The following is a 61,536-nucleotide window of genomic DNA, read 5'->3' as shown; positions in this document are numbered from 1 at the left end:
GTAGCCTACACACACAATCACAAGGAAAATTACTTTGTTTTGTTTTAAATCTTCATCCTCGGACTGACAAAGCCTCTAATATGGTATTCTTGGTAGTTTTGCATACTTGTGGAAGCTTTTAATGCAAGGCCGGTTACCAGGATTGACAGAGTGAAAATTCCAATAGTTTTTAAAATGTTGTTGCCGAGGATTTATTCCACCCACTAGGTGCCGCTGAATGGAAAACAGTCATGAAATACGTTTAATTATTGTCTTTCTCAAAAAAATAAATAAATAAAAAAAAAAATAAAAATTATTGTCTTTCTCGGAAGTCTTTTCAGAAATCACAGAAAAACTATAATCAGACTATTAAGTGGAGTTTTTAATCAATTGGCAAAAGAAAAATCAATGTGCATTGCATAAGTTTTTTAAATGAATCTTGATTTTATTTCTGTGATTAACGTTTTTGTATTTACTGAAAAAAATAGCGCACATGACCACATGTAAGCTTTAACAACATACCCAACAAAATAACATACATTATTTTTACAATTATAGTATTCAATACAAATTGCTTCACCAAATGTAGCCTACACATGAGAGCACAAGGAAAATGTTGCCTTTCCCAATGCCCTTGGAGAAATAACAGAATAAATTATCCCTATTAATTGAAATTTTAGTTGACACTTTTACAATATAAGAAGGTAAATATATTTCAAACATGAAATTTACCGTTTCATGAGTCAAATTTTGAATTTGTTGAAAGAATAATGAAATTATTATTTTTCATTATTTAGACTACCTTAAACATTTTTTACTTATGTAAATAGATACAGTATATGTATATTATGTAGCCTACATCAACAAGATATTTAACTTCCATAAAGGTTTACTTTCTGTAGCTTGTTGGCCTAAGCCACATAAGCTACAATTCCCAGAAAGAAAATCAGTCGTTTTCCAAATTGACCCAAAGTCTGCAAACATAAAAATGTAAAAACCGACATTTGTTGTCTGGGCTGATGCTATGTGACAGTGATGAAGTGTCTGAAATTACGAACAGCTTTGACTCAACACTGTGATATGGCTTACGCCGATTGTCAAATTAATATTTTGATTTAAATCCTCTGCTATCATTTCATACTAATTGCACTTATGACTGTGGTACATATGTCTTTGACAACAGTACCACACGATGTGGGCTGGCCAGGCCATTAGGTGCTTATTTTCTTTTTAAATTGGCACCTTCGAGGGTAACGTCTCTTATATTTACTTAAAGCTAAGGTGGGGACAACGTATGCTAACCATACAATAGGTTTACACTTCTTCAACAACTAAGCTGAGGTTGACTTCTAAACGTCACTGACTTCTAAACCAATCAGAGCATGGGTGAAGAAAAGTTTCTTTGCACAAACGTGATCACAGTAATGAGGGACTTGAGGACATTCGACGAACGCCAGATTTTAATGAGCACTTAGGCGATTCAGCCCGGCTATCATTACGTTCTGTGACAGTGATTGCCAAGCACCAGTCAAGCACAAACATTTTTTCCTAACAACCCACATTTCAATTAAAATATCCTTGTACCGCGTCGTAGTGATCTTTTGAGAATCACAGCAAATTTCTTCAGTTCTGTGGAGTCATGTTATGGTTTGTTGAAGTAGGCTATGAGCTAGCCTACCCACTTACTTCAATTCTAAACATCATGATAAATACGTTTAACTACAGATTTTATTCTGCAGGTAAAAATATGGTTCCAAAATCGAAGATCAAAATGCAAAAAAATGATAAAGCAAGGCATTCAAGACAAAGACAATCCCTTATTATCGCCAGGAAGTAATGGTAGTACTGCAAACAACAACGTTGAATCGCCGCTGTCAATTACATCTCCAATGATGGCTTCGGTGCCCCAAACATCAATGTCTTCAGAACAAGGCACCCCGGGAAGTGCAAATGGTGAACAAATGATAAATGGAATTAGAGTTACAGGAAAAGGAGTAGGTCCGCAAGCATGGACTCCTTCTTCAGTAAATGATGAACAAACATCTCCTAGTCCTCCATCTGCAATGTCCCCTAATCAAGGTATAACATCACCACATTCGACTTGTGTTGTTAAAACGTCACCAAATGCAATAAGACAATATCATCAAGACATGCCTCATCACCCACCTCTGAAGATGGAAATGTCTTCTCCGGCAAATGGAAGTTCAGGAGTAGCACCATCATATCCCATAAGCAATGGACATTTTCCTCCTATAAGTGTAGGAGGAGAAAATCATCAATTATCAGGGTACCCTGGAGGACTCTCAATGCACCATCAGCCTATCCAACATCCTTCTATGATGTCGACTTCATTTTGGTATTCCGGAACAGAATCAGAGCCAAACATGCATCAAGTTCCACATTTGGATCACAGGGGATTGAGTGAATCTGGATATTTAAAATGAATAATCTGAGTAAAAAACTAAGTTCACATATGATGGCAATATCATAAAACCGATTGGCCGTTCCGTTTGTTCGAAACATTTGCCTTTCTGATGAAGCTTTTTCAAACAAACTGACGAGTGATTTTGTATTTATTTGTTTTTATGTTTTCAATTGTTCAGTCGCCTATTTGTTTGGTGCATATTTTAAAACCGTACGTAGTTATGAAACTAAGGTTGGGTGCATATTTTACAGCCGGGATTCAAGAACTCGGCCTGCTTGCCGTGGCTAATCTAAATTTGGCGTTGTATTTGGCTTTGTAAGAAAATACATACATTCTAAAACATTCTCAATAAAATCTTTGCAGCACAGGCAAAATTTGTGTTAAAGTTTCAAATACAAATCGAGTGACGTTTCAAAGAATTTCCTGAAAAATTTAATTTTAACTTTGGAAACTTTATTTTATGTTACCTACAGTAACCTAGCATGAATTTGATATTTGCTGTAGGCCCATTGTTTTTATCCAGATTATTAAACTGTTCCGATCATCATGGATAAGGTTTTCAACTAATTGCACAAACAAATTTTATTCATCAAAGACGCTGCACAAAAATGGCCTACAGTTCAATAATATAGAAAATTTCTTTGCTATTTTTATGTTGTCTTGTTTACCTCCCTTGAATTACCAGTTATTTATTATTGGAAAACTACGTAACGCTCTGAGAGCGAAGTTTAAATTTATAATGCGTTTCTTAGCAGACAGTCAGGTAGCTGGGCTAATCCTGTTTGTTGTACCGTATTGCTTGTGCCATGAGCATTTGTATTTTATTACTATTGTATTTTTTACCTGTTAGGAAATCGCAAAGCATACGATACAGTGCTATTGAATGAAAGCATAAATGACAGCCATCTTGGTGCTCTAAAAATAAGGCTAAATTTAATTGCGATAGAGTCAAAAGAGTTAATCCAAAATTAAAAAGCTCGACCGCAGCAGGAATTGCTTTCATTCAATAGCACTGAAAATAAAAGCAGACTAGTTTTCAAAATGTATGCTAAGCACGAAGTTAGCATCTAAATTTTGGGATCTTTATTTTTCGGTTAAATGAGTTTAACTAATTTGCAAAACATAGGCTACATTATTTCTATAGGCCTACAATCAAGCTATTACTGCTCATTTTTTTTAAAACAGCCGAAACATGTAGAATTAAAACGTTCTTTCTGGTATTGTTTTAGCATCCAACTGGTTTTACAATAAGCTTTTCAGTCGAAGCCAGGAAGTTGGGCGAGCTGCTGTTTACTAAGTAATGTGGAGCATAGCATCTTTTCACAAATTGGGACTGGGTGGGCAAATTTTCAAAAAAGGGCACTTTTAGCGCGAGAGTTATGTTAAAAAGGGCACTTTTTGCGCGTAAATGATGAAACAAAGGGCATTTTTTTTCCGAGCGTAAAACATGTAAGCTTAAAAATGTAGATTTCTCAGGCAAATTGTGGGTGAAAAAGCATATTATAATTAGAATAAACTTTTGAGACCCATAATTGATTCCTATATTCATCCTCGCCCACAATATTTTGTAAATACTGTAATAATGAAATAAAATTTAATTTAGCAACATTTAGTTGCAGAGGTCTCTTGCACTAAAGTAAAAAGGAACAACTATGGTAATAGCCTATACATATGAAACACAACTGCTAAGATACAATAATGAGTTGAATCTTTGCAGAATTAGATGAATCTAAAGAGCTGGTAGTTTATTTTGATGAAAATCAGGAAACAAACCTCGGTAATTTAGACATATAGAATCTCACACAAAATTTGAGGTACTCACAACACAAATTGATAATTAATCTGCTTGAATGGAACATTAAGGATATTATAGTAGGTTAAAGGTAGGCTCATAGGTTCTAAATGTATGCTAAAGCTTTCCATTTAGCTCAGTGGTTCCAAACCTGAGGGTAAATTACCTCCGGGGGGGTAATTTTCCTATTTTGGGGGGGTAACGAGACCTGATTTGGAAACAATGAAGCAAGTGAAGGTTGCGAACTTTATAAAAGCGAAGGAATTGAACAGCCGTCTTTCCAAGGAACTGTGCAAGAAGATGGGAGAAAGATAAGAAGCATTACTGTACCACACACAAGTACGATGGCTGTCTCGTGGCAAGGTGTTAACCCGCTTGGTCGAACTTCGTGCATCTGTCCATGTTTTTCTGATGGAAAAAAAGTCCGACTCGGCTGAATATTTCCCTAACCAACAGTGGATTTCCCAGCTGTGCTATCTGGCTGAAATCTTTGGTGAATTAAACAAATACAATATTTTAATTCAAGGCAAGAATGTAACTGTGATCGACACCAAATAGCCGTAGCTGCGTTTATCGCAAAGGTTAAATTGTGGAACAACCGAGTTGGAAGAGGCAAAGTAGTGCAGTTTCAGACGCTTGACATGCACTTCGAAGGCAATGGACTTGAGTTGACAGCGGCGTTGAAGGACGACGTAGCTGACCTCCCTGAGCTGACCACTTAAACCAGTAAGCCAAAAAGATGGACATTGGCCAACTACTTTTCGAATTTGGACACGGCTTGGGCACGGCGTCTCCAATGTTGCGCTGAGCCCTTCACATGTGATGACAGCTAGGTAGATGATGACGACTTTCCGGCCAAAAAAGAATTTATCACTCTCCGAATGAACGAAGCGTTGAAACTTGATTTCAAGGGGAAAGGCTTGGATTGGAACTCTTCTGGTTTGGCAGACTCCAGGACGCACCAACATTAGCGACACTGCATTAAATATCCTGACATCTTTTTCAACAACGTATCGCCATGAACAAAGGTTTTCAACTGTCTTGACTCTTGGGAATGAAGACAAAGAAGCCCAATCGCCTGGATGTCAAAAGCGCACAAGAATCGCCCTCGCAGTACCACAAAGTCCAGGATCACAAAGCTGGCGGCTGAAGTCCAGGTCCAACCTTCACATTGAATGTTTACCATGCATTGTCATCTTGTAGGCTACTCAGCATTGTATTGCATTTTCATTGTCATAGTTAGCCCTTTGAAATTCATAGCGATAAACATGTTGTTTTTGAAAATTGATCTTGGGGGTAATTAGCTCACTTCAGGGCGGAGATTAGGGTAACAGCCAAAGAAGGTTGAGAACCACTGAATTTAGCTGTTCATTCTTTAACTTGGATCTAAACAAAAATTAAGTCTTAAAAATTGCCCACCTAGTTTCAAACTAGGTGGGCAAAGAAAGGGCTAGGGGGGCAAGCAAAGGGACTAGGTGGGCAAGTGCCCACCTAGTTTATATGTGAAAAGATGCTATGATGTGGAGTACAAAATTTATGAACGCAAATATTTTAGCTGTCGCTAGGATCGCCTACGTACGTTTTTGGTAGCTATGACTTTATAGGTCTTATTTGTAATAAAATGTTTTCAAGATGAAAACTTCACACATTCAGTTCATCGAATCTTTGCAAGGAAATGATCGAAAACTAAGTTTAGGGTCTGCGGGTCTGCAAGCCAATGACTTTGCCAGGTGAACAAAAAAAGTCTTAGGAGGCAAGTAGCAAAATGGATTGATGGTGAGAAGTTTTATTTTTGAATTAAAGAAACATTATCCCACAGTAGGTTCGCATAGTTGTAGAAGCTTTCAACCACAGACACAAGCCCCGGTCACTGCGACTGACGGAGAAGATTTTTCACTTCTTGAATTGATTTTATCGGTAAATTATTCAAACCACTCGGTGTCGGTAATTGAACAGTTGTTTAGATGTGTGTTGCTCAATCTCAAAGGTTGTTTAAAATAGACTTTCTTTTATCACAACAAAAAGACATTTGGTTCGTTGAAGTACGGTTGAAAATAGCATAAAACAAACTTATTTAAAGGGGAGTCAATACAAACAAAAATAACCCGAAATTGATCGCTTTATTTTGTTGTAGCACGTAACGTAAAGGTAATAGTTATAACAAATAAGTGATAGCTAATCTCAAACTTAGCTAATAACACAAATAACACTTTCTTTCTTCATCCCCTTTTCCGTTCGACAAGCCAAGTCAATTTATTTGTTTCCATGGCCCCATAAAACGAACAAGTAGAGTGAATAAAAAACAATGCGAGATTTTGTTTTTGTAAGATTATTGACCCCGACCCGCGTGATTTCACATCCTCCTTCATTTAGTTCAAGCAATATAGCCAAAAAATTAAGCTTTTATTTTTGGCTATTGATTTTTAAACTTTATCCAAAATTCACCAAACAAATCTGTCCCTGCCAACATAGGTCCTTGCTTCTACTGAGACAAAGAAAATTAAATCAATAATAGGTTAGCCTACATGAAAGTTTAGCATGATGTTTTTAGAATTTCTGTTGCTCAAAACTAAAAGAGGGTGTCTTCAATATTTTCATTCAAATATCAACCGAGTCTCGGGATCGAGCTTCTTTGACAAGTAAAATGTTTGATAAAGCTTTGTTAGAAGAAGTTCGCTTTGTCGTACCATAGGCATACAAAACCAAGTAACTTCAATGGGTTTAAGATGTTATTACTCAAAGAAATAGAACATAGGCTAATTTTGAATAGACTTAATTGTTTGTTTGTTTTTTCATATCTTTATCCTGCATTGCGGAAAGCGGACTTGAGCGCTATGCATCGGTGTACGCCTTCCGACGTACACCTGACCCACGCTGCAGCCGACGGCAATGTCTGTTTCCGGTTGTCTACTCTACTTATGACGTAAATTTGGTACTACCCATTACTCGAAATCGATCACTGGGTAGAGGCAATTATCGTAAAGTTGCGTGCCCAGAGAAGCAACAGCAAGTAGGCCTACGGGTGGCTGGAGTCGAACATGCAGGCTCTCGACTGCGAGCCAAACGCGCTAACCACTCGGCCACTCGGCGTTTTTGACACGTAGCCTACTTTGTGTCCTCATCAGGAAAAATATTATATAGGCCTACATAAAACAATATACATACTACAATATACATTAAGTTACAATACAATATACATACTACAATACAATATACATAGGCTAGTTACTACAATATACATAAAAAAAATTTGGAAGCCATATATTATTAGGTTATAGTGCATAAGTTAATAAAACTACTTTCTCAGCTATTTCATTCACTTCATAATTCAATCGTTTAATATTATCTTTTCTACATTTTTTTCCTGGAAGAGAACAACGAGGGCCTGATGCTTTTATGGCCAGGTACTCGGTGATGCTGAGTTTTCTGGTCGTAATGCCCTCGGTGTTCAGCTGCAGTACGGTGGGGCGTCGGTACTTCTATACAGAGGAGCTGCCTCGCCCTGAGAAGGGCGTCTCCCTATCTACCCTGCGCTGAACCCGGGCCTGGTTTGCTCGGGTGTGACAAGCTTCGCTTTGCATATCTCTTTTGTGTCTTGAAGATATGGTAGGCCTACTCATACGCCGATGATCTTTTCTACATGAATTTTTATTTAGTCAAATAGACTATTTTCTATAAAACTATGATATCGAAAAATAGAAAGCAGCTTCCACTTAGTAGTCTAGAGTTGAGCATGGAATGGAATCGGTGGAGCCAGAGTTGGCTCGATTTTCAGAAAATGAAACAGATTTGAAGTTTTATTTTTTACAAAAGTTCTGAGTGGAGTGTAGGTATTCGTAGTTTGCTGTAGGAAGTTTTCATTATAAGTAGCCTACGGTACGATAAATGAAATAAGTCTAGTACTAGCCTAGGCCTATATATTCCGGTTCTTGTTCTGTTTGCAGAAGAAAAAAAGTGTAAACTGTCCCACGATTCTTGACCAAGCGGATAAATGTGCGCCACTGAAGACATGTAGGCTAAGTGCTACTGAAGTTGACAAAGGATTTTTGCACATCTGAGCTATTTTGTGTTATAGGCTACTCAATAATTTAGCTAGTGTTGTAGCCTATTTTGTTATATGTGTTTGATTTTGGAGTAGCCTATAGTGGATTCGGAGTCTGAAATAATGAAATTTTACAGAATTGGATTGGAGTGGAGTTTGGTTTTATAGAGTAGGAGTCTTAAAAATCACACTCCGCTTAACACTGCTACTCTTAACCGTAGCCTACGAGCCAGTAGGCAAAGGGGACAGCCACCCCCTGCTGTAAAAAAAGCCACTTATTTGGGCAAAAATCTAAAAATATTGGGGCAAATTATATCATGTAAAGCTGTAAACTAGCCTACCTTCTTGATCCTTTTATGAAACTGTCCAAATCAGCATGTTAATCAAGGCATCAACAAAATATGAAGTTGCCTAAATTTGACCAATTCTTCTGTGATAGGCTACTGTCCAAACATGTTAATTTGGGCATTAACAAAAAATGAAATTATCTGAATCTGATTAATTCATTTGATGAAACTATTGAAATCATTAATTTGGACACCAAAGAAATATGAAATTACCTGAATCTGATCAGTCTTTCTACAAAACTGTCCAAATCAATATGCTAATTTGGGCAGCAACAAAATGTGAAATTACCTAAATCTGATTTATCCCAGACAACTATTTTATCCGGTCCAGATCTGGCAAAAATCTGGTCAGATCCATAATCTACTAGATAAAGTGGTTGTCAAGGACCTTTTTATGAAACTGTCCAAATGTTCATTTAGGCCCTCATTTTCTCAGTCTCAATACAAATAGCTTTGCTATTTTGGTATGTAATTGGGAAATTTCAATAAAATTGCACAGATCTGGACAAATTTTGTTCTGCCCCTCCCCTTCTTCCCAAAATATTTTAGTCCCCCACGCCTATGCTTCCCTAGCTTTTGTCTTCTTTCAAGAAGGTGAAGGTTATGACATGATCACTAACTTACCAAAAAAAGAAAAAGAAGATAAACTGTAAAAAAAAGAGTGCGTTTTGCATAAACGAGAAAAAAATGAAAGACTGAAATTTTAAAAAGAGAAGAATAGGCAGCAAGGTAAAACTACACTCTTTTCTCTTCACAGCTTTTGCTTCTTTTTCTTGTTTGTTAAATCTACTGACATGTGCTAACTTATACCTATCAAGAAACTACAAGACGAGGTTGCCAAAAAACAAATTTGTCCCCGATTACGGAAAACTTTAGAAAAACTTTAATCGTTGGGGACCAAAACGTAAAAATGGGAAAAGTTTTGTCATTCTAGAAAATGAAACCTTAGCTGAAATTTTGTTTTCAAAAATTATGCAGACATTAGCGTAACAATAGTTTCAAAATCAAGTAAACAAAATCTGTTAAAGATTATTTTGAGACCACTTGAGCCGAAGTGATGTCAAAATATGCTGGCAAATGACTTTGCAATTTACAGATTTGAGAAGCGACTGTGGGCAATTCATCCGACGTCGTCTGGCAACATTGTTGCGAAAATCGTTAAAGGATAAGTTTGAGGCAAAACCATGTGGTTGAGGTTTTATGAATTCTTTGTGCGAACTAATGGTAACAATTTAGCTTTTTCTATTTAGTGAACTAGCCCAGATAACATCGCTGATGTTGATAAGGTGTTACACTCATGTCAAATCCTGGGCTACTTCGTATATTATTTTGCCTCAGCAATCAGCATCTTCGAGTTTGGTGATTTGTCTTAACATGAATTTTATTGGATACCGTACTGTAGTCTTAATCACACATTTTACTAGCCTAATTATGTTTGAATTATTTCCTAGACTAACTTTATCTTCAATCGTTTTTAATAATAGTGAAGGCCCAAAGCATACAAGCTTATACACACCCTTTTTTGCCTCATGATCCATCTAAGTTGCGTATCCTTTTTCATGATTTAACGTTTGCTAAAGGTTAATCAATATAAAAAGAGATTTGCTGGCCTGGAAACAATTTTTGCCCCTGTGAACGCTTTTTTTTTATGAAAAGTTTGGCGCTTGTATGGTTGGCAATGTCCTGTAGGGTATAATGGGGTAATTCCGGACATGGGGTAATTCCGGACAGCCTGGGGTAATTCCTGTTCTAATCGTATTATCAGTTTATTTTATTTCAAAACAGAAGTATAAAGAATAAATGCACACGTAAATACAAAATAGCAAAGTAAGTAAACAACGCAAACAAAATACGTTAATGCGTTCATAAAGTGACTTCCCCAGTCCAAGGATAAAAAAACATTCAAACACAATCTTTTTCAGAGTGAGCAAAATGTTCCTTTTTTATATAGATATAATTTAGCTTTCGAGCGCCAAATGTGGTGAAATACTGAAAAAATAAAGTTTCTGTGCTGTCCGGAACTACCTGTAACGGTAATGCTACGGAGAAATTCCGTTTTTTGCATTAAAAGTGTGCATGTCCGGAATTACCCCACAGACGGGGTAATTTCGGACAGTTAGGCACTGGAAATGTAGGCCTCATCTTGTGGCCATCTTAAAATAATTTTAGAAAATTGCTGTAGCATACTAGGGTAAACCGGGGTAAAATGGGACAAGGGAAAAATGGGACACGTCTGGGTAAAATGGGACAGTTTACAAAAAGTGCTCAATTGTGGTGTAATTGTTTTCCATGATGTGTACTTTTGCTTTAATGTAGTATTTTATCTGTAACTTTTGGATTTACACTTTTACAGGCGCAATGACCAAGTGCACATTAAAGTCACAAATCAGTGCTCATGCTTTTTTATGAAAAAAATAGCGGTAATAGATCATGCAATATCACAGCGTTTAGTGGCAATGTCTATTCCAGCATTAAATCATTCTGTAGTTTATCTTTTTAAATTTTAAATACAAACCCATTAACTTTACTATGGCATCACCCACCATTTTTGTTCATTATGCTGTTTATTCATTCTACATATCTCGAAATAGTGTTCATTTGTACACGAACATTTCATTTTGTTTGTTGTGTTAAATCAGCAAAATACTTGTTCTTTCAATAAACTGTTGTTGTTAAAAGTTGTTTCACTATACCTAGTGAATAGAAAAACAAGACAAAAAGAATTTCGGAGCTGGTATACAAGTCCTCCCCCCACCCCTTTGGTAACTCATGACAAAGAGGAATTGACCAAAACATGTGGATTGAAGTGTGAACAGTAAAGCAAAGGTAAAGTAGTTTCACCCTATATGTTTGGTCGAGTCCTGTCTTTGTCATGAGTTACCAAGGGGTGGGGGGCTTGTATACCAGCTCCGGAATTCGTTTGTCCCATTTTTCCCACACCCGGGAAAAATGGGACACTTTTTCTTTTTTAAAAAAAGTTGACCTTCCCGAGGTGGTAGCCTTGAAATTTTTATGGGCTTGTGCCACCCTTTGATTGTTTGCAAAATCTGCAAAACAATATTCATGCCAGCTGTAAGGTTATTTAGTCCAGCAACAGAAATAGTCATTTGTGTCCCATTTTACCCCGGTTTACCCTATTAACATATGCGTGAATGTCTTAAATTTGCATTAGGGTCGATTTAAAAGCAACACGTGAGCAATGGTAATCCGAAAACGGAAATTCTGTCCGGAATTACCTCGTTATGCCCTATTTCTTTTTCATAAAATTGCTGTTGGCTTAAAACCTACAAGCCCTGAAAGTTTCTTTGACAGTTTTTGTCAACATGACTTTTTATTTTACTCATTTACTTTGGCCTTTAACTCAACAATTGTTCATATCAAAGCAAATGCTCGTCGTCTGAGCTTCTGGGGCCGAGGGTCTATCCTTTTACCACCCCAGATTCACGATGTTCCCGGACTACACTGGAAGGCTGCTAGAGAGCAGCCAGTCTTTTAGTTTCATCATCCATGACGCACAGACCTTCCACTCCGTTAGGTGGCTTGAAGAAGGTACAGTCATTGATGATGTGGTCTGCGGTCTGTTCCTCGGCACCACATTCACAGGAAGAGGAAGAAGCCATTCCCCATTGGTGCATGGTTGAGCAGAAAAGCCCGACGCCCGTACAGAGATGGTTAAGGCGCACCCATGCCTGTCTCTGTAGTGTCAGGCTGATGGGACGTGTGTCGGCGTCGGGGATGAATGAATGGAGTCTGGTGGTGCTTGACCTCCATTCAGAATTCCATTTATGGTCCGCCCAAGTAGCCGCAGAGATGTCTTGTTCATCAGCTTCGTTGATCAGAAGCCGAGCGGCTGGCACGAATGGGTGTCTTGATTTCAGTCGGCGGGGGTGCTCGTTTGGGAAGGCAGAGATCTTGTGGTGGAGAAGATGGTTAGGCTCCAGTGCCCGTCAACCGAGGGACAGAGTGGCTTCTTCGCGACGAAGCTCAGCAGGTTGGATGCCAGCGAGAATGGGGAGATTGTCCAATGGTGTGGGACGCAGGCATCCGGTCACTGTGCGCAGGGCGCTGTTTATGGCAGTGTCGATGTTGTGGCAGTGAGCACTGCGGCTCCAGACAGGTGCACAGTACTCTGCAGAAGAGTAGACAAGGGCTAAGGCTGCTATTCGCAAAGTGTCAGCCCTCGCCCCCCAGCTAGAGCCTGCCAGGCGCTTCAGTAGTGCAGCACGGGATGTCAGTTTCTTGCGCAGTGACACCAAATGGTGGCGGTATGTGAGCGATCTGTCTAGTGTCACCCCAAGATACCTTGGCTCGTGGCAGAAGGACAGGGGTTTTCCTTTGTTGTGGACATGTAGCTCACGATCAGCTTCCCGATTGTGTAGGGGTCCACGTCTTTTAGGCGCAGACAGTTAGGCGCCGGTCAAATAGGCGCGCACACTGTGGCGTCTAGATATTTAGGTGCGGAGCACTGTGGCGCCCGTTCATTTAGGTGTTATTTCTCGTAAAATCTGCAGATAGTAACAGCTCAGCTTTGGCAAAACCTAGTCTGGGTTTTGACGGAAAACTAAGTTACTCTTCACTCAAGCCTACCACCCGCTTGAATATAAGCTAAAGTATATTTTTTACTGATGTTTAGTGTAGTTATTAGGCTATTTGACTTAGCTAAAAGTGAACTCAGTCATGTTCAGAAACTTGAATAATTTCTTGATAAAGCTGTCGCCAACGCAAACCTAGACAAACAACAAATAAATGCCAAACACACGCATTAAAAAAACAATATGCTATATTTTTCTGTTCTATATTATACAACATTTTGTGTGAAAAGCATTGCCGGATAAAGCAGCTTCACTGACTGAAGCCAACACTAACAACAAATAAATACACGTGTAGTCGCGCATTAACAAAACAACATGTTTTTCTGTTCAATATAACATTTTGTGTGAAAAGCATTGCCCTACCTGCCAAGCTGATACAATCTGCAGACTTTATTAGGAATAGCACCTAAATATCCGGACGCCACAGTGTGTGCGCCTATTTCACCGGCGCCTAACTGTCTGCGCCTAAAAGACTTGCTCCCTTGTGTAGGTGGAAAGCTGCCGCCACAGTTTTAGTTTCGCTGAGTTTCAGTCGCCAGTTCTGGAGATAAGCTGAGATGGTTTGCATGTCCTGGCTCAAGGTGTCTTCTAGATTTTCCCTCGACTTTGTGGAGTGGAGAATTGCCAGATTGTCCGCATAAGCGTATTTTGCGGAGACCGGGGTTGGCAGGTCGTGGGTGTAGTACCGTATTTTACGGACCATAAGGCGCACTGTCAATAAATTGCTTTGATTAGTTTTTTGTTCATACATAAGGCGCACCGGACTATAAGGCGCACCGGACCATAAGGCGCACCGGACTATAAGGCGCACCGGACCATATATAATACTATATCGGTACTGGTTTTGAGTGTAGGCAATAAAGCACTACCGCACTTGATCCATACATAAGGCGCATCGGACCATAAGGCGCACGATCAATTTATGAGAAAAAAAAAAGAATTTAAAGTGCGCCTTATGGTCCATAAAATACGGTAGATGTTGAATAGAAGTGGAGCCAGGACCGATCCCTGTGGGACGCCGTTTTTCAGGCGTCTCAGTCTGCTTCGCCGTGGATTGCCGGTGGTGACTGGTGAGGGTGAAGCTTCGATTCCTGACAAGTAAAGCAAATGCTGTTGGACAGGCACATGCAAAAGTAATAGCCGACTTTACACCAAGTACGGTATATACTGCTGAAAGTCTTTTTGTGAACCCCAGAGGTTTGTGAACCTTTAAAGAATCTTAGCAATGCAGTACGGTACATGACTAGGCTAGCAAATATATTATCAGCTTTGCTTGGTTAATGGTTTAATATGTAGCAGAAGATAGATTTCCCATAACAGTAATTGCTAGATAAGGAATTCTGCCATAATTTGAGAAAAGTTCAAAGCCATTAAAAGACATCCCTTTCAAATTGCAATGCTTTTTGATTGTAGTGATGGCAACCAGTGTGTAAAAATAGCCACTTAGTTAATATTTTTGCTTCTTTGTCTGATTGAAAATTTGAATTTTTTCTTAATATTCTGCATCCTGTGTGGTTGTGTTCAACAAGTTCATACAATGCAGTTATATTCTGTTGTTTTTATAGTATTACTTCCGTGTGGTTTTGGAGTAATTTTTGCAAATACCTGTTAAGCTATGGTTACGATGAACAAACCAAGCCCTATTCAAGTGGGTCGTGAATTTGTGCGGCAGTATTACACTCTTCTCAACAAAGCCCCTGAACTTCTATACAGGTAATATTAGTGTATCAAGCAACTTTTGTGGGTATCATATATATTGGTTTTACATCTAGTTTATTAATGAAAAGAACTGCTGTTTGCAATGAATGCATTACTTCTGAAACTTACAAGATTTCTTGGTCTACATGTCAGATATCCTGTTTAATACTGAAAAAATATTAAAAATTGAATGAGACTGTTCACCAGGCATTTAGTTAAATGATCAAATTGTGACTACCTGTCTAGCATGGGTAGTCACTACCTGATCTTGCACCCAGAAGAAGTCAGTCATGTCTGATTGATAAAACGTTGTATTAAAACCAGATTATCATTTTATACATCTTGTGATAGTTGAGCTGAGTGCACCAAAAGAACGTAGTTATATCATTTCATTTAACTGAGAAAATGTGTTGTTTTATGTGCATATTAAATGAACTCTAGAAAACTTGTTTTTTGCAAAAAATCTGCAATGTGACCTGTGATTGAACTCTACTCATCTATGTGTTTTGGATGCAACCTAGTTCGTACCCTGAAAAGATAGAAAGAAAAAATTAAAAAAAGCCGAAGTCGCTGATCGCTGTTTCCGCAAACAAACAAAAACTCTTAGGATCCTTACCGGAAATTTTAAAATGTTTGCGGAAACTACAGAAAAACGGTTCTATTGTCTTTCTCGATCTTTTCAGTTTGTTTGTTTGTTTGCGGAAACTCCGATCAGCGAGTCCGGCTTTTTTTTAATTTTTTCTCTCAATCGTTTCCTAACCCTAACCCTTTTTGTAAATGTTTGCGGAAACTGCAATCAGCGACTTCGGCAAACTCTTAGGATCATTACCGGAAATTTTAAAATGTTTGCAGAAAAACGGAAACTTCGATCAATGACCCCGGCTTTGTGCTATTTTTTCTCGCGACCTTTTCAGAGGGAAAATTTTAAAATGTTTGCGGAAACTGCAATCAGCGATTTCGGCTTTTTTTAATTTTTTCTCTCGAACTGTTCAGGGTACGAACTAGGTTGCACCCACGTGCTTTTACGTTAAGGTAACAATAAAGCTCTAATATTGCTGCATGAATCTTGTTAGTGCCGCTTTCAACTGTTGCATCAATTTCAGGTTTTATGGAATTGGTTCTTCATATGTTCATGGTGGGACGTACTACAATGGAGAGCCAGAACAACCAATCATTGGACAAAATGTATGTGATCACTTTTAGAAATGTGGTAGATATATATATTAGTAAGCTGTTCACTGTTCAGCACCAATTGCTTAAATACACAACATCAGAACAACATGTATTGACAGAAAATTTTTCCAATTTGGCCCAATTCTGGCCTATAAATAAATTTAGTCACCCTATTTGCATGCTTATCTTTATTTGATTTTTGTGGTGTTACGATTCTTAATCTCAACCTTTTGTCAAGCCACATTTACAATTTTGAAATTTTTAGTTATTTATAACATATAATCAGTAGATAAAACTTTGTTTAATCGTTAAAGCATCTTTCCAGTTTTTATGTGTAATTTTTTTTCATAAACAGATTGATTTTGTCAAATAAGTATATACATACAATATTGCTGAAAACTTACTTTGCTGTAGCTCTGCAGTGCAAAGCGTTAACCTCCCTTTCTCAAAAAAAATTGTAACTTAAGTAGTTAAAGCTCTAGTCTTCGGTCTTTATCCAGGAAAGACTATTTTATAAGGCAGCACCATAAAAACAATAGTAGTTCTATACAGAGATTGTTGACATATGACAGTATGCATGTCAATTCATATGGCATTATTTGAACAACTTTAGCATAATGTAGTTGACCATACCGGTATATGACCAGGCATGGATAGATTTAGGTGCATCTGCTATCACTTGTGTTGCTCGAACTCAGGCATAACTTTTCAGTTGCCAACTTGCAATCTATGACTTTCAGGCTATTCATCAAAAAATTGATTCCCTCAAGTTTCACGATTGTCATACCAAGATTCGTCAGGTCGATGCTCATTCAACCATTGGCAGTGGTGTAGTTGTGCAAGTTACCGGTGAATTGTCAAACTCAGGACAACCGCTGCGTCGCTTCATGCAGACTTTTGTCTTGGCTCCACAGGTTTGTATTTACTTCAAGACATAAGTTAGTCTCTTGACTGTAAAGTTGTTTATAATTTTCTCATTTTCTATTTCAGGGAGACAATCCTTTCAAGTTCTATGTTCACAACGACATCTTCCGCTACCAGGATGAGGTGTTTAATGAAGAAGGACCTACCGAGCAGTCTGAGGATGATGCACGTGGTAAGTGACATGACGTATATATTAGGGTGGAGTGAAAAAAATAAAAATTACTAATTCAAAAAACGTCCCCTCTCAATAGTTGCCTTTGGTCCCAAAACTAAGTTTAAAAGTGGTTTTGGGGAGTTGCCTCGAATACTCAGGTGACAACCTTGACGTAAAGGTCATGCGGGGGTCAAATCCCATAAAAATGCCATAACTCGGTGAGCGGTGATGTTAGAGAGCTAATTTTGATGCCAAAAGAAGCAGAATGTGCACTTTCCTATCTGTCTCAAAAGAAGTTTTTTTCGAAATTTCGCTAGATATATGGTTATTTTCACAAAATGTAATTTTCAGGTCAAATATGAATAACACATAGCATTATGCACAGTTTAACATCACCATAACATAATCACTCCACAAGAAATCAGCATAATGAGTATGATATATCTCTAACCAATGAAACACACATTTGAGTGGTTTTAGAGCAAGCACAAGCACAGGATGGTAACAACAAACAAATATGAAATTGAGTTTCATAATATTACAATAGCCTAGACGACAGACGTTAAATGCCAGTTTTATGCAGGGGGAAATGGTATGGGCAGGAAGACCTAAGATTGAAATTGCTTTTTGGTATTGTATTGCTTCATCAGTTTTCGTGACCGAATCTTTAGCCTGATCAGACCGTCACGTCTGTTGAAGCCAGCTACTGCTGATGAAGCTTCGGTTACAAGTTTTATGTGGCGCTCCACAGCTTAATTGTGACATGGGTGGCGCATAATGAGCTTTTCTTTTCTGATTTTTTCGATGTCGCAGTTACTCTGGTGTGGAATTGCTGGTGATTCGTTGGTTTGGTCAGAATTTAAGTTCACAAGTTTGTAGTAAGATTTGGCATGAACGTTGATTGCTGGAACATTGAATTTTTTCACATGGACAGAAGCTACGGATTCTTCCCCATCGGATGGCTCGTTTTGGACTGGTGCTGCTTCGCTTTCAGGCACTTCATTTTTGATTGAAAATTGTTCAATGACCCCTCTCAAACTAAGGATTTTGTTCACAGCTAAATGACGAACTGTTTCATCTGCCAACATCCCCAAGAGAATGTTTTCTTGGTGCGCAAAGAATGCATTTCGCTTAAGGACATCCAGTGCAATCTTCTTGACTTTATTGTTCGAAAATTTGACGACTCTTTGTAGCATATTGAAGAAGTTTTTCGGTCCATCTGTGATCGTGTGGTAGTGCTTGATTTCAAACTATGCCGGAAAGTAAACCCTAATGCAAAATTATGCGATTGTTGTCAATATTGTGGTTGGTCGTTGTATAGAAACATAGAAACATGTTATGAGACAGGCCAAGGTCAGCCACCTTGCATGGGAAAGTCCTCCAACTTCGAGAAGCTCGAGATCTTCATCAACAGTGCCCAACATTACGGCCATACAGATTTTGTACCCATAATTTTCGTCATTTAGTTGTGAACAAAATCCTTAGTTGAGGGGGGTCATTGAACAATTTTCAATCGAAAATGAAGTGCCTGAAAGCGAAGCTGCACCAGTCCAAAATGAGCCATCCGATGGGGAAGAATCCGTAGCTTTTGTCCATGTGAGAAAATTCAATCATGCTAAATCTTACTACAAACTTGTGAACTTAAATTCTGACCAAACCAACGAACCACCAGCAATTCCACACCTAAGTAACTGCAACATCGAAAAAATCAGAAAAGAAAAGCTCATTATGCGCCACCCATGCCACAATTAAGCTGTGGAGTGCCACACAAAGCTTGTACCCGAAGCTTCATCAGCAGTAGCTGGCTTCAACAGACGTGACGGTCTGATTAGGCTAAAGATTCGGTCACGAAAACTGATGAAGCAATACAATACCAAAAAGCAATTTCAATCTTAGGTCCTCCTGCCGATACCATTCCCCCCTGCATAAAACTGGCATTTAACATCTGTCGTCTAGGCTATTGTAATATTATGAAACCCAATTTTACATTTGTTTGTTGTTACCATCCTGTGCTTGTGCTTGCTCTAAAACCACTCAAATGTGTGTTTCATTGGTTAGAGATATATCATACTTATTATGGTGATGTTAAACTGTGCATAATGCTATATGTTGTTCATATTTGACCTGAAAATTACATTTTGTGAAAATAACCATATTTCTAGCAAAATTTCGAAAAAAACTTCTTTTGAGACAGATAGGAAAGTGGCCATTCTGCTTCTTTTGGCATCAAAATTAGCTCTCTAACATCACCGCTCACCGAGTTATGGCATTTTTATGGGATTTGACCCCCTCATGACCTTTGCGTCAAAGTTGTCACCTGAGTATTCGAGGCAACTTCCCAAAAACACTTTTAAACTTAGTTTTGGGACCAAAGGCAACTATTAAGAGGGGACGTTTTTTGAATTAGTGATTTTTATTTTTTTCACTCCACCCTAGTATATATCGAGTTAATGTGACAACTTGTAGCAGCCATGTGCCAGTCGTTTTTTTTTTTCGGTTGTGACCTTTACAAAAACTGCATTACTTGAAATAACTTGTATCCATTATGTTAGATCATGTCTAAAAAACTTTTGTGGTTTCAAATTTCTATTCCACATTTTTGCAGTTGAATACGAAACATAAGCACTGCCTCTTGTCTTGCAAATTCTTGATTTAATGTTCCCAGAAATGGAAGAGGTTGTTGACATGGCAGAGGAAACTCCAGAAACTGAAACACCAAACTCTCAAGACAATTACTATACCGAGCAACCTGCCCAGCTTGACTTGGACGACCAAGCACCTGTCTTGACGAATGGGATTGAACAAACTCTTGAAGCAGCCGTTTCCAGTCGAGAGGCTACCCCCTCACCACCACCCGCTGAGCCCTTGGTCCCAACGCCTCGTGAATCTCCAGCCCCTGAAATAGTTTCTGAAGTAAAGATGTTGTATCTTGTTTTTGCATGTCTTTGATGTAATACATAGTACTCCAGACCCCAGTACAATACAAAAAAAGTGTCTGCATGTAATGGCATGAACACGTGCATCTTTGGGAAAGCATGTGAGGCGTGAGCCCCCTTTTCGGAAACAATTCATGACTTCTTTTTAAAAGATTATACTTTAGTGAAGTATAAATGCTGAAGTTATGTAACGGGGTAGTACGAATTGGAACAAACATCCATTCTTTGTTCCTTTTGCTTAACTTGTCTCTTTTAATTTTGACAGCCTGTTGAGACGCAATCTACAAAATCAAAACCAACTCCTGAAAAGCGTCCCGAAGTAGAAGACGAAGTCCTGGAAGAACCAGCAGTGGAAGAGGTCAAGAATCCTCGAAAGGTCTTTTCGTGGGCGGATCTTGCCTCAAAAAATACTCCAGCATCGCGCAACAACAACCAACCGCCAGTGACATCAGTCAAAGTCAACAAAGTGCCTCCGAAGCCGGTTTGTCATCTTTCATAAACGTCAGCTTGTGCAGTGCATTTCAACGTCATGCAACCCAGACAGCAAATCCACCATTTTTACATTGATTCAACGTCTGCAGACAATGTAAAAATGACGGATTTTGCTCTCTGGAAGGTGGCCATGATTGGCTGTCTTCCTCATGTGGCCTTGCCCAGCTCGAGAAGATACCGTTTTTCACATCGTTTCAATGTCACCTGACATTAAACACTTTTCAAATGAAAGTGACGATTTTTTTGCTAGCTGTGTAGTTGATGACGTAATAGGATGTTAGATGTTTAAAACTAAAACATAAAACATAGATGATGCATACACGAAAACCGTATTTCTAGCATTTGTCTTTCAAGGCGATAAATTCTTCGGAAACGCATACCAGGAAACCTGTTGCATAAGTTTCAAAAGAAATTGTGCTCTTGGCCTCACTGCTGATATCACTCGGTGTTTGGGAGAAGTGTAAAATGACTGAAAATTTAAAGCGACTTGGTTTTAAACATTTTTTGAATGTGTTGATACAACTTTGGTTATCTGTAGTTTCTTATTCAAATAGAATGCGTTCATGTTTAAATTTGTGTCGTTTTGCAGAAACCGGAACCTGCTGAAACCCCTGCTCAACCCTCCCGCCCCGTGCGTGGGCCCAAAAGCAACCAGCGGCCCCATCCACGCGATGACGACAAAGGGGGTTTCGGGGACAGGTCGGATGGGAATCGTCGAGGTGCCGGCCAGGGGAGAGAATCGGGCGGCGTTAGATACCCAGACAGCCAGCAAGTTTTCATTGGAAATTTGCCCCATGATATTGTGGACAGCGACTTGAAGGAGCACTTTGCTGGTATTGAAACTTTTTGCCCTTTTGTCCCTTAATCTTGTAAGGGATTGCCAATTGCTATCCAGTTGAATATGTTTGGAGTGAATAATACGCTAGAACGCAGACGATATTGTGATTCAAGGTTTTAAAACAGTAAAATTTCTTTTTACTTTGAACTATAATCAGAATGTTTTGTTGAATCTCAAAATTGCACACATTCTCGTTTGGATCTGTTTCGCTTGATCAAACTTACCTTTGCCATTGCAGAATTTGGCGAAGTTTTGGAAATCAAAATAAATCACTCGCAATCCAACAACCCGAGCTTCGGCTTCGTTATTTTCGAAGATCCTAAATCAGTGGAGCGTGTTCTGCATGTTATGGTAAGATACCTGTGCTGTAGTTAGTATAATTTGGTGCTTTTCACCCCTCCCTTAGGATCAGTTTCACTTAATGTTAAACATATTGGCATTTGGTCTCGCTTCTACGTATGCTTAAAAGAATTTTGTTTGAACTTGATTGATAGAGAAAAGCAAATGTAGGAAACTTCTTGTTGGCGTTCTTTGCGACAATCTACATTGCGTGTTTTATCTGCAGCCGACGAATTACAAGAACAACTACCGCATCAATATTGAGGAGAAGAAACAAAGGAACCCTCGCGACGGTAACAGAAGGGCCGGCGATCCGCGGCGCGGTGGTGTTGGGGACTCGAGAGGTGGTCGACGTGGGCCCCCGGTTGTGCGTCGCGACCGTCAGGGGTCCCGCGAAGGCCCGCGCTCCAATTATAATGGCCCACGTCGGTGACGAATTTTGGAACTTGTCTCAACCGCCCACCAGATCGTTTTTGTAACCTAATTTGTTTGGTTAAAATGCCACATTTCCGAACTCTGTATTGTCCCACCTTGGACGTGCAACGCTGCCTCCCAGTTCCATTTTTGCACATCTTTTTCCGGTGTGTTGCTTCACTACTCATCGTGGTCGTTTTACTTGACAAGCGAAACTGCACGGCCGATTCAAAATTCTTGCAAAACTCGAATGTTTTCCTGTATACAATAACCTTAATTATCCAAGCACAGCGTACTTCTTAAGCACTCCCGTCATGTATGGCACCTTAAAAGTGCGATCTAACTTGTCACATTTTGTAGAGTGTCACCTACGGTCTGATTGGAATTTTTTAAAAGGAACGTTTTTTTCATCTGACACTGCTTGGTAATATTTCAATAACTTGGGGTCGTCTGACAGGCAGTGAAGAGTGAGAAAATATGATTTCCACAAGATTTTCTGTTGTTTTGTTAGGAAAGCAGGTAATAATTTGACTGAAATCTAAAAATAAAGATTTTCCTATTTTCACTACGTGGAAAGGTCGTGAAACCTGCTGGTTGTAGGTTGGGAAAGTTCAGATTCTAAGCGATAATCGGCAAAATATGACAACAGGTTGTATCTCCAGTTCCCATGGTGCAGACTGCATATCCGTCACACCATCCTAATGAGTTGGTTTTGTTTGCAAGAAACAACTTTTTGTGACATGCACATTGTGTAGGTTTACTGTACGACAGTCGCTTACAATTACTTGACGATAATTTTGAGATATTTGTTTAGAAGTCGTTGGGGTCTTTCCTTTTCCTCAAAGCAAGTCTCAGTCCTTGAGTAGTGTGACAATTATGCACCATCTTTCATTTTACTACCTGAATTGATATTAGCTTCTTTAACTAAGTGTTTATCTATGGAGAACATATGGTTGTTTTGAAAGCGAGATTGAACTTTCCACCAAAACTTGGCTTTTTCAATTTTACGTCTTGTGTTTGTATATTTTGGCCCCCAAGAGTTTATCAGGAAAATAGACGTAACTGCTCTTTCCGTAAGTACATACAGTGGAACCTCAGTAGGTGACCTCCATAACAAGGCTATCTCTTCATCAGCCACTCCAATTTTGTGGCATTGTAATACTGCATTGCTTTCTGTTTCAATATTGCGGCCACTTTGGTTTCCAGGTCTTAACCACTTCAACTAGTTGGTTCGGAACTGCAAACTTAACTCCACAAAAGCGATCAATTGTCCTTAAGTATTGAAACAATTAGCAATTAAGTATTTTAAAAAAGTAGTAAAAGATTATATGCGCATGTGCACACACGCAAAAGATAATGCAGTTGCATAACGAATGACAAGTGGAAGTGCAGCACTGTGTTGCCAACCTTGCGGTTTTCCTCCAAATTTCTACTTGTTTTTTTAAAACTTTAGCATTTTCAAATTTTAGGGTTTGGTTTTTAGACTGAATGTGAGTTTCTTTTTGTGTGGCTCATTTTTCCGCCTTTTCCTATTTTTTTTTTTTTTAATTTCAAGATAATTGTTGTATGCCAATATGTTACAGCGTTGCCAGATAGAGACTTTTGTCGGTAATTTGAGGTAAAAATCGTCATTGAGATCAGGGTTGTGGAGTCGGGCGAAAAAAATATACAATTCCGACTTCCAAACTCCACAACTCGGATTAGGATACCGCTATGAACATAATGCTAATGTGGTCTCGTGATTGGTCAGATAAGCGCGGTTCCACTGTACTTCCACTACTTTTTCCCCACCACAAAATGCGTGTCTTTGGATATCAAACCAATTTCTTGTCATTCATACCTCCTCAGTGGATCAGTGTTGGTATTGCTGCAGTTACTATTCCGATGTGGTTTGTTTTTATCACAAAAAGTGCAAAATTCCTCGTTATTTATAAAAAGGCGTTTTTTGATTTTAATAAAACAGTGCACGCGACAGTATTTGCTTATGCGACACATTCTAACATATTGTCAGATATCAAAAACTTGACTTCGACATTGCTTCCAATAGATTATGATTTGAAAATAATAAAAAAAGCATCTGTTCAAAAATCAATACAATTTATGATAAATTTTCGTCGTCAAGTTCACCTATCTTGCTAGATCTATTTCCTTTGCCGTGCATTGCAGGCATCGATTAAGTTGCTCTTTCATCAACTGTTGGCATAAGGTAGAGTGGGAAACCAATGCGATATTATGTTGTCAACGAAAATCTCGAGCAGTGATGACGTTTGTCTGTCCCGATAGCTCAGTAGGCTAAGCGCATCACGCGAGATCAAGCAACACTGGTTCAACTTTTGAGTTTGCTTGAGCAAAGCATTTTGGACTTCTCTCCATTCAGAGGTGGGCTACAAAGAGCCAAAAGAGAAGCGCTAACACTACTCGGTACTAGTCGATGAAAAGTAACCCGCTACCGTTATAGTTCAGGCCCTTAGGGGCAAAAATGAGCATCTTTAGGCTAAACGTGTTACACGTTGTTTTTTTGCATTTTTTTGTAGCTGATGAATCTAACTTCAATTTTAGTGGGTGCCGCAACTTTTTGGGTCACGTGATCACCCCCAAATCGGGGATTCCCCCCAAGTCAATTTTGAGCTCTTTTCACGGCATTTTTATGCAATTAGATACGTTATTTTTTTACATTTGGACTGACTGCCACTACAAAATACACGAGATAAAAATCGCACAAAATTATGTTATTAATGACGTCATTGTGACGTCATGTATTAATTTTTTGCTTGTTTTTTTCTTATTGTAGTCGCTTGTTTGTTGTTGGTGTTACTTTTTTGGTTACAATAAGTTACCAATGGTTTTTCAACTGATTTGATTGGTATTGAGTGTCAGTACTAACATATTCAAAATCTTAAGGAATCCAACTTCCGGAAAGTGGTTATTTTCAAGATGGCCGCTAAACCATTGAACAAAACAGTAAATTGACCATAACTCGGCCATCATATGACCAAAACATGTAGTTTTGGTGTCTGTATCTAGGTTTTTATACCCTGTGAAGTCAATGAGACTATTCTCAGAATTGTTGAATTATCTGATAGCCTATAAATTCAATATGGCCATCCAAGATGGCCGCCAAACCATTAAAATAACAGTAAATTGACCATAACTAGGTCATCATATGACCAAAACATGTAGTTTTGGTGTCTATATCTAGGTTTTTATACCCTGTAAAGTCAATGAAACCATTCTCAGAATTGTTAAATCATCTGATGGCCTATAAATTCAACATGGCAATCCAAGATGGCCGCTAAACCATTAAAATAACATAGTAAATTGACCATAACTAGGTCATCGTATCACCAAAACATGTAGTTTTGGTGTCTATATCTAGGTTATTATACCCTGTGAAGTCAATGAGACTATTCTCAGAATTGTTGAATTATCTGATAGCCTATAAATTCAATATGGCCATCCAAGATGGCCGCCAAACCATTAAAATAATAGTAAATTGACCATAACTAGGTCATCATATGACCAAAACATGTAGTTTTGGTGTCTATATCTAGGTTTTTATACCCTGTAAAGTCAATGAAACCATTCTCAGAATTGTTAATTCATCTGATAGCCTATAAATTCAATATGGCAATCCAAGATGGCCGCTAAACCATTAAAATAACATAGTAAATTGAACATAACTAGGTCATCATATGACCAAAACATGTAGTTTTGATGTCTATATCTAGGTTTGTATACCCTGTGAAGTCAATGAGACTATTGTCAGAATTGTTGAATTATCTGATAGCCTATAAATTCAATATGGCAAACCAAGATGGCTGCCAAACCATTAAATTGACCATAACTAGGTTATCATATGACCAAAACGTGTAGTTTTGATGTCTATATCTAGGTTTTTATACCTTGTGAAGTCAATGAGACCATTCTCAGAATTGTTAAATTATCTGATAGCCTATAAATTCAATATGGCAATCCAAGATGGCTGCCAAAACAATTAAAAATGTACAATAACAATGTATTGTTTATTAATAAACCCGGTAAATTTCTATATGTATTTGGGTTAACTGAGCAGGCATAAAGAGCTCATACGATGTGGTCATGTAGACTCTTGACATAATCAGCGTAAAGAAAGCAAATGGATCAAGTATTACTAATGCTCATCGCTGTGACTCTCGATGTCATCGTCTGTAATTATGTGACTGCTGTATGGACACATGAACCAGTTTGGCATGGTCCACATCCAGCATGGTATGGTAGCACATATCTCCGGCAACTACAGTGAGGTGAACACGATTCGCAATTGCAGTGATCACTTTCAGTAGGTTGTCCGGGGCAGCTTTCATGTTCGTCATGATTGGAACCATCTGATTATTGTCTACTTTCCATCCCCAGTCTAGAGCATCCATACCATCGTCAGTAGCCTACCCATCCTGACCATAATCTGGTAGTAAACTCTGAGGCAGTGGAATTTGGTAAAGGATGATGTAGGTGGCAAGCGTTCAGGGTGAACAAAGGATTTGGCTGTTTTAATTTTCTTGACCAATGTATTGTATCGCTGTGTTTCTAGGTTACTACTGCCATCGTTGCCAAACATAACGGTCATAGCTTTGTTTCCAAGATCCTTAATGATGTGGTCTGTCTGATTTGGGAGAATAAAGCAATTTGCACATTCTTTGATTATTGGTTGACTTTTCACTAGTTTCTGGAAAGCGTCTTCTTCCCGATACCAAATATCCTTGACGTTGAATCACAACCGGTGAATGCATGAATGAAGAGGAGCTGTAAGCATAATTATGTCTGGTCCGATGATTGCTTTAAGTTTGTTGATGTCGTGTATTTTGGTTGCGTAAGCCTTTTCGGAGTGGAAGTAGAGGTCTTTAATGTCTGGGTCAGTGTCAGCATAGCGTAGTATCAATATTAAAAGGTCCGTGTCTTCACCAATTAAAGCCGTACTATGTCGATGAGGGCTGTCCATCTGCCGTCTTGACGATGTCAACATCTGCATCACCTGGAGCGTTCATCACATTGCAGCTTCTATTCCTCAGTTGAGCAGAAATTAATCCTTCCTTGTTGGAAGCTCGAGGCAAGAACTGCTCCTTCTTTCCAATGAACTGGGTGTCTACAGTAAAGTGAACAACCGGGTGGACGTTCATGCCGCGTCTTTGATGGGTATTGTCTTTGATAGACGGACCACCATATCCATCAAAGACCACCGTTGCTAAGCGATAATGACGAATGGTAAAATCTGCATACGACTGTGCAATAGACCCATAACTGTCTCCAGTTTCCATGGCACTCGATGCAACAAGAACCCTCCATCAAGGAATGTAGTGATCGGTTTTCGAGGCAGATTCTTTCACTACTTCATAATCGGCTGACATCACACTGCTGGCATGTTCTGTGATGGCAGTAGCTATCTGAGGCTTATCTTCTGCAAGAAACAGGGTCTGGATGTTACGTGGCTGTCACAAGTAATACTCGTCTTCCTCTCAACTGGTCTGAGTTTTTGGGAAATGACAGCAACAAAACTGCGTTATATCAACTGGTTCAACAAGCTGTGATAACTTCAGTCGATCCAAACTTGTTTACGATTGTTGTAACATCATTAGATACAGCTCTTAACAATCAAACATTGGACATGTCTGATGTTTCCCCATGTGATCACGAAGAGGCAGACACCCGTATGTTTCTCCATGTGAAACATGGAAAATCCGATGCCATAGTCAAAACAGTAGATACTGATGTGGTAATTATTGCAATTTCGTGTTTTGACAAGTTAGAAATCTGTAAACTATGGGTTGAATTTGGAGTTGGAGAAAAAACTCGCTTCATTCCAATCCATGATATTGTTTCATCTTCACCTCAATCTCAGATGATTTGCGCTTCTTTACCTTTGTTTTATGCTATCACAATCTGTGATACTGTTTCGTCTTCGGAAAAAAAGGCTTGGGATTGTTGGATGCTTAATCTTACCGCAATGTGTGGCTTATTTAACTCTCTGAATTTCTCAAGCTCACCTAGTTCTATAAATGACATACAAAAGTATGTCATAGCTCTTTATGGCAATAGTCCTACTATCACGGATGTAGACGAATGCCGTTATATGATGTTTACCAATGGTTGCACTATTGAAAAGCTGCCACCAACGTCAGCTGCTTTGATGCAACATACACGCAGAGCGATACATCAAGCTGAAATACGGACATCAAGCTGAAATACGGAAATCAAGCCTCGTAAATGTTCAGCAACTACCTTCTCCTTTAGCTTGGGGTTGGAAACATAATGATGCAAATCAGCTTGTTCCGTTTTGTCAGTCTACTTGTGGCTCTCGATGTCCCTGTAAGAAAAAATCCATAAAATGCACAAGTCTTTGTTCATGCGAGTACGAAACATGCAATTCGACCACAAAATATCCAATCCTCTCTGATGTTTCATCTTCAATCCACATTGACGTTTCATCTCCAATCCACAATCATCATTCAAGAAATGCTTTTGACTTTCTAAACTCTATCTTGTAACTTGAAAAAACTTGTCGTACACGATTTTTTTTAATATCAAATTACGTATGGTAGGAATTTAACATCGAAAACCGCTAGTTTTTTCATCTTGAATTAACAGTGTTAAGACTCTGACATTGCATCATCTGGGGTCGTGTATTAATTGGATTTGTAGATCATAATTAGGGCTACATAATTATTTTAAATTTTAAAGTGGCATGACCAAAAGGGAAATTCACCCCTGGTAGCTGCTCTTCTGGTTATTCCCTTGATGACGTCGTTATTGCGTCATACTGTACTGGAATTATTGTTATTGCTTGCAATTGTAAAATTTTAAGCATTTGCAAAACTAATAATGAGAGTATTTGATCGCTTTTTTCGGAATAAACTTACCTTTGGTTCCTGAATTTGAAGTTGTCTAGTTTTAATAATGTAATGATGACGTCATAAAAGACGCAATCATGACGAAACTACTTTTAGGAATTGTGAAATGGTTTTAGTAACCGGTACTCCAACTAAAACCAACAGCAAACGACCAAAATAGGTTAAAAAAGCAAAAAAAAATATTTGATGACGTCACAATGACGTCATCAATTAAATTATTTTGTGTTTATTTTGTCTCACTTATTATAGTATGTGCTTTTTAAGTTAAAATATACAAAAATCGAATATGTAATTGCACAAAAATGACGTAAAAAGAGCTGAAACGTGATTTCTGGGAAAATCCCCGATTTGGGGGTGATCACGTGACCCAAAAAGTTGCGGCACCCACTAAAATCAAAGTTGGGTTGATCAACTGCAAAAATATGCAAAAAAACAACGTGTAACACGTTTAGCCTAAAGATTCCCCTAAGGACCTGAACTATTACTCAGATCAAAAGTAGCGTAAACTGACAATGGAAAGCACTAAGTAATCAAGTACCTTGTGAAGTCAAAATGACTTTAAAAAGGAATGATTCCCATTCGACCACACTGCCGTTTCAACGTCATGATGGAAAGCAAGTTCAGGTGAAATTTTATTTTCATCCAGTGTAAAAATGATTTATTTTTTCCGAGAAAGTATTAGCCTGCTATAAGCAAAAGGAAGTGCCTCCGTTAAATTGGAAAAAAAAGTAGCGCCAGTACTGCAGGCCTTTGCTCAAAAACCGGGCCTGCATCAGTGGTTAAAAGCCTCCACAAGTAGCCTATGCGAAACTGCCAGGATTGAGCTCAAAGAAGCTTTATCAGTTTAAGGATCAAGATGCTCACAATCAATCCAATAAAGATGCTTGCAAGTTGCAACGCCTATAGGACTTATTGTCTGTCAGGTGATACTATTTCTGGATCAGACTTAGCCTATTTATACGATACGTCAGATCGCGCCTATCAAATGAAATATTAAAAACTGTTGGGTTATTTGTTTAATATTCACAGTTCTTGGCGGCTGTGTGAGGTGACTAGCAATGCCTTGACCAGGATTGTAAATTTGTGGAAGTTGTTGAGAAGCCTCATTTGCAAATCAGTGATTGATTAAATCACTGTCGCTTTAGTGTTTTAAGACAGTTAAGTTTTAGACTGTGACACAGCGAGTTTCCTACTAGTCAGCAGTAGTGAACTGAGCGAGCAACAAATGAGCTACCGGTAACGATATTTCAGCAAGTGGCTGAAGTTGGTAAATGATGAAACTGAGCAAGCCATAACTTGGAATGTCAGCAAAAGCAGTTTGACAAACGACGACCAAGCACGTCTGACGTGACCACATAAATCTCATTTGGTTTGGTTTTTGAGTCTTTATCCTCGGACTGACAAAGCCTTGATAGGTTATTCCTGGTAGTTTCGCTTACTTGCAGAGGCTCTTGACGCAGGGCCGGTTACCGAGATTGGCGGAGTGAAGTTTTTCGATTGTTAAAGTGTTGTTGCCAGCAGTGGCGGATGTGGTGCTTGTGAGCAGTGAGGCTGCAATAAATAGTCCAGGGGGCGAAGCCCGTCGCTGAGCACGCCGAAGGCGAACGATTTAGCTGGGTGTCTCCCCCCAGAAAAATTACATTGAATTTGGTGCGTTCTGAGCATGTTTTTACCCCAAATTTTGAAAAAATGCATTCAAACTTGGTTGAAAAGTTGATGTACCGGTATTCTTAAGCTGTATTTAAAAAAAACTAACGGTATTGCTTTGGAGACAAACTTACTAGTATTGAGCTTAGTCTTGACTAGCCTAGCCGTTGCATACAAGGTTCAAGTGATTTTGAGATGCCCTAGGCTGGACTAGCCAGGGGCGTTGACAGGGGGGTCTAGGTGGTACTTTTGGACCCGGGCCCGGAATATTTAGGGGCCCGGATTTAAACGATTTCCCGCGACTTCAAACATTATCAAGATCTTAATATAATCAGAACCAAAGAAATTGCCATCAAAGGTTAAAACAGCCACTTCAGCCGTCACATGGTAAAGTACCGGGCCCCCTTCCGGGTATAGTGATTTCCCTAACCACGAATTTTTTTTCAAAAACACGAAATATTTATCTTCACCCATTCTTTAATTCTGAATATATATATTTTTGGTGGTAATCACTTCTAGCTACTTGCATCTACATTACTTAGCCGTAGGAGATGGGGGAAGGGGGGGCAGTCGCTCCCCCGCTGAAAAAAAAAATGTCGCAAATTTTGGCACAAAATGTCCAGTTATTTGGTCAAATCAATCTTACCACAATGTTTCGACGCCTCACCAGTTTAGAAACTTTACATAATTGTTGTAATTTATGAGATACATTAATATTTTCCAATGAATGTAAATGTATTATCACCGACTTTGAAAACTGTTGCATGTGGTATTGCAATCTGGGCAGTACGATAAGTTTCGATTCGACAACTGCAAAATAGAACTGTAAAAAAGCACAGTTGGGAAACAGAGGTAAGCTTATTACTGATATTCACTAACATGTAGGCTGCATTTCTTCATGGGTAAGATTTAAAAGCCTACTGGGTACTGGTAACTTTATGAGGTTTTTTGTTTTTTCTCAATATCCTACTAATGTAGTTGATTATAAAAATCATTTGGGCAAAAATGTCTAGTTATTTGGACAAATCAATTCTTACCATAAGTTTTCAACATTCTACCAGTTTAATAACTTTATAGTGTTGTATTTTGTATAAAAAACATTTTGCTTTGAATGTAAAACAGAGTATCGACAATTTTGAAAACTTTTATATTTGGTATTAAAATTTGGGCAGAATGTTAAGTTTCGATTCAGTATTTGCAGAAAATAATGCTTCGACAAGCTGAGATAAGCTTATTACAGATGTTCATTAGAATATCACACTAGCCTACATTCCTTCATTGGTAGAAGTCAATTTTACCATGAGTTATGCTGTGCTCGCAAAACTTGACTTAAATACTACAAAAGTAGCTTATCATTTTTAGATATGGTCAAACAAAATAAGCATTTGTTATAAACTTTAATCAACAGTTGTGAGGCCACATATACACCACTTTGATCCCGGCCACTAACTATAGTTATGCACAAAATGAAAAAGTATATTAAATGAAAACAACTTGTGAATTTTCCTGGATTTAATTTCATGTTTTTGTGAGCTATGGTTTAACTGTTTTCTATATTGAATGTTTAGTATAAACTGCTGTTTGTCTTTGCCAGTCCCAGGGTTGATATGCTCAGCTATTTACTATCTATGACACAGTATTAGAGCAACAACAATAAAATATAAAGACACATGTTATATATGTTGTTTTGTCATCCAATTCATGCAGTTAATATATCAGGCAATGTAAACAGTGCTATTTTTGTGTCTTGTTTTGGTAATGTGGTCTGTATTTTGTGGCAACGATTGAGTTTGAAGTTATTATCCGGGAGACTGGGAGTCATTTTTCTTCAGTGCTTGTGATTTGAGTAGGCCTAGCTGCTTCATTGTAAAGTAAGATTATCTTTGTAATGATCTTCTGAAAAAGCATTGACTATGATTTCATTGTAATATAATATCAATATTTTTGGTATCAAAAGTAGTTTTGTTCAAAGGTGGAAGTATGATGCACATAGCATGGTAAACTGTCAAATTATTTTCAGGCTGTAGGATTTGAAGCAGCATGGATTAAGTATGTAATGTTACTGGTTTGATAAGTAAACGGATTGTCATTTTAGTTTTTTCTCAATGCAAATTTACAAATATTGAGTCTTTGGACTATCTTTGAATTGAAAAGATTGAGCTACTTTTGGTCAGGTCTTTTATTGAAGTTGGGCTGGAGATTTTCATATAATCTGGTGACATGAATATTCAGCAATTATTGTTATCCAGTTATTGGTGAAGTCTCAGTTCAAATTTTTTTGAATACAGTCAGGCTTAATATATCATACTGTATATTTTTTTGTGATACACAAGAATGTTTTAATTTGATGGTTTATTTAATTGGGACACAGACAGGTCTATGAACGTAAATTAAAGTAACTTCAGCCTTGTTTTGCTGTCGTATAGGCTATACGTGTTTTTTTGCTTGTGTTTCGTACATGGCCAAGTTGATGACTCTCAGAGATTGTGAGTAATTTTGTATTTTTGAACATATATACACAAAGACAAAATTTGGGCAAATGATGTTCGCCCCCCCAAAATATTTTACTCTCCTACGGCTACTCTACTTTACATAGAATTAATTTCAGCCGAAAACTCCAACAATTTTAAACATATCGACGAAGATCGTGATTGAGAGCAAGGTTTTTGCAGTTTATTAAAAAATCCCTAATGCGTAATTGCACAGTTGGGAAAATTTGTGGATACGGTACAACAAATCTTTGAGAATATATAAATGATATTCCTCTTAATTTTCTACTTTGAACGGCATGTGTCATCTTCATTTTAACAGCACATCAATAAAAGTTTGTACACAACCTTTATATTCATAACATTGTCGATGAAGGGGGCCCGAAAATAAGTTGGTACCGGGCCCGAGAAATCCTGTCAACGGCCCTGGGACTAGCACTTCCTATAACCTGTTGAATACCCTAACTCTACCGCTAACACTTCTACATTCATGGCTCATCGCTACTCTGCAAAGTAAAAACTAACTTTAAAAAGTCTGTAAAGTTATTCGGGGCTGTTTTTCATGCAGCCCCAACAGATTAAAAAATTACGATAAAATACCAAAAGAGGTGGAGCTTCAAGGATAATTTTTAGCCAATCAGAGCGCTTGAAATCTAGAATCTCCGGCTGCAGAGCTGTTTGCCCAAAATCGGTGTTGCCAAATGAAACTTTTAACTTTTTAATTTTCGATCCGCAATTCTTAAGTGAAAAAAGCAACTGGGTCGGAAAAACACAGAGGAAAACATATTTTCCCTTTTCTCTTTCTTTCAGGTGGGGCTGCAGCCCCATGGCACGAGCCTCCACTGGTTGCCAATGCCAGGAAATTATTCCATTCACTAGGTGCCGTTGAATGGAGAGCAGTCCTGAAATGCGTTGCTCAAGCGCAGGGGCGCCGGAAGTGGGAGGGGGCAGGGGGGCGGATGCCCTCAATTTTTCTGCAGATGGAAGGGCAGGGGGGGCAATGGTGCCCTTTTAAAGTCATGTAAGCTACTGCACATTTTGCAATATAACAATTTCTGCTATTCGCTTTTAGCCTAATTATAATCCTTCATTTTTGCCTCAAAATAATATTTAGGCCTACGGCACAAAATTTTGCAACACAGTACAGGCCTTAAAACTCGTTTTTTTCCGGCAGCCGTCGTGGCCTACCGGGTGCTCCTTCTCAGCGGCCAAATCTGCGTGCTTGGAGACCAAAATACAAAATAAAATGACGATAGCACAAGTAAACAGAATTAAACTTGCAACAATGCTGAAGTGATCACTTAGCGTTGTTGAAGTCTGGGCCTGGGAGTGGGCGACGTCCTACAATAGAATCGTTGCGTCACTCAATAACTGCTTAATCGGGATTGTAATCCAGTACTGCGGGACTATCAAACGACACTCGCACGAGTGTCTCCAATGTGGCTGATTTTAAAGAAGTTCGCCACTCCCCTAGAATTCTTTTTAGCAACGAAAAACAACTTTCGACCTGTGTTGACGATGACGGCAAGGTAATAAAATAAGTATTTCAATGATGTGGAGGACATTACTAAAAGAAGCATAATTTTTGCATAATATGATCCAAAAATGTTTTCCCCTCGGATGTCAACTAACCTAGTTCTCCTTTTTAACAACGATTTAATGTTCGACAACATCGAATCGACATAAAAACGACAATATTGCCAACCGATGTAAATTAGCACTTCGGATTAAGACTTTGTTAGAATAAACGTCGGGAATTACAAACAAGACTTACAGCGCTGGTGATCGCAGATGGATATATTCCATCAATATTCCCGCACAATGCAACAGTGGCGATTATGCCGCGCTGACCTAACTTTGCGCCACTCTTTGATACTACATATTTTCGACAGTTAATCCACGATCATTCTATTGCGAAATTAAATAATTGGCTAGAAGAGACCGGCGGCCAAACTTGGCCGATTGAGGAGGTAGCACCGGCGGTCATTCAAGCACTACTTAGCAGCCATGGCTGCAGGTTGCTTTAAAGCTTGACAGTAGGTTACATCATGATAAAATAGCATGATGCCCTTCTTTGTATACCGGACACAAGTAGGCTATCATTACTCAATACATAGTGAGTTAATAGATTAGCATTATCGCTATGTCTTATCTTAAAACTTGAAAAAAATTGGCCTTTTAGTAAACAAAAGTGCCCTTTTTTCGTAATCTTGCCCCCCCAGTCAAAAATCGTTCGGGCGCCCCTGCTCAAGCGCACACCCCGAGAGTCGAATCAGCACCGCGTGATCTTGAGGCGGGCGCGTAAACACTGAGCTAACGCGACGGATTTTGCTGAGTTAGATGTAGCTTTAGCAGTGATTCTGATTTAGCAGTAGGCTAGCTGAAATTATAATTGCTGAGTTGTTGCATGCAGAGTTGTCAGACTATCGACACAGCATTCATTAACTTTTTTTTTAATTTTATTATTTTCTACTTTTGTTTGGGAGTCGTTTGGCTTTTAAAATAAGCTTTTGGCTTTTAAAATAAGCTTTTGGCTTTTCAAGATGGCGCTTGCTCTACGCAGGGCCGTCATTTTTAAATCTTTTCGGTACTTGTTCTTCAAAATAACGTTTCGGATGGAATCGAGGGCCTTCGAGGGTCCTTCTTCCTCCTTTCGTCATGGTAACACGGTTGTACATCTGCTTTGGTTTGTTTTGACCCTCCTTTTTCTTTGTGACCAAAACAACACCCTTTCCATCAGGCCCGGATTTAGGGGGGGCAGAGGGTGCAGGTGCCCCTGGCCCCCCACTTCTGAAGGGTCCCTAGGTGGAAAAAATGTGATTGTGTGTTAATTTTTTTTTCTTTCAGCCTTTGACGTTTCTGCAAAATGCTGTGTAGTGCTGGATTAATGCTACTGTAGACGTAAGGGTGGTTTTTGCACAAGGGGCCTCCCCGATCTAAAAGTGCCCCGGCCCACCATCAGCTAAATCCGGTCCTGCTTTCCATTGGGTTCGGCTTCGATGCCGATTGTATTTTCATGGATCAGTCCATTAAAATTAAAAGAATTTTTGTTTTTCAGATTATTTGGCTCTTTGCTGAAGCAAGCCTTGTTGCGCTTCAACAAAAAGCAAGAAATATTTTTCAAAACCATGCACTGTACATCTGAAGACATGATGCTACTTGTCCTCAACTTCTGAAAAAGAAGCATTCACTATTGTAATGTAACAGTAACACATTAGCGATGCGATAGGCGCCTCCGAACCAGATGCTAACGTTATTGATTTTAATGTTGACCGCTAAAAGGTGCAGTGAAGTTAGAATCAGGAAATGTTTGTTTTGGCCTTCGCTGGTCGCATCAAGCATTTTCACATTAAACTTTTTTTTTATATTTGCTCCCTACGATCGTTCGATTACGATTGTTTGCTACGTATTGTTTGTTATTGTTACGATTGTTTGTTACGTATGTTTGATTTGTTATAAAATTCTTTTGAGTTCAATACTTTACACACAAAAAAGCTAAGCGCAGCCTATGTTCAAAACAATTGTCTTCAATCAATCAATCAATGTTTTATTTGTCAGTAACAGGAACATAGGTACATGTTTGAAATATGCAATTAATACACACAATGCAAATTTACACAAGTTCCCATACCGACAGGGAGACAACGAGACGACCATACGGTCTACTAGTCAATTGCCACCCTACGGAAATGACGATTTTGCCATTTAAAATAAGCTTACAAGAGAAAAATGAAATAAAACGTTAAAACGTTCCCGCGCTTCAACATACGCACCAAAAAAAAAAACATATTTAAGATAACGTAGGCCTAAACACAAAATTCCAAGAAGCAAGCAGAGATTAATCAAGTTTCCGACTGAACATTGTATTGCATAATTATGAAACTGGCAAGTTGGTTTCCATAACATATCACTTACGATGCACTGTAGCTTTGTAAAATTAACGTTTTGATCTCTTTTTTGAAACAATAAAATGATAAGTTTTTTAGCCTACTTGGAACCTCTGACCAGACCATTGGTCCCAATACCTGCATGGACTTTTTGCCAAATTCTGTGTTTGATCTATTTATAAAATAGTTGTTGCTTGTTTGATATCTTGTGTTATGCTGATGAATGGATGAAGCATTTGTAAATAAATCACAATACGTAGACGGATACTGATTAATATGAACTTTCTACATATGTTTTTTTATTTCAATGTTTTTTTATTTCAATGTTATGTATGTCTTTTAGTTTCAAGATGTTCATTTTGAAAAATAAAGAATTAGTGTGAGCATAGTAATTTTGTTTCGTAATTATTCTTATAACCTTTTTTTGTAATTTTATTAATGGATCCAGTACATTGTCACAGGCCTTTTCCCAACTTGATATACAATATTGCAAATGACAGTAAATCAAAGCGTGATACACATCTTTTAAAGTGTCTGTGTTCACATAATTTCTGAGTTTTAGCAACGCCCATGAACCTTTTTCTACTTTTCCGCAAATTTTGTCTATGTGATATTGTGACGTTTGGCTTCGATCACCGCAAGCCCGCGCGAGAAACTAAATTAGTCTCGCGCTTGCCTTCAGATGATCTCACATTTTTTGTAAGTTACACGTTTCATTTTTTGACTAGGTTGAGAAAAATGCATCAGTTTTTAGTTGGTTGAGTTACAGGACGGTTCTTTATTTTTTTTTTGCTTATCACTAGAGAGAAGAAACTGAATTAATAAAACAAAAGTGCACAATTATTGTTTCTCTTCATTTTGCAAGGCGTTGAAAACTGAGACCGAAGAAAGAAAAGTGAACAAGTAGCCCGTTTCGCGCACAATATTTCCATGTTAATTTGTTATCTATGTAAACGCCAAAGTATTTTATTTAATCTTTTTGTTGAATGCTTGTGTTACCAATGTTAATGTTAAAATTTTTTATTTGTTTTTTATTTGTTATTAGCATGTATTCAGTTTTTGAGTTTTGAGAAATTTAACGATAATCTATTAAGCTTCAACCAGTTGTAAACTTTTTTGCATTTCGACATTCACATTGTTCTGCAAATTTATTTCACATTTGTCGCTCATCGTAAGATTAGTGTCGTCTGCAAATAGTTTAACATTCATGTTTGTTGAATTTGGTAAGTCATTTATATAAAGTAAAAAGAAGGGGTCCCAATGTCGATCCTTGGGGCACACCGCAGGTAACCTGTCTTGAGTTTGAAGAGATCCCATTGACGACCGTGTGCTGTAGACGATTGCTGATATAGCTTTTTAATAATTGTAATGGAAGGCCCCGAAAACCATATGTTTGCTGTTTCTGTATGAGAATAGTGTGATTAACTGTGTCGAAGGCTTTAGCTAAATCAAGAAATACAGAGCAAGTTGTATTTTTATTATCTAGGTTAGTTAAAATGTTATCACAAAGGTTTGACACAGCTAACGAAGTGGAATATTGTGGTCTAAATCCATACTGATGTGGTGTGATCAGGTCTTTTTATGTTAGATAATTGTACATTTGTTCGTACAGGCATTTTTCGAATATTTTGGTAAAAGGGGACAATAGTGATATGGGTCTGTAGTTGGAACAACTTTTCCTGGAGCCACGTTTAAAGATTGGGGTAACTTGAGCGACCTTTAGTACGTCAGGATATACACCTTTATCGATGCAGTCATTGAATAAGTTGGTGAGGAAAGGAGTGATTATTGGTGAGGATAGTTTGACAAATTTTATAGGAATTCCATCATGTCCTGTACATTCCGAGACGGAAAGATTATTAAGATGTTTTAATACTTCTTCTTGATTGACAGGTTTTAGGAAAAAGGAGAATGGGACACTTTGCAATTTCAGTAATGAGCCAGGAGACGGTAGAGGGATTTTAGATGCCATGGAAGGACCAATTTCTGTGAAATAATCTGAAATAATCAATTTCTCTGAAATAATCTTCAGTCGAAACGAAACCAACTTATATTTTATAATGAAATTTAATTGGAAAATAACAAGCAACAGTTCTTAAAAATGACTGTCAGAAATAGATTTATCAAAAAAATTGCTTCAGAGAAGACAAAACTTAAAAAAATATTTGCAGTAACAATTGCAGGAGACATCAATTGAGCTTGTGCGACCATGACATTAAAACAAACCGCTAGATCGGAAAAAAAAAGGTTTAAACATGCCCCTGCTTTTTTATGTTTGTGCAAATAAAATTGATTTAAGTTCAAACATTTTGTTTGTTATTATTTATTTGCGTCAGACAAAGCTGTCCATATCCAAAACAACGAAATAATGCACACACTGCAAAGGTCACAGGGAGCCACTTTGGATGTCGTCTGTTTAAGAACTCACTAAATATCTATTTAATTCAATCTACTGTTACAAATTTACATACAATGAGCGTTGGAAATCTTTATTAGTTATCATCACTGACACTCACCAGTGTTGTACGTTGAAGCTGAGGCTAGCGCCGTCAGTTTATTTTTTAGTTGACGGAAGTGGTAGCGCCGTCAATTATTTTGCCGATTTTAAGCGTCAAGCGCTATGCGTCATTTTTTGTTTTCATGGAAAATCTCGTTGAGTCGTTTCACAAGAGTTTCACAATGTATTCTGGTCACTGGCCAGCGCGACACATCTAAATTACCCGCTTTCACGTTGGTTGGAATGGCTCCCTGGAATACAAGCGGAAGAAGTTTGCCAAATGGTGATCGCTCGTATCGTGAGCAGTAGGCTATGCGAGAACGAGGGGGAATCAGAGTAGGGATCAGAGAGAGAAAGCGAAAAACCAATGAATGTCATCGCGGAGGTTGAAGAAACTTTATTCAAGAGCTCTATGCCCCTGAAAAGAGCGATGTTGGTGCAGCGGACCTCGATAAAATAAAATTTATATATGCCAAGCCATCACAACACGCTTGGAACAGTGATGCCTTTCCGAGTAAACGTTTTCAAGACTTGTTTTTGGAATACAACAGTACACAATATCATTCAGCGCTGCTGTTGAACGCATGTTTTCGCTTGAAAAGGACATTAGGCTATGCGTCCCAAACGCAACAGATTGTCAGACAAACGTTTTGAAATGCTTGTGTTTCTACAAAGAAATAACTAATAAGCTAAAGCATCTAATTACAATACAGTCTCAAAACATAAAACCTGCTCTTTATTTATAGCTATTGTTAGCCTACACTTGGTTGAAATACTTCCGTTTTGTGAGATCCTGGCTAAAATAACGCTAGAATTTAGCGCTGACGCCGTCAATTTCTTTAAGAGCTGACGCAGACTTTACGCCGTAAAGTTTTTAGTCAATTCGCGCTGACGCCGTCAATTCATTTCATTGACGCGTACAACACTGTCACTCACGTAGTTTTTACCACTCTCAAGTGATCTTGTATCTAAATTCATGAAGCTACGTTGAAGCGTATTCGTAGCTTCGAATTATTATTTATAGCCAACCAGCCATCTGTTGTGTTCCCAGGTTGAAGATTTTAACTCTCTGAAATGACGTATCAGGAACTAATTCTCAACCACTTAGCTTACTTATAAGATCCAGAGAAACCTGATAAGATCTCAGGCATGTGATACTCCAAACTTAGTAGGCTATAACTTTTTATGACAAATCGGAAAAGTTTATAAGCTTTAAATATTTGAAAATTTATTTATTAGTACCGGTAGCCTAAAACTTGCAATTACAGATTAAAAACTTTGGTCAGTGAGATTGGCTGTGTTTGTATACAGGATACTTGAGGCCACGCATTGAAAGCTTCAAAATAAACAAACATAGCCTATTGGCTTTCATAGTTTGGTCTAGCTAGACCAGGGGTCCACAAAATAGTGCGTCCAAAGTTGGGTCGCGATTCAAATTTTGGGTCGCGAGACCATCGACTATGGGTCGCTAAACAGCTTAAACTTAGCCTACTGTAAATAGCCTATCACTTATTTGGCAAAAATAAATACAAACATATAGTCTTTGATGTGCTAAGTTTCATAGAATTTTGTACAAGAAAATGTATCCTTTCAATGGTAGTACAGTACTCCCCGCTCATTAAGACTTCGGTAAATAGGTCTACCCGCTTATTAAGCCCAATTTGGTTCATTCTAGAATTACTGAAGGTGTAAAAGTGGCAGAGAATCATCTCCTCGCTTTAGTAGGCCTCGCCGCTTAATAAGCCTAAAATTGCCCGGTCCCAATGTGGGCTTAATAAGCGGAGACGGCCGTCAAAAATCGAATTGTATTGGTGTTAAATTGCAAAGTAGTTTATTATGCGCAAAATTGTATGCTTCTGAAACGTTTGGGTCGCGAAGATTTCAAACGATTGTTTTTTTGGTCGCGCCTACAAGAATTTGCGGGCCTCTAGTCTAGACCACATCAGTGACGTAACAAGAGGGTTGACAAAAGCAATTGCTAGGGAACAAGCGTCATTCAACACGAATTATAATGGTATTAAGAGTTGTAATAGTAGCCTACCAAAAAAACATATTCTTAGGGGGGGGGGGGGGGCAAGATAAGATCTTGCGGGTGTGATTGTCCTCCCTGGGAGCTAATCGGGCTTGCACAACACAAAACTGTGGAGGCATGTTTGCCATTTTTAACTTTTTTTTGCAAGTTATTGCTGTAAGAAACACTTTTTAACGCAGATCATGCGGTCTAATAGGCCTACTCTTGTCACGTGTTGACTAAATCATATATTTTGTGCTTCACAACGAGTAGGCGCTAAAATAACATTACCACAGAAATGTGACGAAGATCTTCACCGTGATCACGTAGACGGTGGGCCCAGGGAGAGACTTTACCATTGCACTTCGGAGAAGTTGACCTCTGCGATTACCCCAAATGTGGATAGCTCGGTCGTATAATTTTTGTTAGTGGGGACTGCGTTCGCGCTTTAAAAAAAATGCCACACTCAGAGCCATGTGAGCACCATGTTGCCTCTCCCCCCCGAAGTCCGCTAGGCTAGTGGACTCCTATGTTTAGTGATGGCTCTTAAGAATACGATAAAAAAGCATTAAATTATAGTCGCAAATCGCAAACTCTTTCAATGAAGGAATTCACGTTTATCATATTACCAAAGAGTAAACAACTCTAACCTTTTTTATAAAAAAAAAAAGCAAACATGCCTACAATGCAGTAGCGGATGTGCAAAAAAGCTGGTGAAAGACCAAAGTGTTAACACAGCAAAATTTATTAGATAATGGCCAATGCAAAACTTAACGTCAGAAAAAGGAAACTTACATAGGGGGTAGTAGGCCTATAGGAAGCTTGCCTCCAGAAAAATTTGTGACAAATATAATCTTGCTTTGGTCACTTTTATCACGATGCACACTTTGTATGTAATCATAGGTAATAGTGTAAAAATGATCCAGGTGCTGGGGCCGAGCGAAAACAAAAAGTTAAGCAAATGGCAACTATCTTATCGGCCTACAAGCAGTGCTGTATTCGAGGGTATACGGCGGTATACGCAGTATACTCTCTGCTTTTTGGAGCAACTAATAATATACCGTCTGGTTTTCCAAAGAGAGTGCGTATGCTATCCTTACTGATCCTTAAGGTATGATGTTCTGCAAGAATTATCCATGTTATCCATTGAACTTCAGTCTTGAAGTACAACTTTACCTAGAGCCGAATTTTTAATAAAAAGGACAATACGAATTATTGAGAGTTTCAAGAAAAATCTGGGAGAAAAAATGCAGTTGGCTTTAGCTGCGAAGGATAATTTAATGTTCAGAAATATTCCTCTGATACAGAATTCTAAAATGGTGTTAATTAACGCGAATCAATTCATTCAGAGCATTGTTAGCAGAATGCAAATGAGACTTTGCACTGATGCCGACACTGACAATGGTCATATACTATTCTACTGGATGATATTACTAACCTGCAACCTGAAAAATGATAGAAGGAGATTTGCGTCATGGAGAAGCAGAGGTGAGAAGAATTTGTAGACGCTTTGACATCGATGAAATACAGTTAATCCAAGGATTAAGAGAGTTTAGTAAAAACGTTGAAATTGTGCCCAATAATTTGAAGCCTCTTTTGACAGCTATTTTAACTTTACCTTGTTCGACCGCAGAATGTGAACGTGGTTTCAGTTTAATGAACAATATTATCACAGGTTTAAGAGCATCTTTGCTCACTGATAATGTGAGCTGCTTGATGTTTATTAATTGCAATGGACTCACCTGTGACTCAATTCACTGTTAAAAAATATGTAAGATCCTGGTTGCTAAACCACCGATCAGCTAAGGTTACTAGATCCCAAATTTGTAAAGAGGATAAAGATGTAGATTCCTCTCCACAGGCTGTTTGGAATGTATTCATAGAAAAATAAACAATTTGCGCCTCTCGTCCAATTTTGATGTTGATAATTCATGTTATGGTAGAATAAAGATTAGTATTTTGCAAGTTGTGTATTATTTATCATTTTGGCAAATCTGACAGTATACCCTGTGCTTTTTTTACGAATACAGCACTGCCTACAAGCTCAACTCTCCGTGCCAAAAAAGTGTAAGAATATGCACAATAACCAGTTACTGCCAGCACTAGGGAGTCTAGAGCAGGGGTCACCAAACTTTTTTCTCTGAGGGCCGGACTGCTGCAAGATTAACAGCTGCGGGCCGGATGCAAATTGTGAAACGATATACAACTATTTAGAATCTCCATTGACTTGAATTGAACACAATAAATAACAAAGTCAGTGGTGAAATAGCAAAGTTGTGATGAAAATCGAAAGGTTGCTAGAAAAGTTATCCCCTGCCCTGCTGTGATATACTACAGAGCATCTTGCTCTTGAAAAAACATTACATCTTTCCACATTCGGCCTAAGCTGTCCCCATTTGTGGTGGCCTAATGATGAAAAGAGAAAAACAACATGTAGACTGCCTGGTGGCAGGCCCGGATTTAGGGGTGGGCAGAGAGTGCAGGTGCCCCGGGTCCCCCGACTTTTGAAGGGCCCCCTAGGTGGAAAAAATGAGATTTTGTGTTATTTTTTTTTTCTTTCAGTCTTTGAAGTGTTCTGCAAATATGCTGTGCAGTGCTGGATTAATGCTACTGTAGACGCAGAGGTGGTTCATCGCGCCGTGGGCGCGAAAATTTTTTTTGCACGGGTCTCCCGATCTAAAAGTGCCCCGGGCCCCCCATTAGCTAAATACGGCCCTGCCTGGTGGTGCTGCCGTGTAGCTCAACAGCAACGTCAGTCCTTTACAAAAAGTTCGGTAACTTTTTTCCTTAACAGTTGTAGTTTTCGCAGCAAGTGGCGGGCCAGATGAAATCAGTTCGCAGGCCGGTTCCGGCCCGCGGGCCGTAGTTTGGTGACCCCTGGTCTAGAGTGATTGCTGAACACGGGAAACCTTCGCAGATGGTGACTTTCTATAACAGTGTCTCACTGAAGTCTCAGAAATAATGTGCCTAGAAAATTTGCCTAACTTCAATACCGTTAACTTGTCTAGAAACAGCTGTGCGTCGAATCGAAGACTTGTCACTGACGTAAAAGTTGTCACAGGAAGCTTCCGCTTTGAAGTTTTACTCGATTGCATATGATGAAATCACAGTTGCTATACCCACTCTGCGTAGTAGTCAACATTTTACGGGAAGTAGATGGCAACTTTTGCATTAGTTGGAGTTACTCTACAGTAAAGGGCACAACTACAGGTAAAGATATTTTTACAGCTGAGTCTGATGCCATTGCAAAGATGGTATGTAAGGGGGACAAGTTGTGCAAAGACATAAGTTCACAACACCTTGAGCTCCAACTATGCCAGAGAAAAAAGAATGATGTCTATGGTGAGCGCCTCCAGACAACAAAATTTGTCGTTTTTACATCCCTAGACAGTCCAGCTTGGTGAAGGAAACATAAACAATGAGAAAACCGTGTTGAAGGTTGTGTTTCTTCATGTTGTCAGAACGAGCAGTCTACAAACAATGCTTCACGACATGAGAGAGGAGAGAATGAGTCCTATGAGCTTTTCCATTAGCGACTGGTCTAAACTTTGGTGTATTTATTTGAATGTCACCCTCCGTAAAAATGTTTGGACACCCCTGAACTGTAGGCTATACAGGCCTACGTAAGTAACCTTGCTAACATTGAGTTAAAGAAGTAGATATGAAACTTTCCAAGTAGCTGATCCAGGTAGCACTTGGTCACGTGCTGAAAAACACGAAAGAAAATAGGTGAAAGGGGCCCAGTGTAGCTTACATAGGCTACTAGGCTATGTGGCTAAATGGCTAAGTTTTCTAGGGGGCAAATCCCCTAGATTCTTTGCCAGTTTTTTTCCCTTTTTGGATCTCAATAGATTAATTAGCTACACTGTTCATTTCGCTTGCAATTTTGCGTGTTTGAAATTTCAGTGCTCCATTCCGTAGTGAGCTAACCTTGGCAGCACTAAAGAGTTGTTTGGTTGTTGTATGATACGAAATATTTAGTTTAGTACGTTTCATAAATGTTAATAAGTGGCCCACTGAGAAGTTTTTCATTATCATACAACACTAGTCTAAAAAGTAGGTGTGTGGAGTCAAATAAATCTATTCAATTTAACTTGAAATTTAATAGCGGTGCCCTTACATAAATCCAAGGCTGTGGCGTCCGGAGAAAAATGTATGACTATTCGGTTTATAACTGGCCGATTCCGGACGCACCATAATCCCTCCAACTCCACAACAAAATCTGTTGAGAGTATTTTGAAAAAAATAAAAATAAAAAACTATAAAATTCCCCCACATCATACACTCCTAAATTTACTGAAGCTCAAAGAAAGACTCTCTTTATTAAAGCAAAGACAGACAGCCATCATTCTGCCACCCTGGGCATCACCAAAGAATGCAACGTTCCACAAAGTTCGATTTCCAACAACAAAACCTTTATTATTAGTTTACAGTGTAGTCGCTTTTGGCAAACTCAAAATCTGCCAATCGTTTTCTTTTGTTCTGTCTTGAAATCGCAACGTCATCAGTTTGACATGTAGATGGCCTACTATTGAAATAGTGTGCCGATAACCAGACTCCAAACAATAAAATAGCTTTCAATCGGTTTTAATTCACGAGGTCCCTAAGACAGTAGGCTACAATCACTAGAATGATTGTTAACAACATACTGACCATTTCTGCAATTAAACGTTACTATTTGTTTTTCATCTGTAGGCCTAATCATTTTAAACTGCAGCAGTTAAAATTACGTGAGCAGGAAGCACAAAGTTACAAATGGTGAAATGGATACGTATTTTAGTGATATCAGTTTTTCTATGTTGGATGACATGAGTAGTTGAATTGCTGATAAATTGTACTAATATTTGCTGTGAGATAAATTTTCTTTGCAGAGGTAGATTAGGCCATGTAAAGGAATTGTTGCTACAATGTATTGGCTACTGTGCACTAGTCAGCAAGTCACCTGAGCTGCATTTGACACTTTATCTGTTGACAACAACGGACCGGACAAAGATTTTTAAAAAGAACTTATTTTAGCAGATTTTTTTTTATTTGCACATCATTTTTTTATAAGTTCGAAGTTTAAAATGCAAAGTTCAGTTCAGTTCAGTTGTTTTTATTTCTGACCATCATATCAAAACAATACACGTCAACATAGCAAAGGTCGAGAAAAGGGTAGAAGCGACAAAACGCGAACGTTAAAACGTGCTTGAGACCGAAGTAAGTTATTGAGTTGAAAGAAATTTGGCACGGTCGCAACACCTTCAGAAAAATTTAAGAAATAAAGGGAAAATAAAAAAATAAAATGTTACAAAACAAAAACAACATATATTTAGGCTATAGCTTTATTAGCCCACATAGCTTTAGCTGATATATTTAAGATTTGTATGGACAGTTGCTATGAAGATCGGCCATGGTGCGTTATCAAGAGTGCTGATGGTCGTATGGGGAACACGTCTTGATGCGTTTAGCTCATTGCAAAGAAGAGCAAGGCAGGCAAAGCTATTAAGACCAATAAAAGTGTGGCTTTAGTTTATACAAAATTAATCTTCTAACAGTGGCTTCAAAACACTTGCTCTAGTGGTGTGTGAATATCACATAGTCGAGTTAAGAGTAGGCCGTTCATTTAGGCTGTTCTGCTGTTTCGTTTACAGTTCATCACGCCAGTGTCAGAGCCAGGCGAGAGCATTGCTGATAAACTTTCTTATCATGTTACAGATGGAGGAGACAGATGGTGGAGTGGAGATGTGGCAATAATAGTCTACTGATTATATTGTTATGATTGTGCCAAAGCTGTTAAAGTAGGCTCATTGTGAGAAGTCTGAAACAGCCTCTGTTCGTAACCTTACGTTTGGAAAGTTATTTTGTGTAGCGTGCTTTGAATCAAATCCTGACAAACTGATAACAGAGGTTATAGCTAAAACGCAATTCAAGAACAACTTTTCGTTCAGCATCGTCTGTGTCTGTGCACAAAAAAAAGTTACAAACAACACTAAAACAATAAGAAACTTTATACTATCCTGATAACCAAGCATGCGTCATTGTTTCAAAGGTTTTACCAGTATACGAAACTGCCACAATTAAGCTTCCAATGAAGCTTTCTCCAGCTAAGCCAATCAAAGTGGCACTGCCACTGAGCAACTATTGTCCGCATGTTGCTTTAACTAATTTGGTGAATCAAGAACTAATCTAGCCGCAAATAATTCTATTTGCCATGTAATGCATTGAGTACTAAAAAAACGTTTGAAAGTTAACCGTTTTACTTTGTCTTGGCGCATTTTGGCATTCAAACGTCACCTAGTCTATGACATTAGGTGATAATTAATTTTAACTCTACCAACATAATTTGCCTCTTGCTTAAATGGCTTAACTTTCAACGCAGAAGTTTAGAAGGGTTTGCGCTGAATTGAGTAAAGTAATCGCAAATCACGTAAATGTATTTCTGACATCTTCATACGTAAAATCAACGTAGGCTACTATGGCATAATATAATATACTTCGTGAATACTATTCTTGTCGATGTCATAACAGCTGTGTGCAACAGACTGGCGTAGACATAAGTGTACGGAAGCAAGGGAAGTAAATTCTTAAGCTTGTTTTTGAGATGGGGTTCTTCACTGTATTCTATATTGTTAGTTGATGGGAAATATTTTATTTGTGGCGAGCTGGTGTCAGTGAGCAATATTTTGTTTACAATGCTGTTTCATATCAAGATTTTTTTAAATGTGTGTTTCTGCTGCAGCACAAGCCAAACTTCAGTCAATAGAGCCAGATAAGACACAAATTCACAGTGTTTTGTGCATGTTGTTTGCGAGATAATGAGCTGCCAGGCTGCTGCCTGCATTAGACAACAAAAACTCGCATTTTATTTATTTTGAAAAAACATTTCTTTTCTTTTTGCTAGTCAGTACTATAGTGAGCTTTGGAGAACAAACTGGAAATCCTTGGACCGAAATTTCCAAAAGTTTTTATATAACATCTAAGGGTAGACGTGTTTCTTAGCAGTCGAGTGTAGCAAGAATTGACAGCGATAGACTCGTGTTTCGCCCACGAGGCTGAGCTCATCAGTATCGCACCTTCTCAATAAGTGTAGATGAATAAACAAAGAAAAGCCATAACTTCTCATATGAGCAAAACAAAGCGTGTTTACATATTGCAACCGACTGATGTAAGCATGCATTATATGAGTGCTATGAAGCAATTAGTGTTATATTTTTTGCATCTTTGGTTGATTGATTGATTGAATCTTTATCCTCGGACTGGGAAAGCTTCTTGCAGAGCTTAATCCTGGCAGTTTCGCATACTTGTAGAGGCTTTGAGTTACTGACGCAGGCCCGGTCACCGAGATTGACAGAGTGAAGTTTCCGATTGTTGAAGTCTTGTTGCCGGGGAATTATTCTATCCATTAGATGCCGCTGAATGGAGAGCAGTGAATACCTTAACGTGCGTTGCTCAAGCGCACACCTTGAGAGTCGAACCAGCGCCGCTATTGATCTTGAAGTTTCTTCATTCCAGAAGTGACGCGCTAACCAATTGAGCTATCGGGGCTTTAAAAGCTAACAAAACACATTTGGCCTCCACTGACGTGTTGTCTGATGGTTTCCATTCATCATATAGTTCAGCTATTTCTTGCAAATTTTGACGCATTTTTCAAGGTTTGCTAAGAGATGTTCAACATTGGAATTGAAATAATGATAAAATCCCAACTATTTTTCATTATTGGGGACTTTACCTCTATTCAAGATCAGTTGCTTTGAAGCATTTTTTTGAGGCTAGTTTAAATTTGTGTAATAACAGTTTTGTTTTTCTATTAAATATTATTTAATAAATGTTGAAGTAAAAATCATATACCACAACAATTCCGAACCCTGAAATCGTTGAATTCAAAGCAAGGTTGTGCTCGCGAAAACACAAAGCCTAATAATATAACCATTCATGATTATAGAATAGATCCACCACATTGATGAATAGCCCATAGTCTAACAGAACCAATACGAGATATTGTAATGGTATTGCTTCACAATGAAGATCAATGCGTAAAAGTAAACAATAAAGAAGATTATTTATAACGGGCGACTTCTACTTGCCCAGAGTGCGTCTTGGGCATTATTCTCTGTGTTTGCTTTCCACGGCCTATAGGCTACTATCACTTACAAGCAAGAATAGATTTTACATAAAGCTATACAAAACAGACCCATATCCAGACTCGTGTTTCATCATCACTGCGCTTGCTTTAACCACAATATTTATCAACCTGTGTTATCATTAGCAGTGACAACGAGCAACCAGCGTGGTCTTACTTAGTGTGCTACTGATGAGGCTGATATTGACAAAAAAAGCGCCAGCTACAGCTACATCTTTTTACAACTACTATTATGCTTATATGGATTACGACCAGTGACGTGCGGTGAGGTTCCTAGATGGTGAGGCACTAATTTTTTCAAGTCACTTTTACAATAAAATTTTTTAACAACAAAAATGGTATCATACTAAGCAAAAAAATTAGCAGCATGCTTTCACATTTATTAAAAATAAAATCCATGCGCCTATCCTTTTGGACTAAAACATTTGTGACTTTGTTATATAGACCCTTCTTTAGTCCTAACATTATCACCAGATATTGAAAACAAGAGACAGGGAAAGCAGAAAAGGCAATTTTTAAAGCATAGCCATTAGCCACACAGCCACTTCTTTTTTGAGTAGCAATCTCCTTGAAAGTTGCAAGTTATTTTTTTTTGTTCAGTCGTCTGATGCAAACCTTATAAATTTAGAACCGGTCTTTATTTATGACTTCAACTTTGGATTGAAAGTTTATTTTTTTAAAATCTCTCAGATTTGATACTAATCTTCCTCCATTTTTTAGTTAAATTTTATAAGAAACAATTCTTTACACTGCAAGAAGGCACATAGGCTACCTCGTACTATGCCGGCATTCCAGCTTGAGGAAAAAGGTTTCATAGCTGTGACGTCACATTTGAGGCAAGCCTCAAATCGTAGCTAAATTGTTCATGATGATTTCTGGGCGACTTTGCGAAAGAAAAAGGCACGCATAATGCAGTGTATGGAAGTTTTCTGATCTGAAGTGAGGCACAGCTTGGCGTTGCCTCTCCTCGCGTATTTCAACGATTTTGACCACGTGAACGCTCGATATGAATATCGCCACAGAAACAGAAAAAATTAAAGCACAGTTTGGGTGTAGAAGAAACCAGGGAGTCGAACCGAACCCGAACCGGATTTTTGTAAACCGGTTTTGGTGCGATTTTGTCTGAACCTTAACCGGAACTGAACTGAAAATTTGAGTTAGCTTAAACCCTAACCGAACCCGAACCGGTTGAAAAAAGCGGTTCACTCCAGCATTACGTCATTGTTCGCATTGTGGTAAGTGAAGTTGTACGTAGCATGTTGTTATCTTGGAGGCCACGTTGTACGGATGAATTATAGCCTATTCCGTAACACCCGATCCACTATCATCGATGCTTTGGAGAGGAATTTTTTGAGGTAAACAACTTCTGTTCTGTGACATCATAGACAATATAGTTTGATTGTAACTTGCGCAACAAACAACAAAGGCAAGTTAATTGAGCAAAGCAGTGTTGAGATCAGTGTTGCAAACCTTGCGGTTTTTCACGCCCAATTGGGCTAGTTAGTAGTTGGGCAATAGTAGGCCTAGGCCTAATTTTATCGGACCCGAACCGGAACTTATAAAACCGGTTTTAACTTTCTTCGAACCTGAACCGGAACTGAACCAAATTTTGAAACAATCTTTGAACCAGAACCGGACCCGAACCGGAAAAATCAAACGGTTCGACTCCCTGGTAGAAACGTAAAATTTGGGGGAAAGGGGGCACGACTACAGCAATTCACACAAATAAAAGCACCTAAAAACGTGCAATATTTACTACTTTTTAACAAATATATAATATTTATTCTGTGATAACCATATCTTTGATATAAATTTTGCTTTGCCAAATGTTGGCAGGTGAGGCACTGCCTCACCTGCCTCCCCTGACTGCACGTCCCTGATTACGACATAGTCTGCACGACTAGCGTCTAGGATCATCATTATAGGAACGTATGCACAACACTTGCTAACATATTAAACTTCACCCTTGCACTTTGAAGCACATTTTGAGAACGTTCTTATATTTAAGAAATCGTTAGCAGGCCTCGAAATTCGTTTTTGTTGACTGCGGACAAACGTGTCCGGTCTGAGCAGCTATCTCGGCGGACAAATTAAGTCTCACGGCGGACACACCAGTTTTAGCGTCGATCGTCACGCTTAATCACTTTATCTTGATGATTCTTCGCCATTTGAGAAGTATAGCTACGGTTGAGACGTCTTTTTAAAATTCTGCGAAGTTACTCTGAAAGGCTTTCATCAGACCAACGACGTGCGCTTGAAGAGTCAAAGCGCCGTGTAGCTGCTTAATACGCCGCATAACTAATTAACTTCCACCGAACGAGGTCGTGTGGCATCTTGCGTCACAAAGCTCTGGACACGAGTTGAAAAACTTCTACACTAACGCTACTATTTTCTGTTGTGCAAAGTTTCACCAGGCCTTTTTCTTTAGGTTTATTTTTGCAAGTCATATGAGCGAAAGCGAATTTTCCCTGGGCCTTTTCTTTCTTACTGTAATATCAAAACTAAACAAATTTTGCTGCATCTTGCTGTAATAGCCTACTCGTATAATCTAATTTTGTAACCAACCTTGCCATATCAATATTACTCGGAGATCAAAGCCAGACATTGTGACGTAAGACTTGAACTAAGTTGCGCGTGATTAGTGTGAAAGTACCGGTACTCCCATCGGTTCTTAGCAAATAATTCACATTTGTTACGCTGATTCAATGTCACCAATCGTTGAAGCAACGTAAAAATCGAAAGTTTTCCTGCTTGAATGGAAGCTAAGGGATACAGTATTAACATTTTCTAGATGCGCGCTAGAATGCCCAATTGCCCATGGAAATTATATATTCGCAACAATTGTTCGTGCTATGCAATGACGATTTCTACCGCTATTTCTCGGCGGACAAATATGACCGATCTAGATGGTACTTCCCGCGGACATCACATGCTGTGACGACGGACATGACCGCCGTGTCCGCCGTGAATTTCGAGGCCTGCGTTAGACTTGTAGTAGTAGCCTACCGGCATTGCGTTTATGAGTTGCTTGTGATGTGAGTGATCTTCTTTGGTTTGGTTTGAGTTTGAATCTTTCCGAGGACTGACAAAGCCTTAATAGATTATTCCTTGTAGTCTCGCATACTTGTAGATGCTCTTGACGCAGGGCCGGTTACCGAGACTGACAGAGTGAAGTTTTCGATTGTTGAAGTGTTGTTCCTGGGGAATTATTCCATCCACAAAGTGCCGCTGAATGAAAACCAGTCCTTAGAATGCGTTGCTCAAGCGCACACCTCGAGAGTAGAACCAGCACCGCTTGATATTGAACCTTCTTCGTTTACGAAGTCGCGTGCTAACCAACTGAGCTATCAGTATCGGGGCTGGCATAAAAAAAATCAAACTACCCCAACGGTCTTAACGACTAATCTTTGTCTGAAGAAGCTATATGGTCTTCTCTTCATTCATTCTCAATAATTTCGGGATTAGTTCTAGTAAGTAATATTTAAATATATCCGCAAAACGGTAAACCAACTTGCAGCAGGTCACATGACTAGACAGGTGATACAGTCAGTTTTAAACTACCCAGATAGTCATTTTATCTGCTCCAGATCTGGTAAGGACTTGACCAGATCTGAGTCAGATGAAGTGGCCGTTTGGGTAAGTAAAGATTTTCATAAAAGATGTTATGTTAACACAAGAACAAAATTGAAGTTGTAGTCAGACGTCAGCTTATCACTTATGCAATAAATGGTAGTAATGAAGACGACTTTAAGATTTCTACACTTTGCCAAATAAACTATATTAGGCTATATGTAAATAGTTTATTTGAGCTTAATAAGGTTTATGTCTCTTTCGATACTTTCACCTTTTTGCATCTTTTTTTCGCAGTTAATGAGAAACTCGATTCCGTCAATGAAAGTTTGAATAATTTCAACCTCAGAAACACCTAGTCGGTCTGCATTTAAGATGTCAAAGATTCCTCTATTGGCAGAGGTGCAAGAATCTTCTTGATGGGCTTGCCGCTTTTCCAAACGTAGTCGTCTCAATACCTCGTCAAATCGAAACTGTTTAGACAATTTTGGAATCTTCATTTGGACGCTAACTTCAATGCCCGTTCCTAAGTTGCCTGGACAAGTTGCAATGTATCCAAGATGAGAATCGTACATAAACTGATGTCCCTGGGCTTGGATGCAGTTATTAAGCTGCTCAATGCCTTTACGCATGGTGATAAACGCTTGAGTAATATCACCTCTTTCCTGTGTTGTAATAATCCGTAAATGGTCTTCTTCGTTAACTTTGACAATAAAGTTCTTTTTTTCGTTAAGCCAGAGACCACGTGCGTCCGGCCAATCTCTTACCATGCAGGAATGAAGCTGAGTGGCCGACAGTAGTGATATACTTTTGGTACTTCCGAGAACATTTTTCTGCTGTTCGTCTGATAACCCTTTAAGTGGATGATACTTTCCTTTAAAATCATCAGTCATCTTTTCAAAGGCATTTTTGATTATTTTTTCAACCTGCCGCCGCTCAGCACGAGTGCAGTGAGAAGGCAAGCAAAAGCCTTTTAAGTTTCTAACGCTTCTAACCTTGCAGGATAGGACAATATCTTTGTCCAAGTTCTCTCCTCCAGTTAAAGTCGAATAGTCGGTGTTTATGGGGTGCTGGTCCATAGCTTTGTAGCCGTTGTGTCTTGCTTCAATTACCTGATCAAAAAACTCCGCAAAAACTCGATAAGACTCTTCATCGCCTGCTAAGCAGCCCATTGTCATGCAATAGTGATTCCCAGGGTTATCTACCCCAGTCTGTATCACATTGTCAATGGTAAAACCGCTCGTTGTTTCTATAGCTCGCATATGTTTGTAAACTTTCTCTGTTAGACAATGGGCCATATGGCTGTGGTTATTTTCCAATTCAGGGTATTCCTCTTCTGCTGTGTATTGTTGCATTGCCATTCGATATGCTTCTTGTTTAACTCGTATAAGATCTGTCTCTAAAAATAACGCCCAATGGTAACACAATCACCGTTGTAGCTGGTCTTCAAAGCAAAGAACTAAACAGACATTCGTTTGCGCCTAAATTTATATACTGTACAATTCCTCATCCAAGAGCTGTCAATAATCTATGACGACCAACAGACTTCACCAGGTTGCATTTTTCCAGACGACAAGCTATCTCTGCAAAACCGATTTGTTGTGTGACTACTGACTAGCTCCAAGATAGTAGCAAACATAATGCATATCGAACTTTTGCGTTGGATTTACGTTAGCAGTACATACTTTAATGTTTGAAGACTCAAAAGATTTCAATTTTGAATGCGTTTCTTTCGTCGTCTGCGCTCCATCATACTAACTCTTGAAGAATGCTTGTATATTGATTGGTTGTTCATTCCGCTTGCTTCAATACCGTACATCATTTAAAAAGCAAAAATAAATTGTCTGATTAATTTCTGAAGTAAATCGAATCGTATTTTACAGTATTACGATTTGCCAAATGACTAGAACTAAATTTTTATTTGCAAAGACCTTGGCAAAGACTTAGTACACTTGTAAGGCTTACCCTAGAGATAGCATAATTCACATTTGCATCAAATGAAACACCTTGTATATTCCAAAGGAATATTGGTTCCCCTTTATCTCTATCTACATACTGGCAATTTTATAAAAATCGAATCTTTTTTACCGTTTATTTCATATCGATGGATTACACTACGCTAAGATTATCTTAAGCAGATAATATGCAAAATAGTTATTTTATAGTTGTTTGATGTAAAACAAAATTCGTGAAAACAATAGTCAATCTGAACAAAACAATACAAAATTTAAAAAAACATGAATTGAAGTTTGTTTTAAAACAGAGAATGAATTTACTTTTTGCTTTTTGATCTTTGTAATTCTTACTTAAAATAATTTCTGATTTGACTATGTTTTACTCAGTGTCGGATATATCAACAACAGACCCTTTAAGCTGGCGATTGAACAAATCATCTGATTGGTTAAGAAAGAATTAGTTTGCGCCAAATTCATCGTTGGATCAGTAATCGCCCATCTAATCAGCGAATTACAGTTGGTTCATCATAAAAAATATTACTCAGCAAAACTGTTTGCTTAATCAGCATATTTGCTCAAATTAAAGTCTTCAAGTATAGACCTACCTGGATAATAAAGAATAATTTTTGTTAACCCTCGTTGTACTTCTTTGAGTCAAGACCAGTGATTCTCACCATGTAGCCTGCAAGCACCCTTGGGAGTCAGTGAAAAAGTTTTAGGAGGTGCGAAAGTGCACTAGAAGTTAAATATGTGTGTTTGTAACATTGTTTATAGCCTACGCACACATTAGCCTATCTTTTTGTGCTTATTGTAACTTTATTTCTGATGTTTTTTGAATGTACTATTTTTTGTTTTAGCGAATTTTATCTCATATAAGATTCAGTCTTGAAACGTTAGGAGTCTGTAGCCTTGGTATTTTTACCTTTGGATTGTTCTGCCGGCTGACGTCATGATACGAGTGTTGATGGTTCTGTGTAGTTTGAATGTTTTGGTTTACGTGTGGTGGCCTTTGATTTAACATTGAAGGGGTTCCTCTTCTTGTTCAACAACTTAAAATCATGTAAAATTCATGCATTTGTCACTTTCGACTAGAGTAGAAGATTGTGGAATGGAGACTTGTGTGTGGCACACACGCACGCACGCGCGTGCGGATGTAATCTTGTGATGTTAAGTTACGTTGAAGGAAGGTAAGTATGCTGACAGGAAGAATGGCTATCATTCACTGACAACTTGCAAATTAAATGGGAAATCAATTTCTAAAATTTCAAGCAGAATAGGATTACAAACGATGTTTTGACAGAGCCCAGAAACGGCGGAGAAAATATAGGAAATAGTTGTCCCTCAAAGGCTTGATAAAATATATTTTCCAATGAAAAGCAATAAAATTTAATTAAGGCCTCTTGAGAGGTGCTTACGCGTTTAAAAATAAAACATTTCAAATCATTTTTTATTTGCTCCCTATACCCAAACCTCGCTTAGCATTGTCTTCGACTCTACAAATACTCGGAGGCAATTTTTCCTTCAAACACACTTTAATAGATAAAAGTACTGTATTTGTATTACCCAGACTGGATTCAAACCAGATCCACGAAGAATTAAGGCTAAGTCACTGATCTAGCCACTTTGTCACTGGATGGTTTGTATCAGTAAATTCCACTGAAGAAAACATTTTTTTTTTTCAATTAGCCATGTGGCTTGACAGCATGTATTGCCACGAGGAGTTCCACTTCCATCACGGAAATACTACATTGGGCTTTTTGAAGCTTGAAAAGTTTACAAACTTTTTCTCAGAAAACAAAAGAGCAATGTATTCAGTTTAAAGGAAAAAGGGGCAGTGTGTTGCAATTTGATAACCTGCAGCCTTTCACAGCTGGGTAATATCAGTATGTGCTTTGCGGTTACCTACTGCGTTACAACAAGTAACGAAACCCTCAAACAAACAGATTTATAATTAATTTCTATCCAGTTTCAAGCACAGTTGAGCTTGCAGTTAAACTCAATGCTTTTCAATTTCAAGCAAAACTACTACAGTACTATGACTGATAAAGCAAAGCGTTCTAAAATATTGAGCTTCGCAGTTTTTCAAAGCAAAACTGAGTGATGTGCATCAAGATGTGTCAACCAGGGATACATTTATCCCTCAAAGTAAATATTATTTATCAAGGTCTAAATGCACGAAAGAAGAAAGGGCAGACTACATGCTGAATACCTAGAAGCCCATCTAAAAAAGCAATGAAAGAAAAATATGTTTAGACAGTCAGCTTCGAATAAACTAGACAACAAGGTTGAGAACCTCTGCAATGAATTATTTCCATACCGCTCTGCTTAGCGATGTTATTTTGTAAGAATTTCAATTTTTACAAAATAATAAATGAATGGCTATAGATTGGGATTCAAGATCTCAACATGGCAATATAAATTCTTATGCAATTAGGATTTCAAGTGTGCAAGCAACCGCCTTCCACTTACCGTCCTAGTTCCGACCGAAAACGACGCCGGCCCCGGGCCGCGAAATTTTTTTTCCCACGAGATTTCTGTATCATTGATTCTAGTCACTCTAAAAGTAAGATTTTCCGAAAGTGTTAAGAGATATTGGTTGATTCAGATTGCGAAATAACTATTTACCAATCAAATTCTGCAATGATAATAAAATATAAGCTTTCCCTAACCCTACTTTTTTTGAAAAGCTCTTGTGCACCGCAAAAATTAATTTAAAGAAGAAAAAAAGTTTGACTTCGTCGAACCTTCGTTCTCACGATCACTAGGCGAGGATGAAACCACTGAACCAACCGTGCCAACGAAAAAAATGTTGCATTCACACGGTTTTAATCCAAACTTTTACCAACATATGTAAATGAGACAGCAATCTCGTGGGAAAAAATTTTTCGCCCCCGGGCCGTCGCCTGCCTGCAGCTTCGAGCACCTAATTAAAATTAAATAAACCTCTTGACAAGAGATCGGTAAATCCCATGCTGCTCGGGCACCATGGCCCACGATTTGGCCAACGTTGGACTAGACTAGAACAGAATAAAGGCCACACTCTGTACGCTTTTGATAAAAGAGAGGATTGGTGTAGTAATTATAGCCGAGCGTATTTTTATTACTTTAAAAATGCCAAGGGGCTTGATGAATTTTGTTTTAGTTTGATGTCGTACGTGTGACCACGTGGTCATTCCGATCCAACTCAAAATTACTATTGTCACTGTTTCGTGTAAGAAAACAATCGGTATTGTTTAGTTTTAGGTGTGACAGACCTTATCTGAATTGGTGGAAAATACACATAAAGTCGGGGTGATATTGAAACTTTTAGTCCACGAACAAATATGCACAAGAAAAAATAATTTGAAACCAACGACGCGAAAAAACGCAAACTTTGTGTCGAAAAGAAAATTTCTTTTAAACAGCTGATTATCCAATGGTCTACCAGCAGTGTGCAAATTGATATGATGAGGTGATTGGGTGAAACAACATTCTTTTTTAATAACCTTGTTTGTTCTTCGTAGTCGTGGTCCCATTGTATTGAGACCATGGAATTGCGCCCTTTTGTGTAAAAGCTATTGTATCACGCACGATTTCAGGTTGGTTGCTGCAAATTAATTATCAAGAAGGCAATTTCCAATGTGCACTTTACAGTAATTCTGCGTCTGTTAACGTCACATCAATGTCAATTTGAAAAGGTTATTCCAGTTGTATCTGAGATTGTTGCGACAATCTAATAAGGAATAAAGAAATTCTCTTGTTGCTTATTGAAAGAAAATCTAATGCTCTGGCCTGAATTTACAGTTGGACACATTGGTATTAGGCGCAAACTAGATGTTGATCAAAACAGCTTTGGCTGGCGGATTCATGATAAATTAAGGAAAAAATGTTGTTTTATTTGAGACAGACAGGAGCAGATTTGGAAGAAAGTGTTCTCGAAGTGAAGTTTTGCTTGCAACAAACGTGTTTAGACAATAGAAAAAACGTCTAAAGCAGTGGTTCCCAACCTGGGGTCCGTGAGAAAGCATTTGGGGGTCCGTGATTACTTTGATGAATTTTGAAAAGAAAAAAAAAACGAAAAGCGACCTTTTTACTTTCATTTCTCTCATTAAATTTGCATACGTTGAAAAAGTTTCGGCATGGCACTTTGGGTCACCTTAGTATTCAAATACTGCTGACATTTCTTGAACAATTCATTCATTTTCTTATTTGAGCAACTGTTTAACCTGATATTTGCCGCAAGAGTCATAGCGGCAATGCAACATGACACAGTACAGTAGTTGAGTAGCATAATTATTACAATAGTATGTTAATTGAGTTTCAGGCAAAATTTAGGTAGGGGTCCATAGAATTAAAAGTTTGTCTAAAGGGGTCCGTGACAACAAAAATGTTGGGAACCACTGGTCTAAAAACTTTGGCTGAATTTCTTTGTACCAAGTTTTGCTGGTTGTCTTGCATGAAGTTCGTTTTCAACACGTTGTAAAAGTGGCTGAAATTCAACTGAACATCGACAGTTTGAGGTTTTCCTAAATTTAATAAAGTCACTGTTCGTTACTTCAGGTAAAGATGAGATCGTGTTCTTTTAAAATTTTCACTTACTCGGAAAAGGTTTATAAATAAGGTATTGTGGTGTTTGTCTGCTCAGTACGCCTTGTAAATGATAAGGTTGGAATTAAATATGGTTTTTAAATGCCTGTGGTTCAACGCTGTTGGTAGCTGCCAAAGTCAAAAGTTCAATGGCTTTATGCTTTTTTAGGATTTAGAGATTAAATCAGCAAAAACTAGCTTCAGATAAAAACTGGAAAGAGGATTGACGTTCTTTCATTTCGCTGCCTGTTTTCATGGTTTTGCCTTATGTTTCGATTAGAAAAAAGCAGCAAGATTGTAGAAAAAATGTGCTTAGTTGTTCAGGGTGTTCGGTAGTCACTAGTCCCCACTCCCAGTAGCCACAATTCAGTGTTTTAACTAGCCTGGTTTGACAGTGAAATGTGCAGTATAGCAAGAATTCGACCTTCTGTATTACTTCATCGCTTTCGTAAAAATTCTACCACAAACTTTTCGGTCACTATTTGTTGCAGTCAATTGTATTAGGCTATTTATTACCTTTGTGATTCTGAAACAACCAGCTGTAAGCTGTAGTGTAGACAAAGAAGCAAAACAGAAAGTTACAACGAGCATATGAAAGTGATGGCAGGATTGGTGTAATACTGAAAAAGCCACCGAAAGGCTGAAACAGTTCAGTTTAGCAGGCCATTGACTGAAGGTTTAAGAAGGGCCGCGTAGGCATTTCTCGTTGATTTCTCTCTATAACAGCTTACTGTTTATAATCATGAGAGAAATCAAGGGCTATAGTCGAGGAGACGCCATTCCGCCATCGACGGTTCGTGATCAAGGTTTTCTTTAGCCTTTACCTCAAAAAGCATGAACCTACAAGGTTGTAAGTGGTTAATCAAGGCAGCGCCACGTTGCTCATGTGCTACAGCTCAAATCAACAGATGTGTTTGGACGGCTTCCTCCATCCGGGCAATTAGCCCGTTCCAAGCGCTCATACGCCCGAAGCCGGTAGACACTTCTCAGAACATCGGTTATGCCGCCGAGTACTCGGTAAAGGCTGAAAACAGCTGTCAATATTATTACCGGTTTAATATAACTTTCCCTCGATTACCAAACACAATTAATTAGAAATATCACTTCTGCAATCAAAGACGGTACGAAATCTGTGCACTGAATTTAGTAAATTCTTTCAGTTTCGAGCACGCGCTTTAACATTCGCGTTTGTCGCTTTCACTTTTTTCGAAACCTTCGCTGTGTTATGGCAAGTGATATCTTTCGCTTTGGTTGTCGGAAGTAAAACATCAAGTTGAACTGTACTAGAGAGTTGTTAGCCTTGCCTAGATTGCAGGTACATAGCTACCAGGGGTTGGAGGAGCAATCGCCTCCGCAAAATTTTATCTTGCTCCCATAAAAATGGGATTTTAATGCTATCACAACGTTACAATGACATTGTATTACATGTTGAATGACGTTTCATGAAGGTTTGACTGCATTCAATAGATATATTTCTAAACAAACTCTTTATTTCATCTACTAAAATGTTTGCCTCCCAACAGTTGCTTTACCTCACCCCTAAAATTTTCTTTCCGGCCACGTAATGTTAGATAGCCAGGAAGAGCTTATTTTTAATTCAACAAGCTGTTGAGAATCTCGTGTGATGTCAACTAATGAACTGGAGGTTCGTATTTTTCTTTGGAAAGGCATGGACATTTTTTGCATTTGTCTTGTATCTGATGGCAAGCACTTTGCTAAGTCACATTCTGTTGATGCCAGCCTTTCAGTTAAGTGACAGGAAAGGC

The 61,536-nt window shown here is 38.5% G+C and overlaps 2 protein-coding genes, 1 non-coding gene and 1 pseudogene across 3 annotated transcripts in view; 3 read left to right on the top strand and 1 right to left on the bottom strand.

The window, feature by feature from the left end:
* LOC145777554 (uncharacterized) overlaps positions 1-2,744 on the top strand; it is a 20,640-nt gene extending 17,896 nt beyond the window's left edge. Inside the window, exon 4 of the mRNA XM_082588966.1 lies at positions 1,719-2,744. Coding sequence (XP_082445092.1) covers positions 1,719-2,423 — 705 coding nt within the window. The 3' untranslated portion in view covers positions 2,424-2,744. The remainder of the gene's footprint in view (positions 1-1,718) is intronic.
* Positions 2,745-11,375: 8,631 nt separating this feature from the next.
* On the top strand, positions 11,376-24,122 carry LOC145777586 (ras GTPase-activating protein-binding protein 1-like). Its single transcript, XM_082589004.1, has 10 exons — positions 11,376-11,411; positions 14,743-14,890; positions 15,979-16,060; positions 16,789-16,962; positions 17,039-17,144; positions 19,792-20,039; positions 20,328-20,543; positions 21,144-21,387; positions 21,631-21,743; positions 21,958-24,122. The coding sequence occupies exons 2-10, from the start codon at positions 14,793-14,795 to the stop codon at positions 22,162-22,164; spliced, it is 1,488 nt and encodes a 495-aa protein (XP_082445130.1). The 5' UTR covers positions 11,376-11,411; positions 14,743-14,792; the 3' UTR covers positions 22,165-24,122.
* A 17,727-nt stretch (positions 24,123-41,849) lies between these two features.
* On the top strand, positions 41,850-42,008 carry LOC145777795 (U1 spliceosomal RNA). The gene has a single exon (XR_014290370.1). It is a non-coding gene; the product is annotated as a U1 spliceosomal RNA (small nuclear RNA).
* An 11,224-nt stretch (positions 42,009-53,232) lies between these two features.
* LOC145776751 (creatine kinase M-type pseudogene) lies at positions 53,233-54,610 on the bottom strand (annotated as a pseudogene).
* Between the last annotated feature and the right edge of the window lie 6,926 nt (positions 54,611-61,536).

This window comes from Aplidium turbinatum, chromosome 9, assembly GCF_918807975.1.
Source record: "Aplidium turbinatum chromosome 9, kaAplTurb1.1, whole genome shotgun sequence".
In the NCBI taxonomy this organism is placed as follows: domain Eukaryota; kingdom Metazoa; phylum Chordata; class Ascidiacea; order Aplousobranchia; family Polyclinidae; genus Aplidium; species Aplidium turbinatum.
The sequence above is the reverse complement of the archived record's forward strand: the minus strand, read 5'-3'. Positions and strand labels throughout refer to the sequence as shown.

Bases quoted from the DNA above. Each gene is read 5' to 3' on its own strand.
- LOC145777586 (XM_082589004.1), top strand. From the start codon at position 14,793: ATGGTTACGATGAACAAACCAAGCCCTATTCAAGTGGGTCGTGAATTT. The intron at 16,963-17,038 runs GTTTGTATTTAC...TTTCTATTTCAG, and splicing joins CTTTTGTCTTGGCTCCACAG to GGAGACAATCCTTTCAAGTT. The intron at 20,040-20,327 runs GTAAAGATGTTG...TAATTTTGACAG, and splicing joins CCCCTGAAATAGTTTCTGAA to CCTGTTGAGACGCAATCTAC.